The sequence below is a fragment of the Entelurus aequoreus genome, linkage group LG02 (genome assembly GCF_033978785.1).
Source record: "Entelurus aequoreus isolate RoL-2023_Sb linkage group LG02, RoL_Eaeq_v1.1, whole genome shotgun sequence".
Lineage (NCBI taxonomy): Eukaryota > Metazoa > Chordata > Actinopteri > Syngnathiformes > Syngnathidae > Entelurus > Entelurus aequoreus.
The window spans coordinates 73,995,591-74,067,679 of NC_084732.1; the positions used below are offsets into that span (position 1 = coordinate 73,995,591).

General features: G+C 40.4%; 3 protein-coding genes across 4 annotated transcripts in view; 2 read left to right on the forward strand and 1 right to left on the reverse strand.

Annotated features, from left to right (window-relative positions):
- Positions 1 to 2,653, reverse strand: part of cln6a (CLN6 transmembrane ER protein a) — a 21,608-nt gene extending 18,955 nt beyond the window's left edge. The window contains exons 1-3 of the mRNA XM_062032117.1: positions 2,465 to 2,653; positions 192 to 300; positions 10 to 108 (exon numbers count right to left, since the gene is read on the reverse strand). Coding sequence (XP_061888101.1) covers positions 10 to 108; positions 192 to 300; positions 2,465 to 2,526 — 270 coding nt within the window. The 5' untranslated portion in view covers positions 2,527 to 2,653. The remainder of the gene's footprint in view (positions 1 to 9; positions 109 to 191; positions 301 to 2,464) is intronic.
- Positions 2,654 to 13,106: 10,453 nt separating this feature from the next.
- LOC133639048 (neuronal acetylcholine receptor subunit alpha-7-like) lies at positions 13,107 to 59,332 on the forward strand. Its single transcript, XM_062032131.1, has 11 exons — positions 13,107 to 13,178; positions 25,750 to 25,889; positions 25,985 to 26,029; positions 29,133 to 29,242; positions 41,186 to 41,265; positions 44,386 to 44,553; positions 48,024 to 48,218; positions 55,347 to 55,433; positions 56,961 to 57,070; positions 58,428 to 58,557; positions 58,649 to 59,332. The coding sequence occupies exons 1-11, from the start codon at positions 13,124 to 13,126 to the stop codon at positions 58,924 to 58,926; spliced, it is 1,398 nt and encodes a 465-aa protein (XP_061888115.1). The 5' UTR covers positions 13,107 to 13,123; the 3' UTR covers positions 58,927 to 59,332.
- A 7,549-nt stretch (positions 59,333 to 66,881) lies between these two features.
- Positions 66,882 to 72,089, forward strand: part of trip4 (thyroid hormone receptor interactor 4) — a 195,208-nt gene continuing 190,000 nt past the window's right edge. Inside the window, exons 1-3 of one of the 2 annotated variants that reach the window (XM_062069164.1) lie at positions 66,882 to 67,082; positions 71,330 to 71,511; positions 71,580 to 71,716. In XM_062069164.1, coding sequence (XP_061925148.1) covers positions 67,003 to 67,082; positions 71,330 to 71,511; positions 71,580 to 71,716 — 399 coding nt within the window. In that variant the 5' untranslated portion in view covers positions 66,882 to 67,002. The remainder of the gene's footprint in view (positions 67,083 to 71,329; positions 71,512 to 71,579; positions 71,717 to 72,089) is intronic. The other variant, XM_062069157.1, reaches the window with a different exon arrangement.

A 72,089-nucleotide genomic window follows, 5' to 3' on the forward strand; every position in this document is an offset into this window, starting at 1 on the left:
CACACTTACCCTCAGTATGAGGAAGGGTGTTATCACATTGTAGGCCATGTGGAAATAGTCTCCGGCGCTTGGTTTATTCAGTGGGAACCACTCGAGTGGAAGCATGATCTACAGTGTGTGGGTGTAGCAGGTGCTGATTGCCTCATAGACATTACAGAAACTATGAATCAGGTCAACATGGACTTCCTTACCATGACAATAGGCCTTCCGAAGTCTAGAATCCAGTTCTGCAGGGTCAGGTAAAGCCACAAGTCGAAATGGAAGCCTGACTTTTTCTTCTGCGACATGTTTTCACTGGTGCTGATAAAACAGATGAATGCGATCATAATACAGTGCATTTTATTAAATACCAAACTACGTTTTTAACAATGGAACCCAGTGAGGCAGTTTCCTATCTATCACATCTGTGAATTCCAAATGTCTTAAGTATTTCTGACTAAAATACAAAACCCAAAACCAGTGAAGTTGGCACGTTGTGTAAATCGTAAATAAAAACAGAATTCAATTATTTGCAAACCCTTTTCAACTTATATTTAATAGAATAGACTGCAAAGATAAGATATTTAATGTTCGAACTGAGAAACTAAATTTTTTTTGCAAATAATCATTAACTTAGAATTTTATGGCAGCAACACATTACAAAAAACTTGGCACAGGGGCATTTTTACCACTGTGTTACATGGTGTTCCCTTTTAACAACACTCAGTAAACGTTTGGGAACTGAGGAGACCAATTTTTTAAGCTTTTCAGGTGGAATTATTTCCCTTTCTTGCTTGATGTACAGCTTAAGTTGTTCAACAGTCCGGGGTCTCCGTTGCGGTATTTTCCGCTTCATAATGCGCCACACATTTTCAATGGGAGACAGGTCTGGACTACAGGCAGGCCAGTCTAGTACCCGCACTCTTTTACTATGAATCCACGCTGTTGTAACATGTGGCTTGGCATTGTCTTGCTGAAATAAGCAAGACAATGATAACGTTGCTTGGATGGCAGCATATGTTGCTCCAAAATCTGTATGTACCTTTCAGTATTAATGGTGCCTTCACAGATGTGTAAGTTACCCATGCCTTGGGCACTAATACACCCCCATACCATCACAGATGCTGGCTTTTCAACTTTGCGCCTATAACAATCCGGATGGTTCTTTTCCTCTTTGTTCCGGAGGACACGACGTCCACAGTTTCCAAAAACTATTTGAAATGTGGACTCGTCAGACCACAGAACACTTTTCCACTTTGCATCAGTCCATCTTAGATGAGCTCGGGCCCAGCGAAGTGTTTCTGGGTGTTGTTGATAAATGGCTTTCGCTTTGCATAGTAAAGTTTTAACTTGCACTTACAGATGTAGCGACGGACTGTAGTTGCTGACAGTGGTTTTCTGAAGTGTTCCTGAGCCCATGTGGTGATATCCTTTACACACGGATGTCGCTTTTTGATGCAGTACCACCTGAGGGATCGAAGGTCCGTAACATCATCGCTTACGTGCAGTGATTTCTCCAGATTCTCTGAACCTTTTGATGATATTACGGAACGTAGATGGTGAAATCCCTAAATTCCTTGAAATAGCTCGTTGAGAAATATTGTTCTTAAACTGTTGGACAATTTGCTCACGCATTTGTTTACAAAGTGGTGACCCTCGCCCCATCCTTGTTTGTGAATGACTGAGCATTTCATGGAAAGTGCTTTTATACCCAATCATGGCACCCACCTGTTTCCAGTTAGCCTGTTCACCTGTGGGATGTTCCAAATAAGTGTTTGATGAGCATTCCTCAACGTTCTCAGTCTTTTTGCCACGTGTGCCAGCTTTTTTTAAACATGTTGTAGGCCTCAAATTCCAAATGAGCTAATATTTGCAAAAAATAACAAAGTTTTGCAGTTCGAACATTAAGTATCTTGTCTTTGCAGTGTATTAAATTGAATATAGGTTGAAAAGGATTTGCAAATCATTGTATTCTGTTTTTATTCACGATTTACACAACGTGCCAACTTCACCGGTTTTGGGTTTTGTAGAATAAAACAAAACCATACCTATTATTGTGAGTCGAACGCGCATATTAGTGCATTGTTTGACTTCTTTGCTTAAACAATTCCATAATTTAACTCCACATACTGATATGTTAAATGTTGTAACTTGTAAGTGTTGTACATGCAAACATGTTTATTTCCCAAAATATTATATTTCTCAGCGTTTGTTGAGGAATGATTGTTGTACATTATTGAGAAGCAAATTAGGGTTTCCATCCATCCATTTTCTACCGCTTGTCCCTTTTTGGGGTTTGCTTTGTGCATAATTTTAGCTGTGTGCAAATGCACCAAATAATTGAATGTCAATATTTTTGATTCAATAAATAACAGGCAACGTGTGCGTTTTAATCCCGCACAAGTTATAAAATGTTTACAAGCTAATAATACATTCTTGTTAGTCAAGTTAAGCGAAGTTTAGCCGAGACTTCAATTCAACCAACCTGTTTGTTTTTTTGGTTTCAAACTTCAACTCGTTGAGCCGACGTTGCCGTAGTGTCTGCATTTTTGGTGCCTTGTCTCGATAAAGGTGCAATGTTGTAGTGGAAAAAAGTCGCGGAATTACTCTTTATAAGACATGTTTTTGTCACGAGTCGTTCATTTCCTGTTTACAGTGTTGGTGGGCCCGCCTTGTGGGGGTTTCAACCAATCAACATGCAGTTTAGATGCGCGGCTTCTTTAAAAAAACAAAACTTTATTTAAATAACGATGGAGTACGGAACAGTCAGAAATATCGTCTTCAAGACCATAAGCAACAAAATTACTCTTTATAAGACATATTTTTGTCACTAGTCGTTCATTTCCTGTTTACCATGAATTGATTAATGTGGACCCCGACTCAAACAAGTTGAAAAACGTATTCGGGTGTTACCATTTAGTGGTCAATTGTACGGAATATGTACTGTACTGTACAATCTACTAATACAAGTGTCAATCAATCAATCAATCAATACAGTGTTATTGGGCCCGTCTTGTGGGGGCCAATTAACTTGCAGTTTAGATCCGCGGCTTCTTTAAAAATAAAAAATAAACTTTATTTAAATAACAATGTAGTCAGAAATAGCGTCTTCAAGACCAGTAAGTATTTTAAATCTGAAACATTAAATGTCATACAATAAGGAAATAAATAGAAACAAGTGAGAGAAAATGTTTAATACATTACTTTTTATATGATAAAAAAATGTTTTTACACTCTTCTCTAAAATTGCCTTTCTGTTTTTCATGATCATCTTAAAGGGGTTATTTAAAGCTCAAAGTTACATTTTTATTTTTTTTTTATACATTTTACAACACCGGCTAGTTGTCATAAGTGGTTAAACAGAAAATATATATATTTTTTAAATGTCTATACTTTTTACAATTACTAATTATCCATCCCATCCGTCCATTTTCTACCGCTTGTCCCTTTTGGAGTTGCGGGGGGTGCTGGAGCCTATCTCAGCTATATTCAACAAAAACTGCTTGTTCCACCGAGGAGTAATTGCCCAGGCCTGCCCTAAGTATTCAATAAAAACAAGACGAGGTCTTATTTAACAAGTAATTTGATATTTTTGGACCATTGGACAGATTTTGAACAGTAACACTGTGTTTGAATATAGGAAAACATAAAACACTGTACTTTAATCAAGTGATTATTTGGCATACCACTAAATGGAGCCTCCAAAAACATGCACCTGGGGATAGGTTGATTGGCAACACTAAATGGGCCCTAGTGTGTGTATGTGAGTGTGAATGTTGTCTGTTTATCTGTGTTGGCCCTGCGATGAGGTGGCGACTTGTCCAGGGTGGACACAGCCTTCCGCCCGAATGCAGCTGAGATAGGCTCCAGTACCCTCCGCAACCCCGAATCGGACAAGCGGTAGAAAATGGATAGATGGAGCCTGCGCAGGGGCGCCGCTAGGGATTTTGGGCCCCATGAAAATAATCTTTACAGGGCCCCCTGTATTATAATTTCATCATCATTAGGGGCCTCTCTAGGCCCCCCTCCATCATGGGCCCCTAGAATCCGTCTCCTTTACCCCCCCTTTTCGGTGCCCCTGAGCCTGCGTACCACAGTTTGAGAATCACTGATCAATACAGTACAGAGGGACTTGTCCTTATATTCTACTGATGAGTGCCTGATACCTTAATATATGTGTGTGTATATGTGTAATTATATACTAATTGTTGTTATATAAGGTCATCGTGTATTCTGTTGTTGATAAATAATCATATTACATCTGAGTGATAGGATCAGAGTTTTTTTCTTTTTTCTTTATCTTTTTTAAATTGTATACATCAGTGGTTCTCAAACTTGCATCTCAGATAAAAAAAACGTCGCTCTCCAAGTACCACCATCATGAGGAATATTAAAATACAGTAGCGTAGTAGGCCTGAACATACAATGAAACAAGGCAGAGGTTTGATTTAGTATTTTTAATATTTGTGGCCACTGTAACATCACACAGTTTGAACAGTAACACTGTGTTTGAATATTTATGTAAGTTATTCTTTGGCGAACCACACAATGAAGCCTCTCGAACTGTGGTACCACTAGTATGGATGGAGAGTAGTTTTGGTTGTTTTGATGGAAATAAAGCAAAGACTATGAGTGCCTCCCACTCTCGAGTGGAGAGAGCGATGTAGTGTTGCTCAAATCTAAATAGCGAGGCTTCACAGACATACCTCAGGTCTCACAGTGGATGCTGGTGGACTGCTTGGGTCGCAAGGGTCCTGCGGTGAAATCATGTGACTATCTTTGTGTTGGTTGGAAAGCACGAGTCTAACTAGACAAGCCCCCAAGAGCTGTGGCAATAATATAACTTTGACAATGATGAGGTATGATATCTTTCAGAAAATTGACATGATTAACAAATTATGTACATCTCAATAATCAGAGACAAACCATTTCTATCATAGAACCCTTTTTTACTGTACAAGCAGTGTTTCAAGTAACATGTTAACAACCCTGTCATTGGGTCATTGTTTATCTTTTTGTTGTGTGAGTCAATGGTTTGTTTGATATTCATCATGCAGCTGTAGCTAAGTTAAGAAAGGAAAACAGCAAAAAAAAAACCTCCAAATAAGTCACGGCGTGATGTGACAGGTCGTGACAGTACACCTACTTTGAGACAAGAGCTATAGTGATGCATGGTTGGTTGTGGTTTAAATTTGTATCCAACAATTGCAAGAACAACTTTTTATTGTCAATATCGGCTGCTGAGTTTCATATTTTAATGTTTTCTGCTGGTGGTGTGCCTCTGCATTTTTTCAATGAAAAAAATGTGCCTTGGCTCAGAAAAGGTTGAAAAACGCTGTTCTAGATAATATGTATTGGATATGCTTTGGAGTAAATTTTGCTCCACAGTCACATTTTCAACCTGTTTTTTGAGTCTGTCTGCAAATGTTTCTCAAAAGTTTCATCATTTGTCTTTAAATATATATTTGAAAACAAAAACTGCCAATTTTTTTTTTTTTTTTTTTTTTTTTACAAAGACAGTGGAATATAAATTCAGCCTGTCAAAACATTAGGTACACCTGCACACTACAGAGCTGCATAAAAAAATGTTGTTTTTATCAGCACTTATGTCACTGCAAGTTGGGCGTCGGTGTTATTGTGTGCATGCCGAGGATTTGAGAAAAATAATTATTTATCGTGCCTTTTATTTCTTTCCTCAAACGCAGGTGCGCCCTCCTACAGAGCCCCCCTCTCTAATTCTGTAAAATTGTACTTAATGTCCAAATAAGAGCCACCACCTCGCTGTCACAACGTAGCCAGACTGCAAAACCTTGCAGACAGGGGCTTTCAGAAGTGCGTGCAAGCTCACGCCAAAATTCAAAAACTTTATGATTTGATGCATTGTTCAACGCCAATATCCAACATTGAAACAACATTTATAAGTCGGAAAAGACGAACAAGCTGTCACGGCGCATGCGCCATCCCGCATGTCATCTGCTGCTAGTACAGCCGGCACCTCGGCTAAGAAGTGCGCCGGGACACGCCCCTGCTCGCTCTTCGCGCATCGCGGCCACGCACCTGCACGGCTGCAATCAATCGGCAATCAGTACACCTGGGTCTGATGAAGGTGGACGGTATAAAGACCAGCGTACTTGAAGATCCGGTGCCGGAACGTAGTTCACTCCTCTTATGTCCTCTGTGTTCCCCGCAGTGTTCCCTCTTTTTCCCGTGATCAAGCTGTGTGCCTCGACTTCCCACTGGATTCCGGACTGGATCCTCGACCCGCACTTAGACACAGACCTCGTAGCCTCTCTCCAGCCCCCGACCGCTCGCTTGCCCACGAACTACCTTCGTGCCTTGCCCCTTTGGTCTGACGGAGGATTTATCCAACACGCACTTACACGTTATTACTTTATTACTCTCGTACTCTTGTTTTGTTCTGTATATTGTACAGTATTTTGTATATTGTACAGGATTGCTTATTGTTTTTATTGGATAGTAGTCTGTTTATTTCAATTCTTATTTTCTATCTTTATTACTTCTTGTGTGATTTATTTTTATTCCATATTTGTTTCCACTACTGCACCTTAAATTGGAGTCCTTAATCTCGTTATATGCAAATATAATGACAATAAAGTCCATTCTATTCTATTCTACAACCACCCGTGGTAATATTTACATTGTTAATTCTACACATCGTCTTGCACCATTCCCCTAGAGTAGCATACACACCCCAATACCTCACCATCATCAGTGTCAATAGGCCATTGTGTCGTCACCTTCCTCCGCCAGACGTAACACAAGCTCCTTTAAACACAGCACTGTTGGTATGCTCTTTTTCAGATCAAAAAACTTTTAAGGGGGATGCACATTTTTGCAGAAAGTCCTTAAAAATGTCCTGTAACTCTGACAAAATAGACTAAAATCAAATGTGTACTGTGGAGGATGCTCGTTCTCCCTAAGTAAGACTAATGGTGAAGGGAAATGTAGGCTTTCTGGAAATGTGGCCCCCAAAACAGTTTAGTTGAATATCCTTGCTCTAGGGGCACCCAACTTGCAACCTTGTACAGTATTGAATGAATGAATGAATGAATGAATGAATGAATGAATGAATTTATTCCGGCAGACAGAAATATATAGCAACACTTCATCCCTCTTTGTAATTTGACAGACATGCAACGGCACCTACCGAAAAGGGATACGGGAAAAAAGCAAGAATGCTTATCCATGTCTTGCCCCTAATTTACAATCAATTTATATGTTGGATATATATGTTGGTTATATAGACCAAGTTTCAACAGCAGATTTGATGGATACATGACAATTTCAGAACAAGTATAACATATGATAATGGATGATAATGACAAGTCAGTAATCTTTCGTCTTCCTGAAGCCCTTATTCCACAGTGAGTTCTTTTGCACCTGTGTCCCACAATTGAGATCAATCAATCAATCAATCAATCAATGTTTATTTATGCACCGGTAGCCCTAAATCACAAGTGTCTCAAAGGGCTGCACAAGCCACGACATCCGCGGTACAGAGCCCACATAAGGGCAAGGAAAAACTCACAACCCAGTGGGACGTCGATGTGAATGACTATGAGAAACCTTGGAGAGTGCCCCCCCCCCCCCCCCCCCCCCCCCCCCTAGGGGAAACCGGATGCAATGGACGTCGAGTGGGTCTGACATAATATTGTGAAAGTCCAGTCCATAGTGGATCTAACATAATAGTGAGAGTCCACTATTATTCTGGTCTGGATACTGTGTCTCGGTTGTTTGGGCGGTGGTGTGTTTGTGCGGGTTTGGGTTGGGGTGGTGGGGTCTTTTGGTGGGGGGGTGTTGGTGTCTCTTGTTTGTGTTTGCGTGTTGGCGTTTGGGCTTACTGGCGGGCTGGCGCTGGCTGGTCTCTGTGATCCTGTTGGCGTGTGGTTGCCGGTCGCGTTTTTTTTTGATCGCTTTGATTTGATTGGGTGGTGCTGGCTGCTGTTTCTGCTGCCGTTTGTTTGTGGTGTGGGCGCCCGTGGCTGCTGGGTCTGGTGCAGGGGGGTGGCTTATGTTGTGACTGGTGGCAGCGCGCGCGCATGGTGGTTGTCGGGGCTGACAAACTGTGTATATGTATGTGTATGTGTGTGTGTGTATGTATGTATGTATGTATGTATGTATGTATGTATGTATGCATGTATATATATGTGTATGTGTATGCATGTGTATGTGTGTGTATGTGTATGTGTACATGTATGTTTATGTGTATGTATATATATATGTATGTATATTTCTGGGGGTACGTTCTGGGCCTGCCTGTCGGGTGGGGGTCGGCGCCTCAGGCTACTGCATCCGGACTGCGTGTCTGGAGCTCCTGGGTCCCACCGTCCATCCCTTCCGGGTGCCCGTCTTGGTTGGGGCCTGCTGGGTCTGGTTCCTGCGTCGACTGTGGTAGCTTGGTGCTGCAGGGTATTCCGAGGTGCTGCGAGTCGGCCAGTTGTTGGGGTAGCGACCTTGTGTGTCAGCATGTCTGTGATCTTTTTTTTAATTTTTTTATAAATAGATTTAATTATTTATTTATTCTTATTTTTTTTCAATATATTTTATTAATATTATTATTATTATTATTATGTATTTATTTATTTTATTTATTTATTCCCCTACCTCAGGGGGGGGCTCGGCGGGGCGGTTGCTGGTTGTTCCATCTCCATCGTTGGGGTCCCTGAGGGTGGGGTGGGTGGTTCCTGTGGCCCCGTGCTGGGTGGTCCTGTGGCGGCCGGCTTGGGTGGGGTGGCCGTGGGCTGGCCTCGCCGCGCTCTCCGGGGGGGGGGGCTCGTGGGGCGGGGGCGGTCTTCCCGTCCGGTTGCGGGGGGTCTCCGGGCCCCTCGGGCGGGGCGTCCCGCCTTTCTGTCCGTGTGGGGTGTGGTCTCTCGCTGGCTTGGGGTCTGGCTGCCCCCTGCTTTTCTCGTGCCTTGTCCTCTGCCGGGTGCGTCTGTCTGCGGCCTGCTGCTGGCCCTTGTGGGCGGCGCGGTGGGCCAGGCTCTGGGGTTCCTGTCGCTGTCCGGCTTGGCTGCGTGGGGGCGGTGGCCCCTGGTTCCCTGGGCACCACACCTACTGTTTGTGGGATGGGCTCTCGGGGAGGCTGGGGCCGTACTCTGGCTCCCGCACACACTGGGAGTCAAATGTATTGTACATGCAAATTCACATATACTCACACACATACATACAGACAGACATACATAGGTACCTACGCTCCCACATACATATACAAATAAATACAGTACATATTTACACACTCAAAGTTCGTACATCCACACGCACATTCATTATACAAACATACTGTATACACATACTGTACATATACATTCACTGTAAAAACATACATATACACATACTGTACATATGCACTCACTGTACAAACACACACATACACATACTACACATATTCATTCACTGTACAAACACACACATACATATACTGTACATATACATTCACTGTTCAAACACACATACTGTATACACATACTGTACATATACATTCACTGTACACACATATACACATACTGTACATATACATTCACTGTACAAGCACACATATACACATACTGTACATATACAGGTACATATGCACACATACACTCATGCACATAATCACGTTTCATCAAACATATATTAACGTTGTTGCCCTAGGGTAAATTGGGTATAACACATGGCACACTGGCAAAGCTTAACCTATTGTTACTATAACAATCTACAAGGTTAATGTAGGTTGCTTCTCTTTCTTCCCCTCCATTTTTCTGCATTCTTTCGTATCTCAAGTTATCATTACGTATATGTATTGTTGCATTTGAACAATTGTATTGTTGATAATAAAGGTAAAGTATTGGTATTGTTTATTATCAATAGCACTATTTCTATTGGTATTCATATTGCTCCATTTTTAGTGTAATAATGCTCATTGTCATTTCTGTATTTTTTATTTTTTATTTTCGCTAACTGCTTATTTGCTATTACTTTTACCATCATATTTGTACATGTCGTATTTGCTGATGTTGCTCTGTTGTTGTTGTTGTTGTTGTGTTTGCTGTTGTTGTTTTTGTCTCTCTGTCTAATCCCCCTCTTGTCCCCACAATTCCCCCCTCTGTCTTCCTTTTTCTCTCTTTCTATCCCCTCCTGCTCCGGCCCGGCTGCACCAAATGATAATATAAATACATTTAATAAAGTCAAAATACAAGTAAGACAACAAGAGAAGTATCCTACACTTTTCTTTTGTAAAGTAAATCTGAACAGCCGATATGGACATCTACATCTGCTATATGATTTGCCCGAGAAGCTGGGCAGGACATTATTAAAAAAATAAAAATAAAAAATAAAAAAATGAAAAAATAAAAAAAATAAAATAAAATAAAATAAAATAAAAAGGGGGTCTATTTAAAGGCTAAAGTATACAAATGAGTTTTAAGATGGGACTTAAAGGCCTACTGAAACCCACTACTACCGACCACGCAGTCTGATAGTTTATATATCAATGATGAAATCTTAACATTGCAACACATGCCAATATGGCCGGGATAACTTATAAAGTGCAATTTTAAATTTCCCGCTAAACTTCCGGTTGAAAACTCCTTTGGATGATGACATATGCGTGTGACGTAGCCAGTGAAACAGGAGTATCGGTAGCCCATTGAAGCCAATACAAAATAGCTCTGTTTTCATTTCATAATTCCACAGTATTCTGGACATCTGTGTTGGTGAATCTGTTGCAATTTGTTAATTGCATTATGGAGAAACAAGCTGAGCAAGCAAAGAAGAAAGTTGTCGGTGCGAAGCGGCGTATTTTGCGAGGGAAGTCAGCAACACAACACAGCCGGTGTTTCATTGTTTACATTCCCGAAAGATGCAGTCAAGATCGAAGAACTCGGACAACAGAGACTCTTACCAGGAGGACTTTGACTTCGATACACAGACGCCTGTAGAGAACTGGGACAACACAGACTCTTACCAGGATTACTTTGATTTGGATACACAGACGCAGACGTGCTACCGTGAGTACGCAGCTGCGCTTCCAAACATTTGATCGCTTGCCCGTACGTGCGTGTCACATACCTAACTTTGGGTGAATAGAAAAGCTTTATGAACTTTGGGTTAGGTGAACGGTCCTTTGGGCTGAGTGATTGTGTGTGTTGTGCAGGTGTTTGAATTGTATTGGCGGGTTATATGGACGGTAGCTAGGAGCTAGGAGCTAGCATAACAAACACCTAGGTGTTTGTTATGCAGGATTAATTTGTGGCATATTAAATATAAGCCTGGTTGTGTTGTGGCTAATAGAGTATATATATGTCTTGTGTTTATTTACTGTTTTAGTCATTCCCAGCTGAATATCAGGTACCGTGAGTACGCAGCTGCGCTTCCAAACATTTGATCGCTTGCCCGTACGTGCGTGTCACGTACGTAACTTTGGGTAAATATATAAGCTTTATGAACCTTGGGTTAGGTGAACGGTCCTTTGGGCTGAGTGATTGTGTGTGTTGTGCAGGTGTTTGAATTGTATTGGCGGGTTATATGGATGGTAGCTAGGCGCTAGGAGCTAGCATAACAAACACTTAGTGCACCTAGTGCACCTAGGTGTTTGTTATGCGGGATTAATTTGTGGCATATTAAATATAAGCCTGGTTGTGTTGTGGCTAATAGAGTATATATATGTCTTGTGTTTATTTACTGTTGTAGTCATTCCCAGCTGAATATCAGGTCCCACCCGCCTCTCACAGCATCTTCCCTATCTGAATCGCATCCACAAATCTTTCATACTGGCTCAAATTAATGGGGAAATTGTTGCTTTCTCGGTCCGAATCGCTCTCACTTCTGGCCGCCATCACTGTAAACAATAGGGAACTTTGCGGAAACGTTCAACTGACTACGTCACGCTACTTCTGGTAGGGGCAAGGCTTTTTTTTGTCAGATACCAAAAGTTGCGATCTTTATCGTCGTTGTTCTCTACTAAATCCTTTCAGCAAAAATATGGCAATATCGCGAAATGATCAAGTATGACACATAGAATAGATCTGCTATCCCCGTTTAAATAAAAAAAATTCATTTCAGTAGGCCTTTAAATGCTTCTACTGAGGTAGCATCTCTAACTGTTACCGGGAGGGCATTCCAGAGTACTGGAGCCCGAATAGAAAACGCTCTATAGCCTGCAGACTTTTTTTGGGCTGTGGGAATCACTAATAAGCCGGAGTTCTTTGAATGCAGATTTCTTGCCGGGACATATGGTACAATACAATCGGCAAGATAGGATGGAGCTAGACCGTGTAGTATTGTATACGTAAGTAGTAAAACCTTAACGTTACATCTTAAGCGATAGTCCAAACATCTAGTCATGTTTTTGATAGTTTCCCAACAACACAGTGTGTACCACTGTAATGCTCAGTTTTTATTTACTCCACCAGGTGTTCTCATTCAATTTTACTGCGTCATACTGACATCGCTAATGTTTTTCAAGGCTGCAATGGTCACTGTTTTTTTTTTTCTTACAAAAGATCGAAAAACCACTGGTTAAACATGGACTCATGAACTGTTGGTCTTGAGCCACCTGGAATAGTCAGCCAAGTTCTAGACAGGCTCTTTCTCTACATTTCTGGCAAGGCACGCGAGACTATCCTGTGGGAAGGCTAAAATCACATTAGTGGGACGGAACCAAAAAAGGCATGTTTAGCAGGGACACCGTGAGGGTTTTGAAGGGAACCCATGTTTGTGACGTATAATGCAAGGCCACCTTGATGGCACTTCATCCTTTTTATAGCTATGTCCTGCATGGCTAAATGAATGCATCTGCAGAAAAATGTAAAGCAAAACCGCACATCTGTTCTCCGTTAGGGATGTTGACCTTGCATCCAGGTTGCAGCTGCATTTCACTCCGGGTCCCCAGGGAGCTATACTACTCCACTATTGCGTATATCGTACAAATTGTTTGGAATGATAGTGCATTTTTGTCAAAATACGTCTGCAAAACTGGGAAAAACATTAAATAATACAAATGGGGATAATTATTTTGTGTCAGTTGATTAATCTTCTGGGGCCGTTGTTGGTGATGCAGCACTGGGAGGAGGAGTCACTAAACAAACCCACACCCACATATCCACCACTGGAGGTCCACAACATAGCATTTGTACCCTGGACCACCATGGACCCACACCATGTTCTGCTTGTTTTGCTAGTGAGTGCCACCTCAGTCCAAGGTAGGCTGCCAATATGATAGAAAAATCACATCCACAGAGTTTGGAGAGCACTTTTTTATTTTAAATTGCTGTTGTCATTTGTAATCGGCTTTAAACTTGTTGTTTTATCAGACCCTCAGCCTCTCTGACATGGTCAATTATTTTTTAACCTGTGTTTGTTTACATAACTGTCAGGGTTCAGAGAATACTAGCAAACCGTTTTATACCAAATTATTCAAATGACTCTCATAGGGAAAGGTTGTTTCATTTGTCTGAGTAGTGATGGTGGTTTGTGGGCCAAAGAAAAAGTGCTTATTTTTGGTTGACTAACATTTATTGTAGTATATATATATATATATGCCGATGACACCCAAATCTATGTAGCGCTATCACCAAATGACTATCGCCCCATAGATCTTCTGTGCCAGTGCATTGAGCAAGTCAAACACTGGATGTGCCAAAATTTCCTACAACTAAATGAAGATAAAACTGAGATAATTGTTTTTGGTGCTAAAAAAGAAAGGTTTAAAGTCATCCAACACCTTCAATCACTGTCCCTGAAAACCTCAAATAAAGCCAGAAATCTTGGGGTTATTTTAGATTCTGATTTACATTTCGACAGTCACATCAAATCAGTAACAAAATCGGCCTACTATCACCTCAAAAATGTAAAAAGACTTAGAGGGCTCATGTCAGCTCAAGACTTAGAAAAACTTGTACATGCCTTTATTACCAGTAGGCTAGACTATTGTAATGGTCTCCTTGCAGGTCTTCCCAAAAAAACTGTCAGGCAGCTACAGCTTGTTCAGAACGCTGCTGCTAGAGTTCTAACAAAGACCAAAAAATGTGAGCACATTACACCAATTCTTAAATCCTTACATTGGCTCCCTGTACATCAGAGAATAGATTTCAAAATCCTCCTGCTCACATATAAATCACTACATGGTCTAGGGCCCAAGTATATCACTGATATGCTCCCACTATATACGCCCTCTAGATCACTAAGATCTTCTGAGACCAATCTGTTAGCGGTTCCCAGAGTAAACTCAAATCAAGGGAGATCATCATTCAGTTACTATGCAACACATAGCTGGAATAAACTTCCTGAAGATGTCAGACTCTCCCCAACTCTCACTACTTTTAAAACTAGACTGAAGACTTTTATGTTCACCTTAGCTTTCAGCTAAATCTTTTAATCTTTTAACTTTTAACGTCTGCACTGTTTTTATTTTTATTGTCTGCATTTTAATTTTGCTTTTATTTTCTTTCATTTCACTTTGTTGTCTGTGAAGCACTTTGAGTCTGCCTTGTGTATGAAAAGCGCTATACAAATAAATAAAGTTGCCAAGTAGTATTTAGTTCACTGGTGAGCCTCAGATTTTCTTGTTTTGGCAAAAAAATACATTTTACTATTATGCAATGTACACTCTCTTAAAAACCATGATACTCTGCAGTGAATACTTGTTTTTGTTCTAATTTTGTCTTAAGTTTTGAAAAACATTGCAAAACACAAATGTCCACTGCAGATGACTCTTTTTTTTTTTGTTCAAGGGGGATACACAGTGCATCCAGAAAGTATTCAGTGCTTCACTTTTTCCACAATTGGTTATATGTTCTTCCAAAATGGAATACATTCATTTTTGTCCTTAAAATTCTACACACAATACCCCATCATGACAATGTGAAAGTGTTTTTTTTTAGGATTTTTTGCAAATGTATCAGAAAAAAAGGAAAAAAAAGAAATCACACGTACATAAGTAGTCAGACCCTTTCAATACTTTGTTGATGCACATATGGCAGCAAGTCTTTTTGAATACAATTTTGTCACACCTTTGGGCAGTTTCACCCATTCCTCTTTGCAGCACCATCAGCAAAACAAAATTTCCACTGTACTGTCCGCTTTTTTTGTTCAGATTAAATAAGATACAATCACAATGTTTATGGTGTATTTTATTTCAAATGTTAGTAATGGTGTAATATGGGAAGTATGTCACACGTTTACATTTTTTCACTTTGTTTACACAATTCAGCATGTTCGAAAAGGAGTAGGAAGCAACACAACGCATGTATGCAGCTAATACTTACTAGTTTGTTTACTTACTGTGTTTCTATCCTACATTTGCAACATTTCAGATTTACATATATGTTTTAAACCTCTGGGGTATATACAGTACAGTTTGGACACACTTTCTCATTCAATTAGTTTTCTTTATTTTCTTGACTATTTACATTGTAGATTGTCCCTGAATGAACACACGTGGAGTTATGTACTTAACAAAACAAGGTGAAATAACTGAAAACATGTTTAGTACTCTAGTTTCTTCAAAATAGCCACCCTTTGCTCTGATTACTGCTTTGCACACTCTTGGCATTCTCTGGATGAGCTTCAAGAGGTAGTCACCTTTTGGCCTGTACTGTATATAATTAAACAGCAGTTGTGTATAGTGCCAGGATGAAAAAGTAGTGTATAAAAACATTTTGGATTCATATTTTAGGTTTCTTTGCTCAAATGTCTCAATCAACTTCAGTCCTAAAGAAAAATAGCAGAGGTTTTTAAAAAAAAATATTATTATTACCCATCTGATCCAATCATATCAGTTTTTTTATTCTGAAACATTTGCATAAAATTAGTTACCCTAACCTAAACCCCGAAAAATAAAACAATGCATCAACATTAGTTTTAGTACTAATTGTATGTATATTCAGGTCTGAAATAGGGCTGGGCGATATATCGATATACGCGATATGTCGCGGGTTTGTCTCTGTGCGATATAGAAAATGACTATATCGTGATATTCGAGTATACGTTCTTACGCAGTTGCTTTTAGCTGCTGGCATTACACTGCAGGCTCTCCTCGCTCTTTCCTGTGTCTCCTTCTCACAGACAGCAGACGCACCTTCTTACACACGTCACATACTGTCACGTCATACGTCACATACGTATACGCCCTCGCGCAGCAAAGAGGTAGCAGCATGGCTAACGATAGCTGTGATGCTAGCGCAGCCGTGCGAGTGGTAATATGAGAGAGAGAAGGTGCGAATCTGGTAACAAATGAAGGAATAATTAGTTCCCCCCAAAAACAGCAGGGGTCCATCGTCTGGCTGTGGTTTGGCTTCAAGTGGGAATATGTCGAACAGACAACCGTAATTTGTCAAGTGTGGGGCAAAAGCGTTGCTATAAAAAGTAGCATTACTGCTAATATGTAGCATCATTTGAAAAGTCACCTGCTAGAGCAGTGGTTCTTAACCTCGTTGGAGGTACCGAACCCCACCAGTTTCATATGCGCATTCAGAGAACACTTCTTTAGTGATAAATAAATAAAAACATTTTTCAAATTCAAGACAAAGTTATATGTTTTTTTTACTGGTGCACAAAATGACCCGTGCATGAACATCACCTTGTTCAAAGAACAAAACCAACACAGTGCATGAAGTCACAACAAATTACACACTTGCAAATCAGATGGAAAAATAGAGGGAACATTGTTTGGGGGTATCTATAATACGCCGATAGGGAGAAGTTTTTATTTACAATATGAGTCCGGTGTGTCTTGACCTCCGCGGCGGAGGCTCCACCGAACCCCTGAGACCGACTCACCGAACCCAAAGGGTTCGATCGAACCCAGGTTAAGAACCACTGTGCTAGAGAATGAAGAGTGCTTACTCCGCATGTCAAAATCTCCGTTCGGTGCCACATGCCCAAACCATCAAAATGCCGAGGCAAACATTTCCAGATCAACACCGTATGAAAAAAATAGTGATATTTTTAATTGTGATTTCCTTCTCTGCATGAAAGTTTTAAAGTAACATATATTAATGCAGTATGAAGAAGAATGTTTTAATGTAGACACATAGAATCATCATACTGCTGTGATTATATGTATCAAGTGTTCATTCAAGGCTAAGGCAAAATATGGAGATATATATCGTGTATCACGATATGGCCTTAAAATATCGCGATATTAAAAAAAGGCCATATCGCCCAGCCCTAGTCTGAAATATACCACAGTACCCGAGTCCTTTACCATTCACTGTATAGAAAACGTATTATATGCAAATTGTTCATGTTTTGAAATATAATCTTTAAAAACATGACATGGTTGCTGTTTTTATTCATTAAGTGATTTGAGCAGAAAAAGTAGAAACAAATATTAATCCAACAATATGTTTTTACCTCTTCCAGGGGATCTAGTGGGCAGAAGCAACTTGTCTAGGCCATGTCTTTTTTGTATGTTACAGTTTTCCTATGTTTCAGGGCTATTTATGTTACAGCGCTCCTTCTTATGTTTACTTTCTGGTTTATTGAGCGCCGTTCTCCGCACCTGCCCTTGTTTAGTAATTAGTGTCTCCACCCTCTGTTTACGCTAATCACGGCCCTTTATATACTCGGTCTTGCCACTCCCTTGGCACGGGTACTTTGTTCGCTATTAGCAACAAATTATGTCCGGTGCAGCCTCTCTGGACGACAGTACATTCGTACAGTATGCCAGCTCCTTGTTACTCCCTTTTTTTGTATGCTACGCTGAGTTTTTCTTTAAGTGACCTTCAGCTCCCCGTGCCCTTTTCCAGGTCTCCCTTTTTGGATTTTTGGTCATAACATTTTCTTACCTATTGGTACCTGTTTGTGTGTATTTAGGATCTGTAGAAGTCCCAAAAATTAGAAATCAAACCATGTAGGTATGGCATAGATATTTATAAAACAATATTGCCTTCCTTCATACTTCCTTCAAGGGAGCTGTTTGGAATTTGCCCAATTTGTGACGTTTTCCCCAAGTGTGACGTCAGTGGTTATTGCCATATATGGTAGTGATTTACCCAAAGAGCTTTGCGCGAGTCTGCCATTGTAGTCCGACGCTGTAGTCAATAAGTTCCTTCTTTTTCGCTATCATACATTGTACCCTGTTGCCATTTCTAAGACAAAGTAGCGTATAGTTCTAACTTATCTGTCAGTCGACTCCATATGGAAGTATTAAAAACTACAACAATGGCTGACGGGGAAAATAAGTAGCCGAAGTGGAGGCACTTAAATAAAACCGCCCACAAAACGGCGTATCCTGAAGAGACAATCAGACAGCGGCTTGAAGATGGTCTGTAAAACATAATCTGTGGGAAAATTTGGAACACAGAACTAACATTATGTTATGTAGACCACAAGGAACTGTTTTAAATGTAGAAAAAAATCATAAAATAACCCCTTAAACTCCCGTAAGACTTTTTTGTCTTGGTGCTACTTAACTGAGCTAAACTATTACCCCAGTCTATCATTGATTTCCAAAATAATTGTAAATAAAAAATACCAAAATTGAACATTAGAAAAACATTTTAGGACAGAATCCTTCCATTTGGCGTAAAACAACCAAAACTATGGCCAAAAATAGAGCAAAAATGAGGACGAAAAAGTCCCCTAAATGCTCGGAGGGTTAAACGTTGTACACTAGTTGTAAATAATGTGGTAGTACATATCATGAAGTTGGTGTGTTTTTAAGTTAAGTGAAAATGTTATGCCACTAATGAATCCTGATAACAGTCGGGTACGAACACTTAACGAGCGTTTATTCCACAATGTATTTTGTTATTCTCCTCACCCAACTTTAGGAAGTTAATGTATGGCGACTTGCTGGGTGTCCAGCTGTGATCAGGGACTGCAGCTCAGTGCTATTGGTTGTTTTTTCTAGAAAATGGCAGTCAAAAAGTGGGTTTTCAGATGTAAACATTGTGTATCTGAAGTGGGACAAGGCAGCGATGGGAAGAGTTGTTGTTTTCAGTGGAGCTAAAGACTCTGAGTGATCGTAGGCGGAGTCAGCAGAAAGGCTTTGGAGTCCGAGCGTGTTAGCAAATAGGCAAAGATTGCAGATTTACCTTCGACACAATTTGAAATTTGTGGAAAATAAAATGTTTACATTTTTATAAAAGCACAATAGGGCAAGAATAATTACAGGGAACATTTACCAAAATAAAAGACTATGGAGTATGTTACATATAAAACTGACAGAAACGAATAGATAAATAAATACAAAACCCAACCAGTGAAGTTGGCACATTGTGTAATTCATAAATAAAAACAGAATACAATGATTTGCAAATGATTTTCAACTTATATTCAATTGTATAGACTGCAAAGACAAGATATTTAATGTTCGAACTGAGAAACTTAATTTTTTTTGCAAATAATCATTACCTTAGAATTTAATGGCAGCAACACGTTGCAAAAAAGTTGGCACAGGGGCATTTTTACCACTGTGTTACATGGCCTTTCCTTTTAACAACACTCAGTAAACGTTTGGGAACTGAGGAGACCAATTTTTGAAGCTTTTCAGGTGGAATTCTTTCCCATTCTTGCTTGATGTACAGCTTGTTCAACAATCCGGGGTCTCTGTGTAAGTTACCCATGTCTTGGGCACTGATACACCCCCATACCATCACAGATGCTGGCTTTTAAACTTTGCGCCTCGAACAATCCGGATGGTTCTTTTCCTCTTTGGTCCGGAGGACACAACATCCACAGTTTCCAAAAACATATTGAAATGTGGACTCGTCAGACCAGAACACTTTTCCACTTTGCATCAGTCCATCTTAGATGAGCTCGGGCCCAGCAAAGCCGGCAGCGTTTCTGGGTGTTGTTGATAAATGGCTTTCGCTTTGCATAGTAGACTTTTAACTTGTAGCGACTGACTGTAGTTACCGACAGTGGTTTTCTGAAGTGTTCCTGAGCCCACGTGGTGATATCCTTTACACACTGATGTTGCTTATTGATGCAGTACCGCCTGAGGGATCCAAAGTCACTGGCTTAGCCCCTTACGTGTAGTGATTTCTCCAGATTCTCTGAACCTTTTGATGATATTACGGACCATAGATGGTGAAATCCCCAAATTCCTTACAATAGCTCGATGAGAAATGTTGTTTTTAAACTGTTGGACAATTTGCTCACGCATTAGTTCACAACGTGTGTTTGCACGTACAACACTTAAGACCTTCAGTATATCAGTATGTGGAATTAAATTATGGAATGGATTAAGCAAAGCAATCAAACAATGTACTAATATGATACACTTCAAGAAACTCTTCAAACTTAAAGTGTTTACAAAGTACAAAGAAGAAGAACCATGACAAACATTCTCAATTTATTTCATCCATCCATTCATTCATTCTTAAAGTAATCTTACTTATCTCATCATATGAAATATGACTTACTTCACCAATTATTATTATTAAATTCTTACTATTATTTATTTATTTATTTTTATTGTGATTACTTATGGAGTTTATTGTGAAAAAATTGTGAACAGGAAGTGAACAAAAAGTTTTGCAACTGTTATGTAAAGAAAAGGGGTAGGATTAAATAAGCTCTGCTTCTTCCTACTCCTTTTCGAACATGTTGAAAAGAGAAACTGGAAATTGTGATGTATCATGTTGTATGCTTGTATGTTCGAAATAAACTCAAACTCAACTCAACTCAACTCAACGTGGTGACCCTCGCCCCACCAGCTTTTTTGAAACACGTTGCAGGCGTCAAATTCCAAATGAGCTAATATTTGCAAAAAATAACAAAGTTTTCCAGTTTGAATGTTAAGTATCTTGTCTTTGCAGTCTATTCAGTTGAATATAAGTTGAAGATGATTTGCAAATCATTGTATTCTGTTTTTATTTACGATTTACACAACGTGCCAACTTCGCTGGTTTTGGGTTTTGTCTTAGATTTTATATAATGCCTTATTAAATAAAAGTAATAACAATAAATTATGTAATCAGGATTAACTATATTAGACACTATTGTTTTCAAGCATGGACGTTGTGGGACTGTCTAGGTTGACATGACTTTGCAATATTGCGTGAAAGTTGGGAACGGAACCTCTGGATTTGCAGATGATGATCCCCCTTTTCAAGAAGGGTGACTGGACGGTGTGTTTCAACTACACAGGGATCCCACTTTTCAGCCTCTCCTGGAAAGTCTGTTCCAGAGTGGGTGCAATGCTGTTTCCGTCCTGGTCTGGGAACACTGGACCAGCTCTACACCCTTGCAAACATACTGGATGGTGCATGTGAGTTTGTCCAAATGTGCTTTGTGGACTTGGAAAAGGCAGTTGACCGTGTCTCTCACAAGGTCCTGTGGGAGTTCTCCGGGATTACGGGATTCGTGACACGAGCCTAATTTGCATTTTTAGCAGTAAGTCAAGCCTATTCATTGCAAACGTTATCTTCCGCTAAGGCTGCTCTTTGTCTCCGGTTCTGTTCATTATTTAAGGACAGAATTTAGCCAAGGCTTTAAGGGTGTCATGTTCGGGGTTCCTAGGATCTCATCTCTGCTATGTGCACCAGTTTTTGCTAAGGTGTTTCTGGGAAACTTCTGGGATGAGACTGAGCACCTCCAAATCTGAGGCGATGGTTCTTAGGCTGAAAAAGGTTGTTGCACCCTTTGGGTTGGGAAGCTGGAGGGATTATGTCTCGTAGCTGGCCTGGAAACACGTCTATGTTTCTGCGGTCAGTCTGGCAGAGGCGGTTGAAGACCGGAAAGAAACCAAGACGGCTGCCTTTGTGACCTGGATAAGCGGAAGAAAATGCATGGATGGATGAATTGAAGGATTCTTTGTTCTAATATTGTGTAAAAACTACTGTGTTTTTCTTTTTTCACATACCAGAACAGTACATTGTTGGACTTGCAAGCTCAGTCTGTCCCATATTTGACCTCTTTGTACTGATATGCCACCAGTCTTTTGTGTTGTGCCTACATACAAATGTTTTCTGTGCATTTTTCTAGAGGCCATTTTTCTTACCGCGCGTTAAAAATAAATGCTGTACATTTTCAGTGCGAGCAAGTTGTTGTATTTTTATTGTTAAATGAAGACACGTCTGACTGTGTACACCAGAACTAAACACTATAGTCTTTTTGTAAAGTGAGGTTTCGAGAGAAGTTGGAGGAAGACCCTGGGAAGAACTGAACCTTCTCTGGACAATGACACTTATTGATGTCCTCTTCCAGACGCGTATACTGGAATGCAATTATAGCCACACTGGTATTTATGAATGAATGAAGACACACTTTTACTAAGGCTCAGACTTTTTGTTAAAGAGCTGGGTGTGCCTTTTTGTTGGATGATTACAATAAAGGACCATTTATACAGCTCAAATGTGTAAAAACCTTCAGTTAAGTGAGGAATGATGCTCAAAAAATCTTAAAGGGGCCCAATTATATCCAAAAATAAACAATATTATATTTACTGCAAGGAACAGGATAGGACCCCTTTAATCAAGTATGAAAGTAGAGAGGAAGTTGATTTTGCAGAACTGGAGAAGGTCACCGCAATATTGATATTTTTTTTAACTAGAGCTGTCAAATGATTGTTTTTTTAATCAGATTAATCACATTTTGGAATTTGGATTAATCATGATTAATTGCAGGTGATTACTTAAAGTTAAATGTTAAAGTTAAAGTACCCATGATTGTCACACACACACACACTAGATGTGGCGAAATTATTCTCTGCATTTGACCCACCACCCTTTATCACCCCCTGGGAGGTGAGGGGAGCAGTGAGCAGCAGGGTGGCCACGCCCAGGAATAATTTTTGGTGATTTAACCCCCAATTCCAACCCTTGATGCTGAGTGCCAAGCAGGGAGGTAATGGGTCCCATTTTTATAGTCTTTGGTATGACTCGGCCGGGGTTTGAACTCACTTGCTTGCATCATCAACATTAGCTGATGGAAAGACCCCAATATTTTTACACAAATGCAATTGTATCGTCAGAAAGTCAATTAGGAAATTTTTTAAGACATTTACTTGAATGCATGTCGTTTATTTGCACAAAACTTGGTAACAGTTTTATCGAAAGTTCCTTCAGGCTGTATTTTGGAGTGAAATTTGCCAGCGAGCACACCAGTCGGAGTCCCCTCACTAATTTTTGTACTGAGGTATGCATTGACCATATAGCGATTAAGGTAAAAGAGCTTGTATGATCAAAATAAATTACACGATTAATCTAAGTGTGTACATAATTATTGCAATATTTTTTTGAGATTATTGTTACGGGTTAACCCGTTAATTTTGACAGCCCTATTTTTTAATATATTCTTTTTTTTTTAAAGTGCTGAACTTGCACATTTCCTGATAAAATACAGGGCACAATATACGCAGATCACATGTTGTACGTAGGGGCCCGCGAATTGATAATTGACAGGGTGCTTCAAATTAAATGTTACAGCAAACATAATCCTGAATAATAAATATAAGATTCTACCAGTGACGTGCAGTCACTAGAGGCAGGTGAGGCGGGGCCTCACCTGCCATCATGGAAAGAAAAAAATGTAAAAAGAAAAAAAAAAATTAAATTGTTATATGTATCCAGTGATTATACTATAAAGTTATTTTCCATTTAACTTCACCAGTTTTAGATTATTTTTATTCAAAATTGCTGAATTTTCACATTTGCCGTTCAAATACTGAGAAGAGACGGTGCGGTGATCAGCAGCCAGTTGAGGCACGTCACTCAGTTGTGCCTCAACATAGATTGCGCAATGACTCGGCTAACTGCTGGCCTGAGACCGTATTGCTATATGAACTAGATTATACATTTCCATAGTTTAGTTAGCTGAGGTGTATAATGTACAGCAGGGGTGTCAAACTTATTTTAAATCGGGGGCCACATGGAGAAAAATATACTCCTGAATGGGCCGGACTGGTAAAATCACGGCACAATAACTTCAAAATAAAGACAACTTCAAATTGTTTTTTTTGTTTAAAAATAGAACAAGCACATTCTGAAATTGTACAAATCATAATGTTGTTGGGGGTTTTTTACAATTACCTGTTGCGATTAATAGTATATTGTACAAATCATAATGTTGTTGGGTTTCTTTTACAATTACCTGTTGCGATTAATAGTATATATACTTTATTTGTCGTTATTTATATTTTCTGAATAAATTATGTGATAATGTTCATCAGTCAACTCATTTGATTTTAGTTTTCAATCTATCAAGATAAAAAAAAGTATATACAAATTACAGTATGTTATTTGTGTAGTTTGCTCATTTCCTTGACTGATGTACTAACATCACGTGGTTTATTTTGTACATAATGTAGCATCATCTACAAACATACAAAGACTTGCTAGTGTGACATCCAGTGGACACATTTAGAACAGCAGTTTCTTTCATTCAAAAATTTCAGGTTAATTTTTGTACTTGGCAAACTCATCCCGCGGGCCGGATAAAATCTGTTTGCGGGCCTGATCCGGCCCTCGGGCCGTACGTTTGGCACCCCTGATGTACAGTGTATTTTGTCAACAACTGTATGTGTGTAACGTATTTCTTGTGCTGAGCGATCATAAAACTGCTGCGAAGACACACTGGCTGAGGCTCGCCTCGCAGTAATGGGGGTGTGGGGGGTCCATGTTATATCAACTATATCAACTAAAGCCCACACTTAAACTTTCCACGTGCAAGATTGAATCTATTGTAACTTATTTTTATGGGCTTTCCTCTTTGTGATGTTAATTCCTGTTACACGCTGTTATACAGTATATGCCTTGCGCTCTTATTTTGAAGGCGCTAAGAGCGGAAGTGATGACACGTTGGAGTGGAGCGGAGGTTTTTGAAAGAAGGTAAATAAAGTGGTCCTCGTGTAAACTGGAGCCTCCGTGTTTATTATTTTGTTGTTTCATACAGTATATGCGACATTTATAAACCCTCGGTTACACTATTTAAAAAAAGTTATTTAATAAGAAGCCAAAAAGAGCAAAAACAATAATGTTTGTGTTGGAGGAGTTGTGAATGACCGGAGGGCCACAACATTAGGTACACCTGCAGACTGCAGCACGGATTTCATATTTCATTCATTCACAACTCCCCCAAGACGAACATTATTGTTTTTGCACTTTTTGGCTTCTTATTAAATAACTTTTTTAAATAGATTAAATCTTGCACGTGGAAAGTTTAAGTGTGGGCTTTAGTTGATATAACACTCCCGTCAGGGGGTGCATTCTACCATGGGAGTGCATTAATCCAGCACAACAGCGGGGCATGGACTTCATTTATAAGTAAATGTAAGACCATAATAACGTTTTTTTCTATTAGATATACTTTTTTGTGTGCTACAGTTTGTATGTGTAAAGTTAAAGTTAAGTTAAAGTACCAATGATTGTCACACACACACTAGGTATGGTGAAATTTGTCCTCTGCATTTGACCCATCCCTTGATCACCCCCTGGGAGGTGAGGGGAGCAGTGGGCAGCAGCGGCGCCGCGCACGGGAATACATTTTGGTGATTTAACCCCCAATTCCAACCCTTGATGCTGAGTGCCAAGCAGGGAAGAATGCTGGTATGAGCTTTTAAACATAATCCGTTAACTGCTGCCAATCAAATGGTGAATAAGATACTCTTTAGGGTTCATATGTTTGTAAATCGGACTGTGATGAAGTCAGTGCCTCACCAGCCATGAACCTCACCGCACGTCACTGGACTCTACTTAGGGCCCCGATCTAATCAGGGGCGGCCTCGGTTCAGGTGTTTTATTGTAGTGTAATTACGATAGTATGGTAGTTTCAGCAATGACAAATATGGTATAAATGAAAATAACACTTACTTTTTTTTAATAGTTTCTCTTCAAGGTGCACATGAGGCAAGACTATACAGGCAGCTGATGGTGGACTACAATCCACTGGTGAGACCAGTCGCCAATGAGTCTCAGACTCTCATGGTCAAACTCGGCCTGCACCTCGTGCAAATCATGAATGTGGTATGTAACGTTTCTGTATTGTTTCATTATTAGAACACAATGACATTTTATGAGAACTAAAAAATAACAATGCATTTTTTATTTTTTTTGGACAGGATGAGAAGAACCAGGTGTTCACAACCAATATTTGGTTTGAAATGGTAAGACTTAACGCTTATTCTAATTACATGTAAGTATACTGCAAAAAAAGTATGTTTAATTAGAGGTGGACGATACTGCAAATTTCATTATCCATCCGATACCAAGTAAATACAGTACAGGGCTTGGATGGCCGAAAGTGAGTGGTTCTGAAACTTTTTTTCGCCAAGTACCACTTTAGAAAAGACTTGGCTCTCCAAGTACCACCATAATGACCAACAATTAAAATACAGTAGCATAGTAGGCCTAAGTATTCATTCAAAACTAGTCGGAGGTTTCATTTAACAAGTATATTTAATACTGTTGGCCACTGTAACATTACACACAGTTTGAACAGTAACAACGTGTTTGAATATCGGGGGGAAAAAAACAACTCCATACCTAAATAATAAATAAAATCTTTGGCGTACCACTCCGCACACCACAGTTTGAGAATCCGTGTGTTGGATGTTGTGATTTTTGCCGTTATTTTGTTGATCACGATCATAATCGGAAAAAAACCCAGGACAAATATTTCAGAAAAACTAGATATTTGTAATAACACACCTATTTGTGAACAATTTAACAATATTCAAAACAACAACCAGTCTACGACTATAAAAGAAATACATTTTTCACATTTGAAATTCATCACGGTGTTTATGTGGATTATTTTCCTTCATGTTTAATCTAGATTAATGGTGTTTCATTTTGTATTAGAAAAGAGACTGAAGAAAGAAGATAATATACCGTATTTTTCGGACTATAAGTCGCAGTTTTTTTCATAGTTTGGCCGGGGGTGCGACTTATACTCAGGAGCGACTTATGTGTGAAATTATTAACACATTACCGTAAAATATCAAATAATATTATTTAGCTCATTCACGTAAGAGACTAGACGCATAAGATTTCATGGGATTTAGCGATTAGGAGTGACAGATTGTTTGGTAAACGTATAGCATGTTCTATATGTTATAGTTATTTGAATGACTCTTACCCTAATATGTTACGTAAACATACCAGGCACGTTCTCAGTTGGTTATTTATGCGTCATATAACGTACACTTATTCAGCCTGTTGTTCACTATTCTTTATTTATGTTAAATTGCCTTTCAAATGTCTATTCTTGGTGTTGGGTTTTATCAAATACATTTCCCCAAAAAATGCGACTTATATTCCAGTGCGACTTATATATGTTTTTTCCCTTCTTCATTATGCATTTTCGGCAGGTGCGACTTATACTCCGAAAAGTACGGTACCACAATTTCCGGTGTGTAAGCCTGTGAAAATATATACTGAAAATACATTTCTTTCTTCAGAGCGTGTATAGTAATTTATGTCGGTCAACAGTTCCATCATGTTTTTTTGTACAGTACTCAAATTTGCATAAAGGAGGACCAGTGTGCTGTTTAGCATCGTCCATTCTGCAGCCTATCACTACCTGGACAAACTGCTTATAATGCATTCCCAGAAACGTTTGAGGAATTTTGAGTCATTCTGCATTATGGGCCTGGTCTACTAAGATCCAAGTAACAAGTGCTAAACAGCATGTGCAAACTAGGAAACTGAGTGTTCCGAAATCGTTAAAGTCTGAGTGCCCACAGCCCTACCCATTCCATCTATTGCGACGGGCAGCCTTTGGGCTCCTTAAACGGCTGCCGAATTTGTCGCTAAATCAGAGAAATGCTCAGTCCAATCAGCAGATGCCCTGTTATCAAAGTTCCAAATAGATTGATGTCTTCCACGTCCTCAACGGAAAGCACTGTCAAAAATATGACTCGCCAATGCTCCCACCTGTCCCTCATGTATCCGGCAGCAAACGTCCCATCAGGACAGGCAGGAGAGATGGGAGAGGGAGGGAGTGCGAACGACCTTGCCGAGAGTTAAAACTTTGCATTGTTTGTTGGAATACAAAATGGCAACATGGGCCATTGTTGGGCCGCGAGCGCCCCCCAGATGGCCGACAAAAAATATTGCAGCAGTACTCAGTTGCTATACACTTTTCCACCACTTGTGGCAGTAATGACAATCTCAAACAAACAGAAGAAGTCTGGAGCTAAAGTCATAGAGAAGTTTCTTAAGCGCAAAAATGATGACGACAGTAGTGAAGCAGTATTTTAATTTGCACTTACATTTTTATTTACAGTTTATTTAAAAAACATATATATTTGTACTATTTATTATTAATTTACTTAGAGTGTATTTATTTTAGCACTTCGTAATTGTACATAAATGTATTTTTAATCTGTTTTTATGAATCCCTTCTTTTGCAATATATTTAATTTGTATTTATTTTTCTAATCAGACTGGCCTAAGACTTGATAATAATCTTTTTGATGAACAAATCTTTTGACAAGGTTTATCCTGGTAAACTAAGTAGGTTAGATATAAATATTGAATACGATTAAAATCAAGAGTCAAATTACTAATTCAAGGTAATATTTGAGTGGGCCCTGGACCCCTCTGTAACAGGAAGGTTGGGCCCCGAGGTCAAAAAGGTTAAGAGCCCCTGACCGAGAGGCAGTCCGGTAAGTCCGCTATGAACGCTTGACTGCTCGTTTCCGTGAACCGCTACCCGGTAGTACTTACGGAATCCAGTCACTGCCTACAGTACAAAAGTACCGAATTTGGTAACCATCCCCGCATGCAACATGTGCAAACTTGAACAGACTTATCACATCATAACGTACCTCATCATCCGTCCTACAACTTTAGGAAACTTGTCTCATCTTATTGAAACGTATTTTCATGTGTCCGCTTCCGCCGCACTGTTCAATGTAGGAATAATTCATACACTATTGTTGGGTACCGGGAATAAGAAGTTGTGAAAAGAAATTGACCGTGTGAGACAGTTTTATGCTCATTGTGACACAATGGTGTGTTCAGCGCCAGACCAGGTGTCCTTATAAATTATGTTCAGCATTATTGTTCTGAACATAATTTATAAGGTGAGCGATGACTTATCCAGCTTGAGCATGAGGTGTGCCTTACAATAAAATGTGCAGCGCTAAGCTTCCAGCAAGTTTGCAAATTAAGTAGGTGAACACATTGTTGACATAAAAAATAGCTCAATCTTAATCCTGTTTTTATTTGGTGTGTACAACATGTTGCAATTCTGCGTACCAGACCTGGAATGACCAGATGCTGCAGTGGGACACATCTGAGTTTAATGGGGTGTCCAAATTGAGATTTCCTGATCATCTCATTTGGAAGCCAGACGTTGTCCTTTATAACAGGTAAGTACAGTAAGTTCTGGGAATGTTATTATTACTTATTGTTATCTGCATGAAAGGGGAACTGCACTTTTTTTTAAATTAATTTTGCCCATCCACAATCCCAATGCGAGACAAAAACACACGTTTAGTTTTTTCCTTTTTCTAAGCATTTTGAAATAGTGAAAAACTGCGAATAAAAGGCGGCTAAAAATGCAGGTTATGGGAATATGATCTATTTAGCCTAAACTGTTGCAATGGTCTGTGCATGATGGTTGTGCTGGTCTTGACCTTGGAATGAAGAGCCGTCCGCGCAATAATTTAGAAATAGTGCAGCAGGGAAATGCACAGGAAGAATATGCAAAGCTATGTACGTGTAGGTACAAAGCAAAGCAGGACAGGGCTGACATAAAAAGGCCCCTGGTTGACAATCAGGGACTGGTCATGAAGCGAGTGGTGGCAAATGGAGGCGAACAGGAAATGGAAGGAAAAATAAGAGCGCTGGACAGGAAATAGTGAAAAATACAAGAAACAAGTAATAACTGTCATGTGAGATAAGGACTTAAAGTATTCTAAAACACATCCAAAAACCTCCAACAACGTGTTATATACATTCTGTAAGTATGTATGTAATGTAGTAACAGGCACAACTCATGATAACATGCAATATTTAATGTTTTGTCGATTTTAAGTATCACTGCAACTTCTTTCCTGGGCACATTGATTTCGTGGCTATGCGCTCTGTGATACATGCAGCACAACACGGAGAGCACTTTCTGTGTTTGCTGCCACTAATTGACTTTATGAGAGCCTTGCATCGTCTTCATGTAGCGCTGTGAGTCATAATTTTACTCAAAAAGTTTCACTATTTTACAACAAAAAAAAAATTGGCAATATTGTGATACACGTCTGAATTTTTTTTTTTACAAATGTCACCATTTTGCATTAAAAAGTAATAATTTACATAAAAAACTAATACTTTTACGAGAAAATATTGCAATATTACAGAAACAGAAAGAATATGAGAAATTGTTCCCAATTTTATAAGAAAAAAGTCAACACATTGTGAGAAAAAGACTGCTTTTAGTTACATTTTTAAATGTTTTTAATTTTTTGTTGGTAATTAGTTTTAATCTTCTTATGTACTTCAAGTTATTACAGTATGTCTCTATATACATATTTATTTTTTTGTATTAATTTTGGCCAAAGAGGGCGCATTTCAATTTCTTACACACACTTGTTATTACATATGTTGACCGGAGGGGGAGCACTTAAATATTTTACACACACTTGTTATTTCATATGTTGACCAGAGGGGGAGCACTTTTAAAAATGACACACAGTTAATTTGAAAAATACCTCCTTTTTGGGACCACCGTAGTTTTAATAGATTTCACCACCAGGGGTGCAAATGAGACATTCTCTATTAGATGCAATGGTTTTCCGTATTGGGACCATGACTTATGTCCTAACTTGTTCACCGGTCCTCATATGGAAGGTACTTTTCCTTGTTGATGTCTCAAGAAGGGTAGAAATATAAGAGAACACCCACACACACACACCAACTACAATTGTAGTCCAAGTACCATTAGAAAATAACTACAAAATCAGAAGTTACTCAAGTGACTCAGTACTTCAGTAGTTTTTTTCACGGAATACTTACTGACTCATACTCGAGTCATTATTTTGATGACTACATTTTACTTTTACTAGAGTCATATTATTCTAAAGTAACGCTACTCTTACTTGAGTACAATTTTTGGGTACTTTATCTACCTCTGGTTACTATAGCTTGTGTAGTACGCAGATCACGGCATGCAAATGGATGTTGTTGGCGTTTAAAAAAAATGTTTTTATAGAGGGCTTTATGGACAGAATTGAAGCCGCCTCGTACTAGCAGTTTTTTTACTTTTTAGAATGCACATAAAAAGATAAGACAGCGTGTGTTGTCTCGCATAGGGATTGTGAATGATGGCGTGTGGCTCCACTTTAATCATACATTATGAAGTCACAATGACACTTTTAGAGTGGTTTCAAAACACAAACCATCACAAACATAAATGAACAAAAGAAGCAAAGATGAATGGGTGGAGCCCAATTGTGTAATGGAAAGGAAGCTCATTCTCCATCTAGGAACAAGAAACATGAGAGTAATTCAAATTAGAAGCACTCTATTCTATCAGCTAATGAGGTAAAAAGCACTCTGTCCATTTGTCAGTGTACTTGAAGGTTTAATTTGAGATTGTGTTCAACGCTGATGGATTTTTTTGTTTTTCTCTTTCAAAGCCATTCTTTGTCGGATTAAATCATCCACAGCCTGTTGAATAGTAGATCCTCGCTATTTGTTTATGTAAATAAAATGCGAGATAATAGAGACGTTTGTTGTGTACGGGGGGAGTAGACGGCACAGACAACAGGGGCGTAGTATTTAACACTATGATTTATTACATGTATTCTATATATATACACTACCGTTCAAAAGTTTGGGGTCACATTGAAATGTCCTTATTTTTGAAGGAAAAGCACTGTACTTTTCAATGAAGATAACTTTCAACTAGTCTTAACTTTAAAGAAATACACTCTATACATTGCTAATGTGGTACATGACTATTCTAGCTGCAAATGTCTGGTTTTTGGTGCAATATCTACATAGGTGTATAGAGGCCCATTTCCAACAACTATCACTCCAGTGTTCTAATGGTACAATGTGTTTGCTCATTGGCTCAGAAGGCTCATTGATGATTAGAAAACCCTTGTGCAATCATGTTCACACATCTGAAAACAGTTTAGCTCGTTACAGAAGCTACAAAATGGACCTTCCTTTGAGCAGATTGAGTTTCTGGAGCATCACATTTGTGGGGTCAATTAAACGCTCAAAACGGCCAAAAAAAGAGAACTTTCATCTGAAACTCGGCAGTCTATTCTTGTTCCTAGAAATGAAGGCTATTCCACAAAATTGTTTGGGTGACCCCAAACTTTTGAACGGTAGTGTATAATAACAAACAATAAATATAATAAACAAGGGTATGGAGTGTGACTTAATTCAAAAGGGTGTGACTATGTGTTGGAATTAACTGTTGAGTGTTACCGTAAATGTTGAGCAGGCTCGAATGTCCGTGAGACAGACAGGTAGTCGGGGGATATAGCGAGGCGTCAACAGGTCCGTGTCCAAGCGGGAGGTCGAGGATCGAGGGAAGCAGTCCGGAATCCAGAGGAGAACAACAATGAAGACGAGACGCACAGCTCGTCACGAGGAACAAAGGCAGACTGCAGGAAGGACGACAAGGAAGTCACGAGACCAATTAAACACGACGGTGGAGAAAACACAGAGAGAGAGCAAGGTTTCATAGAGCTAGGTGATCGCTTACGGTAGTCAAACAGATGATTTACGTTCTGGCGCCAAATAGCAGGTTGAGCAGGCTTATGAAGGCAGGACCTCTCATTAGCGCCAGGTGCGTTGAGTGCTGATGGAAAGGAGCTGCTTGCTGCCGCCGGAGTGACGCGTGCAGGAGATGAGCGCCCGTGGGCGTGTCCCGAGGCGCGCTCCGCGGGACTCCTTAAGGAGCGCGCAGCGGCATGCGGGCAGCGGCATGCGCGCAGCGGCATGCGCTTGCGCCGTGACAACGTTCCTAGAAATGTCTATTTATTTTTTACAGTAGCATTGTGTTTTTCTAGTATTGTTTCTCAAACAGTTGGTAGCAGCAGGGAAGATTTTCATAATTTTTGTCCAAACGTATGTGTTCATAATAGAACGATAATAAAGCCTGCAGCAACTGTAGTGTTCGGTCTAATTAATCGGATTCCTGTTCAACCTAGTATAAGTGGTAAGTACAGAGGAATACACATCGACATACACTATATTGCCAAAAGTATTTGGCCAGTTATGTTGGAAGAGGAAGGGGTCCGCCCAAACTGTTCCCACAAGGTTGGGAGTATGGAATTGTCCAAAATGTTTTGGTATCCTGGAGCATTCAAAGTTAATTTCACTAGAACTAAGGGGCCAAGCCCAACTCCTAAAAAACAACCCCACTGCATAATTCCTCCTCCACCAAATTTCACACTCGGCACGATGCAGTCCAAAATGTACCGTTCTCCCGCCAACCTCCAAACCCAGACTCGTCCATCAGATTGCCAGATGGAAAAACATGATTCATCAATCCAAAGAACGCATCTCCACTGTTCTAGAGTCCAGTGGCAACGTGCTTTACACCACTGCATCCGACTCTTTGCATTGGACTTAGTGATGTATGGCTTAGATACAGCTGCTCGGCCATGGAAACCCAATCCATGAAGCTCTCTGCGTACTGTATGTGGGCTAATTGGAAGGTCACATGAAGTTTGGAGCTCTGTAGCAACTGACTGTGCAGAAAGTCGGCGACCTCTTTGCACTATGCGTGTTACGGCTCAGGCTCCTGCCAACGCCTCTCATCCGTCTGTGCGCTCCAGTGAGCGCACCTCGGGACAGGCCCACGGGCGCGCACATCCAGGAGCGCGGTGTGCGCGTCTCCGCCCCGCGGCAGCCGCCAGCTGCAAACGATCACCGGCATTCTGCACACCTGCACTTAATGAAGGACCTGCCTTCATAAGCTCGCAGAACCTGCCAGGCGGCGCCGGAGTATAGTGTAGCGTTGAACGGGTTTGACAAATGTCTTTGCTTGAAGATGTCAAGAAATGCTGACCCAATGAACGATCGGTTCAACTTTTAATGATCAAGCCAATTTTAAACACACGCACACAAGTGAAAGCACAGCATACTTAGTCAACAGCCACACATGTCACAGTCAGGGTGGCCGTATAAAAACAACATTAACACAGTCACAAACATGCACCACACTGTGAACACACACCAAACAAGTAGACAAACACATTTCGGGAGAACATCCACACCGCAACACAACATAAACACAACAGAACAGATACCAAGAATCCTTTGCAACACTAACTCTTCCGGGACGCTACACAGCCCCCACCTAGCTGGGTTCGTTGTCCCCAACAGCCCATGCGTTCATCACAAAGTCCCGCAAGTGCTGAGGCAACCGGCGTCGTCGACGCCCCTCTGATGGCGGCTGGCTGCTACCACTGTCTGCAGGTAGGTCGGAAGGGGGTATTACCTCAGCATCCTCGTTGCTCCCTGGGGGTATCTCCCTCTCTGGCAGGGTGCTTGACTCCAAGTGCCCCCGGCTCTGGTCCAATGGCTGGTATGGGGCCAAGCGGTCTCGGTGCAGCACCACCAGCCGGTTCCGAGGTGCCAGTCGTATCCGATAGACCACGTCGGACAACTTCTGGAGGACCTTGCAGGGTCCCAACCAGTGGCTAGTGAGCTTTGGGGAGAGTCCTTTCTTTCTCACCGTGTTGTAGACCCAGACATGCGCGCCTGGTTCAAAGTCCTGGCCTCGACTGCGGAGGTCATATGCCCGCTTCTGTTGGGCCCCAGCCTCCGTCAGGCTGGTGCGGGCAAAATCGTGGGCCTCCCGCAGCCGCTCCACAAGGTTGTAGTAGTAGTCCAGGCCCGGCGCTCCTCTCACTTCTGGTTCTGGGGCTGGGCCAAAAACCAAATCAACAGGCGTGCGTAGTTCGTGACCAAACATCAATGATGCAGGGGTGCAGCGTGTTGACTCCTGCACCGCTGTCCTGTAGGCCCAAAGAATGAGTGGGAGGTGTAAATCCCAGTCTCTCTGCCGCTTGTCGGTGAGAATGGCAAGTTGTGTGGCCAAGGTTCTATTAAAACGCTCCACCAACCCGTCGCTCTGAGGATGCAGCGGCGTGGTGCGAGTCTTTTTCACACCCAGGCGACGGCACACCTCTTGGAATACCTGGGACTCGAAGTTCCGTCCCTGGTCGCTGTGCAACTCCTCTGGAGCTCCGAATCGGCAGAACATCTCCGAAACCAATCTCTCTGCCGTTGTTGCAGCGCTCTGGTCGGGTACCGCATACGCTTCTGGCCACTTCGTGAAGTAATCCATGGCCACCAAGATGTAACGGTTTCCGCAATCAGTGACCGGAAATGGGCCTAGAATGTCCACACCCACTTGTTCCATGGGGGCCCCCACCTGAAACTGCTGTAGGGGAGCATGGGAGCGGCGTGTGGGGCCTTTCTTTGCTGTGCATGCATCACAGCGGACGACGTGCATCTCCACGTCACGGCGAAAGCCCGGCCAGTAAAAACGCTGCCTCAGTCGGAGCAAGGTCTTGGTCACTCCAAAATGGCCAGTCCCTGGGAAGCCATGCATCACTTCGAGGACCTGAGGCCGCAGCACACGGGGCACCACGAGTTGGAGGGCAGCATGTTGTCCTGTCGGAGCTTCCCAGCAACGATACAGCAGGTCGCGAGACAACAGGAGGCTGTCCCACTGGGAGTACAGTGCTTTGGTCTCAGTATCCAAGTGCACCACTGTGGTCCATTCCGGCCGCTGCTGTGCCCCCACCCAGCTGCGAGCTCTCTCAAGCACTGGGTCTTGTCTTTGATGGTCGATCAATTGTTGGGGGGTGAAGCTGTCCAGGTCAACTGTGATGTCATGTTGCCTGACTGCAGCTACTGATGGGTCTGGCATGCACCGCTCTTCCGCCCGCTGGCAGAAATGACACGCCTCCTCACAGGGCCGTCTGGACACTGCATCAGCGTTGCCGTGCAGGCGGCCTGGTCGATGAGAAATCGTGAAGTCATATTCCTGCAAGATCTCGACCCACCTGGCCAGCTGCCCCTCGGGTTCCTTGAAGTTCAGCAACCAGGTGAGGGAGGCGTGATCTGTCTGCAACACAAACCGTTGACCATAAAGGTAGGGTCGGAAATGACGAAGGCCCAGGACAATGGCAAACAATTCCCGACGGGTGACGCAGTAGTTCCGCTCTGGCTTGCTCAGCCCCCGATTGTAAAAGGCCACGACCTGCTCGCCGTGATTCCCTTCCTGTGACAGCACAACCCCCACACCGACATCACTGGCATCTGTATCGACCACGAAAGGTCGGCTGGGGTCTGGGTAGGCCAACACTGGGGCTCGGACCAAGGCCTCTCGCAGCTGTGCAAAAGCCTCATTGCAGCTCTCAGTCCATTCAAATAACTGTCCCTTGTGTGTGAGCTGGCGCAAGGGGCCAGCAATCGTTGCAAAGTCCTTGATAAATCTCTGGTAATAGGATGCCAGTCCCAGGAAACTCCGCAACTCTTTAACATCTCTTGGCGCTGGCCAGTCACGGACAGTGGCAACTTTGGCTGGATCAGTAGCAACACCTTTCCCACTGACGACATGCCCCAGGAAGGAAACTTCACGCCGAAGCAAATGGCACTTTTTGGGGTTCAATCGCAGCCCAGCCTGACGAATGGCCTGGAACACATGCTGGAGGTTCTTTAGAGCCCCTTTAAATCCTGCAGCATGCACCAGGAGGTCATCCAGGTACACCACACAGCGATCACGGGGGATGGATGCCAGCACTCTCTCCATCAACCGTTCAAACGTGGCAGGTGCGTTGCAAAGCCCGAACGGCATCACCTGGAACTGCCAGAGTCCTTGACCTATTGTGAACGCTGTCTTTGGTCGAGCTTCGGCGGCCAACTCCACCTGCCAATAGCCACTTCGGAGATCCAGGGAGCTGAACCAGGAGGAGCCAGTGATGTAGTCCAGCGCATCATCTATGCGCGGCAACGGGCAGGAGTCCTTGCGGGTTACATCGTTGAGCCGTCTGTAGTCGACGCAGAACCGCCACGAGCCGTCCTTCTTCTTGACCAGAACTGCGGGTGCTGCCCATGGACTGCTGGAGGGCTCGATGACGCCCGCCTGGCGCATCTCCTCGATTTTCTCCTGGGCAGCCACTCGTTTGGCAAGGGGAAGACGGCGTGGATGTAGCCGGATTGGTCGTGCGTCTCCTGTGTCAATGTCGTGGAGTACGAGACTGGTGTGCATGCAGTCTTCATCTTTCGCTGCAAAAATGTCTTGGAAGGCATTCAGTAAGCTTTTTAGTCGCTCCTGCTGGGTGGTATCCAGGCCTTGACTGCTTCGCTCTAACAGTTCTGCAATAGCCTGCTGGGTCTCTATAGTAGGCAGTCTATTAGTAGAAGGGTTAGGTTGAGACTTCTCCTGGTCCACCATGAAGGCCGTAGCCGGGGATGGCTCTGTGGGGGCTGTCACTCTGCAGGCGCCTGGCTCATCAGTACCCTGGAGGGCAACTGTTTTCTCACCAAGATGAAGCGTGGCCCTAGGCACATCGACCACAGCTCCCCACATCTCCAACAGGTCAAGCCCAACAATGCAGGGGTCTTGAATGTCAGCCAGCCAGAATGGGTGTCGTCTTTCTTGGTCCGCCACCTTAATGCACACTGTCCCTTGGCCCAGCATGGCAGCCTTGCTACCGGTGACGGTTGTTATTCGGGCGTTGGTGATTGTCCAGCCTGATGGCAAGCTGCGCTGCAAGTGGGGAAGGACACCCGGCCGGATGATGGAGATAGTGGACCCCGTGTCAACCAGGGCTCTGCAGACTGTTCCATCAAGCTCACATTCCAGGTATAGCCCCCGGGCCCTGCCCAGGCGGCCCAAGCGCTGTGCGTCACATTCGGGTACAGTGGAAACCATCCCGGGTGTCAGTTCCCCGACACTGACACCCCTCTCTAGTTTGACGACACCTCAGCGGCAACGTCAATGGGGGCAGGGGCTGGACAGTGTCTTGCAATGTGGCCAGGGACACCGCAGCGGTAACAGTTCACTTCGGTCTGCCTTCTCTGGGAGAAGCGTGGCCGGGGCCTTGCAGTCACTTGGTCGGTTCCCTCTCCTTCGGTCTCGTCCCATCCAGCCTGGCGGACTCGCGGAACATCACGGCGGCCATCTGGAAACAGGACGTGCTCCACACGTTCGGCTTCAGTCGATGCGGCAGAGAGAGAGTGTTTAGCAAACAGTCTGAGATGTTCCCGAAGTCGTTCAGGCTGTAGACCACGGACAAAGGCTTGCACGGTGAGCTCTTCCTGTAATACTTCTGGGAACGCTGGGTGGCCCCTTCGCACCAGATGGCGAAGGTCCGCAGCATAAGCTCCGAGACTTTCTCCCAAAAGGCGTCGCCGCTTGTACAGCTGCTCTCGTGCTTCGTCTGCATGGATTGGTCGCCCGTAACGTCGTTGAAGAGCCTCGCGCATGGCCCCCCAATCAGCCAATTCCTCCTCTTGTAAATCGACCAAACACTGTAAGGCTGGGCCTTCCAGGGACAGCGCCACATGCCCTGCGGTTGCCACATCAGACCAGCCATTCAAACGTGCTGCTAGCTGGACCTGGAGGAGGAAGGATTCAATAGAGCCTTCTCCACTATAGTGAGGAAGCTTTGGAGTGGCGATGCTTGGCCTGTAGTCATCTCGCAGGGAATTTGTGTCCACCATCACCGCAGGAGAGGCACTTCTTCGCCAGGCACTCCTTCCAACACGAGGCGCACTTCTTCCATCTGGTTGAGCTTCCAATCTTGTCCCATCATATTGAGCTTCCATTCTTCCTCCAAGTGGATGGGCCTCCCGTCCACTAGGGCGGCGCAGGTTCCTCTCATTTACTTGGTGGTGAGGTAGTTGAGCCTCCAATCCACCAGGGCGGCGCTTGTTCCTTTCCTCTTCCTGGTGACGAGGTAGTCGGTCTTCATCCGGAAGTGCATTCTCCCAGCACTTGATGAGATCCTCAAGCTTCTTTGAGAAAGCCATCCCACTTCTGACACCAATGTAGCGTTGAACGGGTTTGACAAATGTCTTTGGTTGAAGTTGAAATTCTTCTATCCCTACAGCACTGCTAAACAGTCCAAGATTTTGCTGAGGTGGGCTAGAAAAATTGTCCAGGGTTGATTGAAAAGAAAAAGACATAATGAGAGGGGCAAAAAGAAAGGAGGAAGAAAAAAAAAAAATGTCACTGGGGCGGAGCTAAAGTCACTGGGGGCGGGGCTAAAGTCACTGGGGGCGGGGCTAAGGAAGTGTGCCGTCAGGTCCCTAATCAATTGGCAGGAGCCTGAGCCGTAACAGTGCGCTTCAGTGACCCCACTCTGTCAGTTTACGTGGCCTACCACTTTGTGGCTGAGTTGCTGTTGTTCCCAAACTCTTCCATTTTCTTATAATAAAGTCGACAGTTGACTTTGGAATACTTAGGAGTGAGGACATTTTACGACTGGATTTGTTCCACAGGTGGCATCCTATGACAGTTCCACGCTGGAAATCACTGAGCTCCTGAGAAACAGTTTCCATGCCTAAGTGCTTGATTTTATACAACTGTGGCCGGACCAAGTGATTAGGACACCTGATTCTGATCATTTGGATGAGTGGCCAAATACTTTTGGCAATATAGTGTAGCTGATGTAGTTTGTTAGTTAGTTTGTGACAGGAATAAAAAGAAAAAGGGAGCCTATAAGAAATAAGAAATGTAACTCACACAGTGTGTTGGTCGGATAAATCAATCAATCAATGTTAAAGGCCTACTGAAATGACATTTTTTTATTCAAACGGGGATAGCATATCCCTTCTATGTGTCATACTTGATCCTTTTGCCATATTGCCATATTTTTGCTGAAAGGATTTAGTAGAGAACATCGACGATAAAGTTCGCAACTTTTGGTCGCTGATAAAAAAAGCCCTGCCTGTACCGGAAGTAGCGTGACGTCACAGGTTGAAGGGCTCCTCACATTACCCCATTGTTTACACCAGCAGCGAGAGGGATTCGGACCGAGAAAGCAACGATTACCCCATTAATTTGAGCGAGGATGAAAGATTTGTGGATGAGGAACACGAGAGTGAAGGACTAGAGTGTAGTGCAGGACGTATCTTTTTTCGCTCTGACCGTAACTTAGGTAAAAGGGCTCATTGGATTCCACACTTTCTCCTTTTTCTATTGTGGATCACGGATTTGTATTTTAAACCACCGCGGATACTATATCCTCTTGAAAATGAGAGTCGAGAACGCAAAATGGACATTCACAGTGACTTTTATCTCCACGACAATACATCGGTGAAGCACTTTAACTAAGGAGCTAACGTGATAGCATCGTGCTTAAATGCAGATAGAAACAAAAGAAATAAGCCCCTGACTGGAAGGATAGACAGAAGATCAACAATACTACTATCAGGAGACACCAAACCAAACACTGGACCTGTAACTACATGGTTAATGCTGTGCCGCCTGTCGAAGCCTAGCAATGCTGTTGCTAACGATGCCATTGAAGCTAACTTAGCTACGGGACCTCGTCAGAGCTATGATAAAAACATTAGCTCTCCACGTACGCCAGCCCTCATCTGCTCATCAACGCCCGTGCTCACCTGCGTTTCAGCGATCGACGGCGCGACGAAGGACTTCACCCGATCATCGATGCGGTCGGCGGCTAGCGTCGGATAGCGCGTCTGCTATCCAAGTCAAAGTCCTCCTGGTTGTGTTGCTGCAGCCGGTCGCTAATACACCGATCCCACCTACAGCTTTCTTCTTTGCAGTCTTCATTGTTCATTAAACAAATTGCAAAAGATTCACCAACACAGATGTCCAGAATACTGTGAAATTTTGCAAAAAAAACAGAGCTGTTTGTATTGGGATACAATGTGTCCGAATACTTCCGTTTCAACCATAGACGTCACGCGCAAACGTCATCATACATAGACGTTTTCACCTGGAAGTTTCGCGGGAAATTTTAAATTGCACTTTGTAAGTTAACCCGGCCGTATTGGTATTTGTTGCGATGTTAAGATTTCATCATTGATATATAAACTATCAGACTGCGTTGTCGGTAGTAGTGGGTTTCAGGAGGCCTTTAACATGTTCTTAATGGTAAAACATTTTAGAGAGGGGGAGCAAAATTTGTGATGTCACTAATGCAGGAATGACCCGAGCTCGATATAAATTGAATGGTAACTCCCCCATATCGTAGTCGGGTTCCTCAATGTGTCAAGTGTCCTAGCATTACCCACTATCAGTGTGTCTTTGGATGGGTCACAAACCATTGTTCATCATTCTGATCATGATTCCATGTTGCCCACAGTGCAGATGAAAGATTTGATGCCACCTACCATACCAAGGTTCTGGTGAGCTCCTCGGGAGAATGTATATACTTAGCTCCAGGTAAGCATTTTTAAATATTTTAGGTGTTCATCATGCTATCTTCATTGACAGATGCTTTTTTATGTCAGATTTATAATACTGTAATGCATAATGTAAACTGATGTTAATATATACAGATTTAGAATTTACATCAAGACATGTTCATTCATAAGCTAAATAAGTTAATAGAATAATATTTTATAAAATACCGTACTTTTCGAACACTCTCAAAAATCGACAGTGCGCCTAATGTACAGAATAATTCTGGTTGAGTTTACCGACCTCGAAGCAATTTTATCTGGTACACGGCGTAATGATAAGGGTGACCAGTAGATGGCAGTCATGCATAAGAAATAAGTGTGGATTGCAAGTTGAATAATGTTCAATAAATGACGCCAGCATGCACCAGTAAGCAAGCAACACCAAAACGCTAAAGTTTCATTGAGAAAATAGAACATTACACAAGGCGCTCAAAAGGCTGTCAAAATGTTTTAATACGACTTTGGTAAGCTACAAAGCCGCAGCCAAAATGCAACGCGGAACATTACGGCTACCATAGTGCAAAACCTAACACCAGTGAAGTTGGCATGTTGTGTAAATCGTAAATAAAAACAGAATACAATGATTTGCAAATCCTTTTCAACTTATATTCAATTGAATAGACTGTTATTTTTTACCAAATATTAGCTCATTTGGAATTTGATGCCTGCAACATGTTTCCAAAAAGCTGGCACAAGTAACAAAAAAGACTGAGAAAGTTGAGGAATGCTCATCAAACACTTACATGGAACATCCCACAGGTGAACAGGCTAATTGGGAACAGGTGGGTGCCATGATTGGGTATAAAAACAGCTTCAATGAAATGCTCAGTCATTCACAAACAAGGATGGGGCGAGGGTCACCACTTTGTCAACAAATGCGTGAGCAAATTGTTGAACAGTTTAAGAACAACATTTCTCAACGAGCTATTGCAAGGAATGTAGGGATTTCACCATCTACGGTCCGTCATATCATCAAAAGGTTCAGAGAATCTGGAGAAATCACTGCTCGTAAGCAGCAAAGCCGAAAACCAACATTGAATGCCCGTGACCTTCGATCCCTCAGGCAATACTGCATCAAAAACCGACAGCAATGTGTAAAGGATATCACCACATGGGCTCAGGAACACTTCAGAAAACCACTGTCAGTTACTATAGTTTGTCGCAAGTTAAAACTCTACTATGTAAAGCCAAAGCCATTTATCAACAACACCCAGAAATGCCACCGGATTCGCTGGGCCCGAGCTCAGCTAAGATGGATTGATACAAAGTGGAAAAGTGTTATGTGGTCTAACGAGTCCACATTTCAAATTGTGTTTGGAAACTGTGGACATCGTGTCCTCCGGACCAAAGAGGAAAAGAACCATCCTGATTGTTATAGGCGCAAAGTTGAAAAGCCAGCATCTGTGATGGTATGAGGGTGTATTAGTGCCCAAGGCATGGGTAACTTACACATCTGTGAAGGCGCCATTAATGCTGAAAGGTACATACAGGTTTTGGAGCAACATATGTTGCCACCCAAGCAACGTCTTTTTCATGGACGCCCCTGCTTATTTCAGCAAGACGATGCCAAGCCACATTCTGCACGTGTTACAACAGCGTGGCTTTGTAGTAAAAGAGTGCGGGTACTAGACTGGCCTGCATGTAGTCCAGACCTGTCTCCTATTGAACACATGTGGCGCATTACGAAGCTTAAAATATGACAGCGGAGACCCCGGACTGTTGAACAACTTAAGCTGTACATCAAGCAAGAATGGGAAAGAATTCCACCTGAAAAGCTTCAAAAATTGGTCTCCTCAGTTCCCGAACATTTCCTGAGTGTTGTTAAAAGGAAAGGCCATGTAACACAGTGGTAAAAAAGCCTCTGGGCCAACTTTTTTGCAATGTGTTGCTGCCATTAAATTCTAAGTTAATGATTATTTGCAAAAAAAAACATGTTTCTCGGTTCGAACGTTAAATATCTTGTCTTCGCAGTGTATTCAATTGAATACAAGTTCAAAAGGATTTGCAAATCATTGTATTCTGTTTTTATTTACGATTTACACAACGTGCCAACTTAACTGGTTTTGGGTTTTGTACGTAGACGGTCTTATACCATAGTACCGGTATGTATTTGTGTGAGTGTATATATATATATATATATATATATATATATATATATATATATATATATATATATATATATATATATATATATATATATATATATATATTTATATATATACAAATTAGTTTTAAGATGAGACTTTTACTGAGGTAGCATCTCTAACTGTTACCAGGAGGGCATTCCAGAGTACTGGAGCCCGAAGAGAAAACGCTCTATAGCCCGCAGACTTTTTTGGGGCTCTGGGAATCACTAATATACAGTATATAGTGTATGTATGTATGTATACATATGTATATATACAGTATATTTATATGTATTTATTTATTTATTTATTTATAGATGTATGTGTGTGTGTATAAATGTCAATGTATATATATAAATGTGTGTGTGTATATATGTGTAAATAGTATATATATATATATATATATATATATATATATATATATATATATATATATATATATATATATATATATATATATATATATATATATATACACACACTCACACACACATATATGTATATATCTATACAATGTATATGTATATTTATATATTTGTATATATGTATATATCATCACACATACTGTAATATATTTGTCATAAATTATTCTTTCAAATCATTGCTTGTCATCAAATAGCAAATCATACTTCCATTTGTCTGCCTTATATTTCAGTCAATTCCACGCGTCATCTTCCTGACTTACTTCCCACATGCTCATATTTTCTTCACTGTAGATTGGAGTTCGGGTTTTTCTTGCCTTCTGAGGGATTACCGACTGCTTTTACTTTATTATATATTTTTTTCTTCTGCCATTACCATTGACAGGGCAAGAGCTTTTGATGTTGTCAAAGTAAACATCCCTTGCAGCTTATTTTAGGGGCATACTATCTTTTCAGGTGTCACACTGCTTCCTCTATGCTGAAGTGGATGACGAGATGCTCTCTCATACGTCTCCTTTTCTCCTTCCTGTCTCCTATTTGTATCCCAATCAGCGATGTTTAAGAGCACCTGCTACATCGATGTCCGCTGGTTTCCATTTGACATCCAGAAATGTGAACTCAAATTTGGCTCCTGGACTTACGATGGCTGGTCTGTGAACTTGACCATGTCAGAGGCAGACATAAGTGGCTACGTCGCTAATGGAGAGTGGGACCTTGTTGGTAAGAGTGACTTCAAAATAAAATGGCAAAAAGAAAGGGTAAGTTCTTTTAAATTTGAAGAAACTTTGAAGGGATGTGCTCAAAGCTGAAGACATGAGAAGCTCTAAATATCTAAAGCCCAATCAAAAATATCTATTTCAGCATCACCTTTTTACCCTAAATGCCAGGTTGGTAGTTGAGTTGTTGGTTGTGAGTTTGACCCTCGGTCCTCGCTAAATGTCAAAAGTATCCTTGGACAACAGACAGAATCTCCATGCAGAGACCTCCAATGCTACGTCATCAGTCAGTAAATGAGATGACATTCACACTGCTATCAACCCGATAGCAAGTACTGCTCTTGAGGTCATCAGGGAGTGAGGTTTACATAACCCAGCCACAATCGCTGGCCTCTGCTAAACTAACCCCCCTAAACCTCACTCTCATCCGGGTCACGGCACCACTACAACCCGCCTGGTTCGGTCCCTGCTCTTCTGTTCCGTCGGGACTCAAACAGATGTCTTAGCTACGTCTTTTACAAGTAGCTTTTCCTGTAGCTTAGCTACTTTTTGACCCATGTAGCGAGGTAGTTGACATCAAAGCTACAAGCTACAAAGAGAGAAAATGGACTGCGAATCTAGGCCCAAAGAAATATGGAGAAAATCCAATGACCTGGATGATTGAGAACATCCATACATACGGAGAAAATCCATGGTGATTGGTTGGTGTTCGGAAGATGAGTCACAATTGGTTAAGGTTAGGGCGATTATGCACTAGCCAATCAGAGGCAAGATAAAACAGGCCATTGAAACTAGTAAGCAAAATCATAACAGACACGCGCTCATGTCACATGACGACGAGGGAGTCGGAGACAGAGGGACGCTACAAGCTGACGACTCAAAAAAAAAGAAACATGCTGTCGCGTTGGACAGATTATTAATGGTCTTTAGCTGAAGATGTCAAGAAATGCTCGCACTCTCTATGATCATTGCCAATTTTAATGATCATGTTCATTTCGAACACAGTCTATACACAAGGGAATACTTAGTCAACATATCACATTAATGGGGGCCTTATGAACATTGCCAACACTGTCGTAAACATGTGCCATATAGTGAGACCATACTAAACAACAATGACTAGCACAACATAAACAGAACGGAAAAAATTCCCAGAATTCCCTGCATCACCAAGTCTTCCGGGACGCTACAATACTATGGCAGATGGATTCTCTCCCGCAGATTAGATTTTTTCTTTAGTGATGAAGATGACGTGCAGGAAACCCACAATAATGCGCGTCCTTGGTCATATTTAGACAAATGTATGTGTTTAGAGAAAATGCCCAAAACCTTAGTTTTTAGTTATTTACTCTGTAAAACAAAATCAGAACTGCTCTCTTCATCGAAGACTAGGAACACAAATTTAGGTGAGTTGAGTTCATGAAAAGTTTTACTGCACATAACCATTGCAACTGTTCCCAAACAACACACAAGTCATTGTTTTTTTGTCAAAATATAGATAAACACTAGGGTTTTTTTTAGTTTTTTTTTTACTGTAGGTAGAGAAAATTAATAACATTATAGGGTTGGGCCAAAGAAAAGGCAAACTAAATATATACATACAGTGGGGTGTGGCGACCCCTAGAGGTAGTTGTAAGGTGGACCCAGCTAAATGACAGATAGTTATTAGTAAGGGTCCATTTGTACACTCTCAGTTACATTAATATTGATATTATACATGTGGGCCCGTAGATTTAAATTATGCTAAATGTAGCTTCGATAACTTGTAGCTTAGCTTCCTAAATTTTCCAAGTCGTTTGCCCATCACTGCTGGTGAGTCTGTCCCAATACTGTGTAAGTACTACTAAAATAATTGGGCCAAAGAAAGTTACAAATTGTAAGGTTGTGGAGTCAGGACAGTGTGACATGCTCTACCGTAAAGCGCAGTTGCCCATGCGTGTGTTTCCATCAGTTGATGTAAACAAAGTTTTTTCTGCGTTCTTATATTTAAAACGAGTGCTCTCACGTTGATAAAGTTGATAAACCCTATTTAATTCAGGAAAGAACTCTGTCGGTGAGGTTCATTGTCATCAAGAGCCTTTAAAATAAAGATAAACATTTGTTGTCATTTATATGGATTTTGCAGTGTTTTCTGGATGTAATACTGTAATTGTTGTACACTAAAAGTGTTGGTGCCTGGAACAGATTAATAGGATGTATTGTTCCTAATGGGAAAACATTTTTTTCGGTTTTTGACTGACCTTTTGACACGGACTACTGATGAAAAACCGAGGTACTACTGCATTAAGAAATACATGTTTAACAGAAAAAAGTCAAAATGCTAAGTTATTCAGAATCAGAATCTTTAATAATTAAGATTTTCAGCACAATCCCATTCAAGATCAGACAAACATTACAGGGAGACAGAACAGGATCGCTGACGGGTTTGCCAACTTTTGCCGGCCCTTACAAAAAAGGTGATAAACAGGTAAACACTGGGGAGGGGGGGTGAGGAAAAAAAATATTCAGTCCAAGCCTGGGCCCTTTGAGAGAGTCCAGACTGAGACCAATGAAGAAAAAAACCTCATAGCCGTAGCACACATAAACATGTGTGTAAGAGGGAAACATCAAAGAACATTAAAGACATTAAAAGAGCAGCGCTGATGCAACCAGACACTTCTACACACAGCCACAAAAGTAAAACAACAACAACAAAAAACATATACTGTGGTGGCCTCTGCGGTGTTCCACGCCATCGTCTGCTGGGGTGGGAGGAAGCAAGAGACAGGAGCAGACCCAACAAAGAAACCAAGAGAGCCGACTCCACCCTCGGCCGCCCACCAACTCTCGGCCAGTGTCCAGTCCGCATGGCTGAGCGAGGATGCATCCTAGGAGACCGAGGTGTCCGATACCTGCTCATTCAGCCAAGACACTGTGAAGCTTGTCTGTCCCGGCGCTCATCGCTAGCTCCGCAGCCCTTTCTCTTCATCCGCATCTCCTCCAGTCTCTCCAAACGGACTCTGGTGTGGCAGAGACCCAGCAGCTGGTCTCCATGGCCAAAAGGAGGCAGATTCAGAAGTCCACAAAAAAGCACTGCAGAAGTCACGAAAGTAGCAACCCTTGTCGCACAGTCCCAAAAAAAACCACATGAAAACAAAAGGGAAACATCAGGAACACAAAAGGATGACACAAGAGCACAGAGCTCCTGCCACCAGCAGCCACAACAGCGGCGCCATCTTGGGGGAAAAAAAGGTAGCTTAGTTGAAGATTTACATTAAAGCAAAGAACGCAAAGATATCCACAAATCGGTCAACGTTACAAACTAAACATTTATTTATATTTTTATGAAAAATGCAGAAAGATTGCAACAGAAACAATATTATTGTTATGAGAGAATCATCTCTAAAGTGCTTTATTGCACTCCATATGCACATAAATTATGTCTACCCTGATTGAGTACATTGTACAAGACTTGTGTTTTGTGTGCCGTCACAGAGGTTACAGTAAAGAGGGAAGACCACATCTATCCGTGCTGTCCGGAGCCATATCCCGACGTCAAATACACCATAGTGATGCGCAGACGGACCCTCTATTATGGACTCAACCTGCTGATCCCCTGTATCCTGATCTCCATGCTGGCCTTGCTTGTCTTCCTGCTGCCTGCGGACTCGGGAGAGAAGATCTCACTTGGTAGTAGTGCTTTACATTTTCATGTCAACAAAATTCTTTGTAGAAGATAATGATTATATCGAAATTCAAACCGTAGTTATTTCCATGTTGGGTTATATTGGGGACTACATTGCCCATAGGTGTGAAGAATGTTAGTGTGAATGGTATGTATGTTCCCTTCCTGTGAGATTAAGGCCCCTTCTACACTAAGCCGGCTAAAGTTATCCAGGGTAAATCCCACCTAACCTTATCCTTGTCCACACACACACAATGGTCGTTTAAGACCCCCTACCATCCTCCGTCCGCCGGCGCAACGCGACCTAGTACGCGTGTGCGGAAAATGTGCACGTCATAGTCACCTCCAGTGTTGCTGTGTGTGCAAGTTCTTAAATTAAATGTAACTTATCTGAACAATATCAAGTGTTGTGATATTTCAATTAACTGGAATCCAGTGTGTTGTGGGGCCCTATTGTAGTGAATGACACCTGAGACATCATAAATTAATCAAATTTTATTGGACATATAAACAATGTGGTAAAGAACATTTTACATCAATCAATCTAGGGATGTAGATATCTGGTCAGGACACTCCTCACTCTTTTGCCTTCACCTTCATTGTCTATTAGTTGTTGGTGACTTTATATACTCTGGACCTAGACGTTGAGTCCGCGACATACATGGCGGAGAATAACTGATACAGTCTGCTTTGCCAGTCCAAACGCATTCGATGTTTTCCATAGTCTTACCTCGACAGCCAGGTAATACAAAGCATACGCTACCTTTTTTTTTATCACATCCACGGGAGCCTCATTGTCTCTCCTTCGACAAATGGACGGACGAAGTTTTTCGCTACGTAGACTCACAGCTGACCTGGACATTCGAAAGTTCTCTTGCTGTCTGAGAAGTGTTGTATCCCAAATAGCTGCAATGGCTTTCTCTTTAGGTATTCATGTGTGTTATTTCCACAAGCGTCTGTACAGACGAAAGGAGAAACACGGGCATGTCTGGATGACTCGCCTCCTTATTTCCAGTGGTTAGCTCCGAGTTACGAAACCGCTTTATTATGAAGCTGGCTGTGGCGCAATCAATGAGTCCATACAAAGCTAAGAGCCGGAGATTCAAGAAATAGACGGCGCACTTACCGGTGTAAAAAAAGTATCCATGGAGAGGAACCTTAAACGATGAATTAGTGTGGCCGAAACGGGGCTTAGGCTAAATAATTATTAGTTTAATGAGCTACCCGGCTTAATGTACACATAGCCTAAATGTGATAATACTAATTACCATTAACATTTGTTATTGGCCTCTTGCTGGGAACATCTACAGCATTCAACCCTCAGAGTATATTGGGGACTTTTTTGTCTTTGAGGTAAATTTTTGCCCAAATTTTCTGCCATATTTTTGTTTGCATTACTCCGAATGGAAGGCTTTTTTTAAGAGTTTTTTTTTACATGTTTAATTGTAATATTTTCTGTCATGACCTGTTTTGTTTTGTGTTCAGTGTAGTTCTTTTATGTTTGAGTCTATTTCTGCTTCAGCGCTCTTTTCTTTGTTTATTCAGGCTGCTAAGTGCGTTGATCACCAGTTCACCACCTGCTGCGGCCACTAATCACACACCTTTGTAACAGATGTCACCCTGCCTTAGCTTGCATGGCCATTGTTCGGCTCCATGCGACAGTTTTCTCTTTTTGTGTTTTTGCCTCAAGCTAAGTTTTGCCTTGGGCTTCCCGTGCGCCTCCGAGCGACACTGTGTTTTTGTGTTTTTGCCCTGTCATTGGAATCAAAAGGTTCTTACGGGCACGTTGCTTCTGCCGTTTCCAGTCTTTCCTGGAAACACGACGATCGCGACAATGCGACCAGAGCGCTGAAACAGAAATAGACGTAAACATAGGAGAAAACATACCGAACCCAAAACACGCCAGGTCACGACAATTTACATTTCAAATACTTTCCTACATGAACGATACTATAGCCAAAGAGTAACTAAAAGACGGAAAAGTCCTTAGGGAACAAAGAGTACTTAAAAAAATTATAGATTCATATTTTTTCTACTCTTTTTGCTCAAATCTCCAGATTAATTTCAGTCCTGAATAAAAAATAGCATACAGTATTTTCCGGACCATAGGGCACACTGGATTATATGGCGCACTGTCGAAGAATGGTCTATTTTTTATCTTTTTTCATATATTAGGCAATTAGATTATAGGGCGCATTAAAGGAGTCTTATTATTTTATTTTTTTTTCTAAATGGAAAACACTTCCTTGTGGTCTACATAACATGTAATGGTGGTTCTTTGGTCAAAATGTTGCATAGATTATGTTTTACAGATCATCTTCAAGTCGTTTTCTGACAGTCGCTTTCGGATGCACCGTTTTGTGGGCGGTCTTATTTACGTGGCTCACCTTCGGCAGCGTCTTCTTCCCATCATCTTTGTTGTAGCGGTGTAGCATGCAAGGACGGGTAGAAATAGCTGGTAGAAGTGTCAAAAGATGGAGCTAACTGTTTTATTGACATTCAGACTTTACTTAAATCAATAACGGAGCAGCATCTCCTCATCCGGAAACCACCACACCGGAAATGTGTCCCATGAAAAAAACGTCCGACCGGAACTCTAATAACTAAAGTTCCATGGGTGAATAATGTAAACTCACTACACCGGTATGTTTTAGCGCTTTCATGGCGAGTTTACTGACAGATATAAGTAAGAACTTTACACTACTTTATATTAGAAATGGCAACAGCAGAGGGTGAATGTCCCATAACAAGAAGATAGAGAAAAAGAAGAAGCTTATCAACTACGGCGTTGGCGCGGACGCGGGCAATTTTTCAGGACTTATGCAGATCCCAAATACAAATCAGCAGGTACCAGAAGGTAAGAAAATGTTCTTTTGCATAGTATTGCAAAACAAAACGCCAGATAATATGTCTTACCTTATACACACACCATATTAATACTTGTATGTTTAATGCGCCGACAATCCTTCAAGCGGTGCGGCTTCATAACTTACCAAAGTCGTACTAAAAAATGTTGATAGATTTTTGAGCGCCGTGTGTAATGTTCTATATTTTTAATGAAACATTTAAAATGTTGATGTTGTTTACTTGAGACCCATCATAGTGGAGTCTACACGTATCTCTTATGTTTGACTGCCATCTACTGGTCACACTTATCATTACACCATGTAACAAATAAAATAGCTTCGAGGTGGGTGAGCTCAACCAAACTCATTCCTTACATTAGGCGCACCGGGTTGTAAGGCGCACTGTCGAGTTTTGAAGAAAAAAAAGGATTTGAAGTGCGCCTTATAGTCCGGAAAATACGGTACATGCAATTAGGGCCTGAGCAGCGGTGCAAGCCCTGCATGGGCGTTGTAGAGCACCACAAGGGCCCTTTTGAAATTGCTGTTTTTTCTTCCATGGAATAACCCCTTTTGTATACTGTTGATGTGCTTCAATACACATTAGTGTGTAAATGTGTTCCTGTATAGCAGGAGTCACCAACGCGGTGCCCGCGGGCACCAGGTAGCCCGTAAGGACCAGATGAGTAGCCCGCTGGCCTGTTCTAAAAATAGTTCAAATAGCAGCACTTACCAGTGAGCTGCCTCTATTTTTTAAATTGTATTTATTTACTAGCAAGCTGGTCTCGCTTTGCTCGACATTTTTAATTCTAAGAGAGACAAAACTCAAATAGAATTTGAAAATCCAAGAAAATATTTTAAAGACTTGGTCTTCACTAACTGACAAAGAAACAGATAACAGATTTGGTGTCCAGTTCAAAGTGTGACATGATTTATTTAAAAATTTGAGAGTTGACTTTTGTATTTTACATGAGTTATTATTTGTACAAACCTGGTGCAAAGTAATTCATGATTTGTTAAAAAATGTTAGGGGCTAGCTAGTTAAAATGGGATTTTGTGATTTCACAAGACTGTCTTAGAAGTGATCATTTGAAAATGTTCAATTTGAAAAATGTGCACTTAGAGAAAATATAAAAATAAAGTGTTGCATGTTGATATTTATCTGTTTCTATATATATTTATTGTGAGAAATCATTAAGATGATCAGTGTTTCCACAAAGATAAATATCATTAATTATTAATAATAACATAGAGTTAAAGGTAAATTGAGCAAATTGGCTATTTCTGGCAATTTATTTAAGTGTGTATCAAACTGGTAGCCCTTCGCATTAATCAGTACCCAAGAAGTAGCTCTTGGTTTCAAAAAGGTTGGTGACCCCTGCTGTATAGTATTTCTCCAGCAATGGTCGTGTGGTGACATCAATGATGGTATTTTGAGAGGTAATCTTTGAAGTCGGACATCACTGAAGGCTTAGGTGGGAAACGCACGGCCCGCGACTGGGTGACGATGAATTGCAAAAAATGTTTTGCAAATGATATGATGTGGGCGTAGCTGAGATAGGCTCCAGCACCCCCCGCGACCCCAAAAGGGATAAGCGGTAGGAAAAGGAAGGATGGATGATGTGGGCGTGGCACAGCGCCAAACTTGGATCAGATGGTTCGCCACAAAACACGAAACGTTAACTGTTTCACAAGTTCAGATCTTGATCCTAATTGTTACAAATGATGATAAGAGTGGCTTTATTTTATTTAGTTTTGTTTTATTGTATTTTATTTTGTTTTATTAAGGCCCGTGCGGCAGAGTAAGCCTCGCAGGGGCGATGCAAAACACCGCAAGGGCCCTATTGAAATTGCTGTGGTTTTTTTTATACAGTTGGTTGCCTTTTTGAGGCCCTTAACATGCACGAATGCCGGCCGACTCGCGTAAACCCCGCAGTGCAACATGGGCGAGGGCCCGTTCAATGCTTGAATGTTTTTTTTGTTTTTGTTTTTAAATTGCATAACACGAGTTATCATGCACACAGTACATGTTAAAAAGTTGAGGTAAAGATCCTGTGATGAAAAGTGGACCAAAATTGCAGTAAATATGACAAAGTGTACCCTTTTTCTCCAAAATGAAACCCTGAAATTAGAAAATCATGATTATAGTGTGTAATGGCTGTATAGATAAAAAAAACATTTAATCGTAATGGTAGTCAATGTATTTTTTGTCCCCATTATACTACCCAGCTATAAAGCGTGTAAGGATGCATGTAGCTATGACAATCTGTCACTTCACTTCTGGTGGTGGTTCCTTGTTTGGTGTTTGTTTTTGTTCCCCTTCCTGCTTTTCTCCCTGAGCGCTCGTTTTCCTCACCTGTCCCTGATTGGCAGCCTGGCACACCTGGTTGCAGTTGCCAATCAGGCTGCTATATATGCCTGCCTCGCCTGTTCCTCAGGGCTCGAGGATTCATGACTATGTTAAAAACCTTACATGCACGACTGCTTCCTTCTCTGGTTTGAGTATTAAAAGACTCTTACCTGATCATCACTCTCCTGGTTCCTGCATCTTGGGGTCACTACTACTGCAGCCATGCGGGCTCGCGACAGTAACAATGCACCAAAATATGTTTTATTAGTAATATTATGTATATTTAAGCCTGATCTTTACCCGAGTACCCCAGCCCGTTAATATCTACTGTATGGATAATAAATCATTTTATGCAAATCTTTAAAGGCCTACTGAAATGAAATTTTCTTATTTAAACGGGGATAGCAGATCCATTCTATGTGTCATACTTGATCATTTCGCGATATTGCCATATTTTTGCTGAAAGGATTTAGTAGAGAACATCAACGATAAAGTTCGCAACTTTTGGTCGCTGATAAAAAAGCCTTGCCTGTACCGGAAGTAGCGTGACGTCACAGGTTGTGGAGCTCCTCACATCTGCACATTGTTTACAATCATGGCCACAAGCAGCGAGAGCGATTCGGACCAAGAAAGCGACGATTTCCCCATTAATTTGAGCGAGGATGAAAGATTTGTGGATGAGGAAAGCGAGAGTGAAGGACTAGAGGGCAGTGGAAGCGATTCAGGTATTCAGCTGGGAATGACTAAAACAGTAAATAAACACAAGACATATATATACTCTATTAGCCACAACACAACCAGGCCTATATTTAATGTGCCACAAATTAATCCCGCATAACAAACACCTCCCCCCCTCCCGTCCATATAACCCGCCAATACAAATCAAAGACCCGCACAACACACTCAATCCCACAGCCCAAAGTACCGTTCACCTCCCCAAAGTTCATACAGCACATATATTTCCTCAAAGTTACGTACGTGACATGCACATAGCGGCACGCACATACGGGCAAGCGATCAAATGTTTGGAAGCCGCAGCTGCGTACTAACGGTAGCGCGTATCCAACACAAAGTCCTCCTGGTAAGAGTCTCTGTTGTCCCATCTCCACAAGCATGTGTATCCAACTCAAAGTCCTCCTGGTAAGAGTCTCTGTTCTCCCAGTTCTCCACAGGCAAATGGTAAAGCTTGACTGTCATCGTTCGGGAATGTAAACAATGAAACATCGGCTACGAAGTAGCCGCTACGTGTTTGTGTTGCTGCAGCCAGCCGCTAATACACCGCTTCCCACCTACAGCTTTCTTCTTTGCTATCTCCATTGTTCATTAAACAAATTGCAAAAGATTTACCGACACCGATGTCCAGAATACTGTGGAATTTTGCGATGAAAACAGACAACTTAATAGCTGGCCACAATGCTGTCCCAAAATGTCCGCTGCAATCCGTGACGTCACGCGCAAACGTCATCATACCGAGACGTTTTCAGCAGGATATTTTGCGGGAAATTTAAAATTGCACTTTACTAATCTAACCTGGCCGTATTGGCATGTGTTGCAATGTTAAGATTTCATCATTGATATATAAACTATCAGACTGCGTGGTCGGTAGTAGTGGGTTTCAGTAGGCCTTTAATTACATAGATACATCAAATGGTTACTCAAAGGGTTAAAATAAAATTTTCAAAAATACATGTTTGCCATTCTTATTTAGGATAAAGTTGATTGAGAGATATGAGCAAAAAAAAGTAGAAATAAATATGAATCTAAATATGTTTTATACACTCTTAACTCCCTGAGGACTATTTTGTCTTTTCGGTACCCTATGTCTGCTAAAGTAAGTAATCCCCAGAGGGTTAAACCTTTATTTTTATGCATGTTTTTATATGAAAAACACTGTGCTTTTGTTTTGTTTTGAAGTGTTAATGAAGATTTCATCCCTCCAGGAATCACAGTACTGCTCGCCCTGACCGTCTTCATGCTGATCGTTGCGGAGATTATGCCGGCCACATCGGACTCAGTACCTCTGATAGGTAAGCAGGGGTGGTGTTGTCTCTACGCTCTCACATGATAAGTGACTGTTTGCCTCTCATGCACGGCTGCCTGGAGGGCGCCAACTTTCCACCGTGTTGTAAGCATTATGTCCCGCCCTCTTCCTGCTTCGAGCATGCCACCCATGTCCCGCGTACGGAGAAATAGCAGCAACCAAAACGCAAGTTGTCATGGTTGAATCTGGAGTGAGTAGCTTCAAAGTAACTGTGTTGCCATAGTTACTTTGAAAAAGTAATCGGATTACTGATTACGCCCATCCAAAGTAACTTAGCTACTTTACTGATGACTTTATCTTAAAAGTAGCTAGTTTGGATTACAATTTACTTAATTAGTTACTTTTTGTCGCCAGCATTTTAATATTCTTATATGTAGCTGATAAAAAATGTCCATCTTACCCTCCATTGTTTTTATGGTTTGTTTTATTTTTTTGTGTTGCTTGCTGCTTAGTGGGTATAACAGCAGGGGCGCAGAGGGGATTTTTCAATTGAATGTGTAAAACGGAATTAAAAACGTGTTAAATAACTATGAGAGGCATATTATTGGCTTAATAAATGTTTTAAAAAATGTGGATTTTTTTTGGCCTTATATGGGTGCATCCATTATTTGCAGTTTTTTGCAATTTGCAGGGGCCTTGAAATGTAACTCCTGCGAATAGCGTGGCTCTACAGTACTTCATATTGGGTTCATTGTAGATTTTATCCGCCTTCAGCTTGTAACAGTACTGTTAAAAAATAGTTAACCATAATCTGGCTGGGATTCCACCATTATGGAGGTTAACTTGTGTCAATATTACAAAACATGTTTTGGACACTGAATTTATGTAAATTAATATTTTGCATTTGAATTTTGTGAACAGAATGTTTTATATATGCTGACAATTTTATTAAACAAAAATGTGTGAGCAAAATTAGCATGTTACAAATTCAGTTATTTAAGAAAATGTTTTAAAATTCTATGTAAAAAAAATATAGAGTGCAGAAAAATTCAGTGCAGAAAAATTCATAGTGGAAATATTTGTACTTCAAAACTCAAGACTCACTTACGGGAAATTAAGACAGAAGCAAACAATTCTGCAAACTTGACACCTCAATGACAGAATCCATTGCTTCAGTCTTAATTTTATATAACTGAGTCTTGAGTTTTGAAGCAACTAATATTTTTTTACACTGAGTTTTTGTACAATTATTAAAAAATGTTCCCCTGAATTTGTATACGATGAATTTTAAAATACTGTATTTCAACAAACTGCATTTTTAAACACACACATTGTGCTTACACATTTTTATTCAATTGTCAGCATAATTTGATGGGAATTTTTTTTTTAAATTTAGTCCACACATTTCAAACACAAAAATTAAGTGACATAAATTCAGTGTCCGAAAAAAGCTTTCTTAATAAATTCACAAAATAACCTGAAAACACCATGAGGTGAGTAGGCTTAACAATGACATATTTTAGAGACGATGAATGGAGGGACTAACTCATTTGTCTGTCTTTAATTTTTCCAGCGCGGTACTTTGTCACCACCATGGTCATTGTTGCCTTTTCCATAATTGCCACAATTGTGGTCTTACAATTTCACCATCACGACCCTGATGGAGCCAGGATGCCAAAGTGGGTGAGTGTCCATGTCTTTATAAGCATAATATTGACCCACAAACACTTGAGAACCAGCGTTCTCTGCATGCATTTTAGTATTTTTCTTTTGGCAGATATACAAATTTTAAAAAAAAAAGCAAAAATAAACTGTGTTATGCAAAAGACAGTTTAAGAACAACATTTCTCAACGAGCTATAGCAAGGAATTTAGGGATTTCACCATCTACGGTCCGTAATATCATCAAAAGGTTCAGAAAATCTGGAGAATTCACTGCACGTAGGCAATGATATTACGGACTTTTGATCCCTCAGGCGGTACTGCATCAAAAAGCGACATCAGTGTGTAAAGGATGTCACCACATTGGCTCAGGAACACTTCAAAAAACCCCTGTCAGTAACTGCAGTTTGTCACTATATCTGTAAATGCAAGTTAAAACTCTCCTATGCAAAGCCAAAGCTATTTATCAACAACACCCAGAAACGCCGCCAGCTTCGCTGGGCCCGAGCTCATCTAAAATGATGGACTGATGAAAAGTGGAAAAGTGTTCTGTGGTCCAACTGTGGACGCCGTGTCATACGGAACAAAGAGGAAAAGAACCATCCGGATTGTTATAGGCGCAAAGTTCAAAAGCCAGCATCTGTGATGGTATGGGGGTGTATTAGTGCCCAAGGCATGGGTAACTTACACATCTGTGAAGGCGCCATTAATGCTGAAAGGTACATACAGGTTTTGTTGCAACATATTTTGCCATCCAAGCAACGTTGTTATGGAAGCCCCTGCTTATTACAGCAAGACAATGCCAAGCCACGTGTTACAACAGCATGGCTTCATTGTAAAAGAGTGCGGGTACTAGACTGGCCTGCTTGTAGTCCAGACCTGTCTCCCATTGAAAATGTGTGGCGCAATATGAAGGAGACTGTTGAACAACTTAAGCTGTACATCAAGCAAGAATGGGAAAGAATTCCACCTGAAAAGCTTAAAAATGGGTCTCCTCAGTTCCCAAACGTTTACTGAGTGTTGTTAAAAGGAAAGGCCATGTAACACAGTGGTAAAAATGCCCCTGTGCCAACTTTTTTGCAATGTGTTGCTGCCATTAAATTCTAAGTTAATTATTATTTGCAAAAAAAAAAAAAGTTTCTCAGTTCGAACATTAAGTATCTTGTCTTTGCAGTCTATTCAATTGAATATACAAAAGAAAAGATTTGCAAATTATTGTATTCTGTTTTTATTTACGAATTACACAACGTGCCAACTTCACTGGTTTTGGGTTTTGTACCTTCAGCCAAAACTTTACTTTTTATTGCGTAATTTGCCAATAACTCAAAATGAACGCTTTGGTTGCTGTTTTGTTAAACTCCTTAATTGTCTCCCTCAAGGTACGTGTCTTCCTCCTGAATTGGTGTGCCTGGTTTCTGCTCATGAAGCGTCCAGATGAGGACAAAAAGATCCCGCAGAACAGTCCGACCGGCATTGACACAAAGGCCGGTGTTCCATCCTCCACCAACGGTAACACACTATATTGGAATGCACGGCATGGAGAGCATTCATTGGTCAGCTGGCACAAACTCACCTGATCCTGCACCTCTTGGACACACAGATGAGGATCAGACGTTCCTCCCCAAAGGTCAAAGCTACGCAGCTGACAGCGGGGAACCAGAGCTCGTCAAGATCCTAAACGAAGTGCGCTATATTGCCAGGCGCGTCCGTGTGCAGGATGACGGAAAGACGGCGGTAAACGACTGGAAATTTGCCGCGGCTGTAATTGACCGTCTCTGCTTTGTGATTTTCTCGCTGGTCCTTATCCTCAGCACCTTAAGCATTCTTATGTCGGCACCAAACTTTCATGAGGCCGTATCCAAAGATGCTTTTGCTTGAGAACTTAATCAGAAAATAGACTACAAGATGCCCATCATTTACATTAAAAACAGTTTGCGATACTGTATTTTGTAGTCTATTATATATGAGACTTGCGTATCAACAAATATTGTACTTCTCATCTTGCAGTGGCATTGCATGCATTTGAATATTTGCCCTAAACTTTGCCTTTTATATTACGAAACAATACTCTATTTACCACAATTGTAAACCACCTCAGTTGCATTATTTTCTAACGAATATGTAAACAAATTAAATGACAAAGCATTGCTAAGCGACAATATTTTATGTTAAATCACTGTTTTATGTAAACACCTTTGTACTAAAATTGCATCCATACACTGTACACTTGTGTATCTCTCTTTGTGCTTGATAGTACTTATAATAAAACTGTTGCCACATGCAACTTTATTGATATTCTTCCGGTTATTTGTTTTTGCACGATATAGCGTACAATAATTCTACACATGCAAAATTACAACAAGAATATTAAAGGCCTACTGAAACCCACTACTACCGACCACGCAGTCTGATAGTTTATATATCAATGATGAAATCTTAACATTGCAACACATGCCAATACGGCCGGGTTAACTTATAAAGTGCAATTTTAAATTTCCCGCTAAACTTCCGGTTGAAAACGTCTTTGGATGATGACGTATGTGCGTGACGTAACCAGTGAAACAGAAGTATCGGTTCCCCATTGAATACAATACAAAATAGCTCTGTTTTAATCTCATAATTCCACAGTATTCTGGACATCTGTGTTGGTAAATCTTTTGCAATTTGTTTAATGAACAATGAAGACTGCAAAGAAGAAAGTTGTAGGTATTAGCGGCGGACTACAGCAACACAACCAGGAAGACTTTGACTCGGATAGCAGACGCGCTAGCCGACGCTAGCCACCGACCGCACGGATGATCGTGGTGAAGTCCTTCGTCCTTTCGTCGATCGCTGGAACGCAGGTGAGCACGGGTGTTGATGAGCAGTTGAGGGCTGGCTGGCGTAGGTGGAGCGCTAATGTTTTTATCATAGCTCTGTGAGGTCCCGTTATACTAAGTTAGCTTCAATGGCGTCATTAGCAACAGCATTTTTAAGCTTCGCCAAGCTGGAAAGCATTAACCGTGTATTTACATGTCCCTGGTTTAATAGTATTGTTGATCTTCTGTCTATCCTTCCAGTCAGGGATTTATTTATTTTGTTTCTATATGCAGTTAAGCACGATGCAATCACGCTCCGTATCTAAAGTGTTTCGTCGATGTATTGTCGTGGAGATAAAAGTCACTGTGAATGTCCATTTCGCGTTCTCGACTCTCATTTTCAAGAGGATATAGTATCCGAGGTGGTTTAAAATACAAATCCGTGATCCACAATAGAAAAAGGAGAGAGTGTGGAATCCAATGAGCCAGCTCGTACCTAAGTTACGGTCAGAGCGAAAAAAGATATGTCTTGCACTGCATTCTAGTCCTTCACTCTAACGTTCCTCATCCACAAATCTTTCGTCTTCGCTCAAATTAATGGGGTAATCGTCGCTTTCTCGGTCCGAATTGCTCTAGCTGCATTGAAAACAATAGGAAAATATGAGGAGGCTATTAACTGACTACGTCACATTACTTCCGGTAGGGGCAAGGCTTTTTTTTTATCAGATACCAAAAGTTGCGATCTTTATCGTCGTTGTTCTCTACTAAATCCTTTCAGCAAAAATATGGCAATATTGCGAAATGATCAAGTATGACACATAGAATGGATCTGCTATCGCCGTTTAAATAAAAAAAATTCATTTCAGTAGGCCTTTAAATCTGTGAACACCTTTGAACGGGGTTTATGCGAGTCGAGGTCACAGCCTTCCCGATGCCCTGACCCACCAACAAAAATTCCGGGACCCCCGGAAATATAACATTTTGTGCCATACCTGACATGCTTGTAAAATATGGGGACTTTCCGTGTAAGCTGAGGGCCTCAAAAAGGCGTCCAAACGTGTGAAAGAATAAACAACAATTTCAGTAGGGCCCTTGCAATGCTCTCAATCGGGGCTTGCTAATAAAAATAAAATAGAAATACATTTAAATCTAATTAAACTGAATTAAATGTAATTACATTTAATTACATTTAATTTTATAAATTAAAAGTAATTTAATTTAATTTAATTAAGCCACTTCAGACTGTCATAATTTGTATCAATCAGGATCAAGATCTGAACTTGTGAAATCGAGTAATTAACATTTCGTGTTTTGGGGCGAAACGTCAAAGTTTGGCGCTATGCCACGCCCACATTCTGTTATTTGCAAAATATTTTTTTGCAATGTATCATCCCCCATCAGTTTAGTATCCGTCTCTGATCACCTAAAGTGCAGAAATGACAGTTGTATTGGTGATGGCGTGGGGCAATTTTCGCCGCTAGGCTCCACCCACTACGAGTCAGTAAGAACAGGTACTGACCCCTTTAAGGTGTCATCATCATCATCATTTCTACCAAATAAGATCAAGATCTGAATTAGTGGGGCCAAGTTAACGTTTCGTGTTTTGTGGCAAATCATCGGAGCAATGTTTGGCGCCATGCCACGCCCACATCCGATGGCGTAGGCAAAATTTTAATTGCAATTTATCATCGCCTCTATGTGCATTATCTGTAATTCAAATCGCGACTCATTTGGCCAAAGTCCCTTAGGAAGAGTTAGTTAAAGTACGATCCCTTTTTTTTTGTTGTCGAAAAACAGCCAAAAACCATCGGAACAAAGTTTGGCGCCATAACACACTCACATCTAATGGCGTAGAAAAAAAAAAGTTTAAATGTATCATCGCCTATATGTGTAGTATCTGTAATTTTAATCGCGACTCATTTAGTCAAAGTCCTTAGGAGGAATTTGTTAAAGTCTGACCTCTTTTTTCGCTGAAATATGGAAGTTGAAAACCAAGATGGCTGACTTCCTGTTTGATTTCAGCTGTGGTTTCCTGAGAATTGTATGTGCGTCCTGTCATGAGAGATGTCCCGTGCGATTCTCCTGTCGATAAATGAAACTGGTAGGAGGGGCTAATTGTTTCTCATTTTAAAAGTGGTGCGAGAGAGCCATTTTTGAAATTAAATTTTCGGGACCTCAAAAATGAAAATTTCGCCATAACTAAGGAGCGTGCAAAATATGGGGACTTTTCGTGCATTTTCTGCGCTGCTCTGCATCGCTCCTGCGGGGCTTGCTCCATTGCTCATGTCCTAATTAACAGAATACTGTACATGTACATTTCTAGATGCCACACCCTGCAGTGCACCATATGATAAGTCATCACCTGGAAGCTGCACACTCATAATGCCACTGCACAACCTGAAGCTCCATCTTGGAGCCCTTCTCTCGCAGATGCCATCTCATTAGAGTGTCCGCCCTGAGATCGGTAGGTCGTGAGTTCAAACCCCGGCCATGTCATACCAAAGACTATAAAAATGGGACCCATTACCTCCCTGCTTGGCACTCAGCATCAAGGGTTGGAATTGGGGGTTAAATCAACAAATATGATTGCCGAGCGCGGCCACCGCTGCTGCTCACTGCTCCCCTCGCCTCCCAGGTGATGGAACAATGGATGAATCAAATGCAGAGGGTAATTTCACCACACCTAGTTTGTGACTATCAGTGGTACTTTAACTTTATTGGTGTCTTCGTGCAGAAGGTATACTAATCAAACAATGGCACATTAAAAGGTAAATTAATTTTCATACCTGAATCTGAAAAAAATTTAATAATCAATACTGGGCCATTCCACCGAATCCGTATGAAAATGTATGAAAAGTGTTTTACTTCCTTTTTTTTGTATTCTAAAAAAGTAAAATTTAAAAGAAAACATGTAACTACATTGAATACGAAAAAAAATGAATGTGTTGCATAACCCCATTAAATATAATCAAAATCCTTCAGAATTAAAAAAAATATATATTTTTAATAAATTATTTTTACAAAAGTTTTTTTATACATACATATATTTGTTACATTTTCTCCCAAATATGCTTAAAGTTGTTTTTTTTTAATAAAGTACATTTGTTACTCTTTATCCTAACTAAACTTATTTTCTTAAAAATAAATAAATAAATTAAATAATAGAAAAAATATTTTGTATATGTACGGTATATATATGGGAAAATAATAATTTAACAACACTAATATATCACTAACATAGCATATACATGTATATACACTACCGTTCAAAAGTTTGGGGTCACATTGAAATGTCCTTATTTTTGAAGGAAAAGCACTGTACTTTTCAATGAAGATAACTTTAAACTAGTCTTAACTTTAAAGAAATACACTCTATACATTGCTAATGTGGTAAATGACTATTCTAGCTGAAAATGTCTGCTTTTTGGTGCAATATCTACATAGGTGTATCGAGGCCCATTTCCAGAAACTATCACTCCAGTGTTCTAATGGTACAATGTGTTTGCTCATTGGCTCAGAAGGCTAATTGATGATTAGAAAACCCTTGTGCAATCATGTTCACACATCTGAAAACAGTTTAGCTCGTTACAGAAGCTACAAAACTGACCTTCCTTTGAGCAGATTGAGTTTCTGGAGCATCACATTTGTGGGGTCAATTAAACGCTCAAAATGGCCAGAAAAAGAGAACTTTCATCTGAAACTCGACAGTCTATTCTTGTTCTTAGAAATGAAGGCTCAAACACAAAATTGTTTGGGTGACCCCAAACTTTTGAACGGCAGTATATATATATATATATATATATAGGGTACATTACATGGGGGTGTGGCCATTGTTACTCAGTAGTGCCTTGCTTCTGTGCCTGCACTACTGTGTAACAATGGCCACACCCCCATGTAATGTACCCTATATAATATATATATGTAGCAACCACAGAGAAGCGCAGGAAAACCTGCGAAACAGGCTTATAGGGATGAAATAGCCTCTGTGTTTTATATATATATATATATATATATATATATATATATATATATATATATATATATATATATATATATATATATATATATATAGCACCGCAGTGTCATTGAATTATGTAGGGGTGGGCAGTACTGCACATTTTGGTATGATACATTACATTTTTTTATCATGATTTTAATCAGAAAACAAAACAGGACACAGGCAAAACATATATATATATATATATATATATATATATATATATATATATATATATATATATATATATATATATATATATATATATATATATATATATATATATATATATACATATGTATATATGTTTATTTATATATATATATATATATATATATATATATATATATATATATATATATATATATATATATATATATATATATATATATATAATCAGAATAATGACACTTTTGAACTGTGATTAATCATGATTAATCTCAGTAATTACACACATATATATATATATATATATATATATATATATATATATATATATATATATATATATATATATATATATATATATATATATATATATATATATATATATACATATATATATATATAGGGTACATTACATGGGGGTGTGGCCATTGTTATATATATATACATATATATATATATATATATGTATTATAATTAGTGCTGTCAAAAATAACTTGATAATAAAGAGTAAATGCTAATTTGCTTTAACAATGCTTTTTTTTTAATGCGTGGTTAACGTGTGCGCGTCATGTGTGACCGGCGCAGCAACAGACAACAAAAAAGTGCACACTGTCATAAAGACTTAGGAAGCACCAATCATTTTTTATTGTCATTTATAGTAGGTTTGTTTTTGAAGTGAACCACAGTCTGAAGTGGTAAGCATGTATGATGTTGTATGTTTGTGTGTGTGAAAGACAGTGTGTGTATGTTTGTCTGTAAAAGAATGTTTGTGTCCCTTTTGTGTTGAGCTGTTTGAAAATAAAACATTTGCATAAAGCAAACAAATTGTTCAGAGTCATGTTGATAGTACTAAAACCTGGAGAATGATCTGTCGATGGTACACTTATTAAAGATACAAGAACATTAAATCTATCTGGAATGGATCGTGATTCATTATGAGTTAACTATGGACAAAATGCGATTAATCGTGATTAAATATTTGAATCATTTGAAAGCCCTTGTTAAAATAGACATTTCAGTCGTGGCCGTGGGTTTTTACTCAGTCCTGTTACCCTTACACAATACCTTCTCTGAAAGATATGGACTATTCCACAGGACACATGGTCCACAGGAAGTCGCATCATGGAGATCCTCTGCGGGTCAAAAGTACGTTCTGCACCTATTTATTTTACTGTATATCAAATAATATTGTGTTTATGACTTGTGCTTAAAATCCAAGCACAGTCCTGTTACCTCAATCCTTTTTGTTATGATTTTGTTAAATCATAGTCAATGAGCTTTCGCATTATAGTCAATGAGCTTTCGCATTAATGCCGTGCGGCCATGTATTTCAAGTCTTTGCTCATTCTATGCCAAAAATGTGTCACTTTCAGTCCTGTTACTCATTTTAGTCATCTTCAGTTTATAGGAACCTTGCACAAAAATGTGCCATACCCAAATTTGAGTTGTTCAATTGTGTATTAACCGATTTAGAGTAAAAAAAAAAGAAATGCAAGTAGATTTTTTTCCATTTGTTTATTGGATTTTTGACATATACAGTCCAGAAATACAATGAAACACATGTCAATTGTTCTTTTTTTTCTCTCCCGCAAACAAGTAACCCACAAAAATTGTATATAAGAAAAACAAACATATAAAACAGGGGTGTCAAACGTACGGCCCGCGGGCCTGAACAGGTTTTATCCGGCCCGTGGGATGAGTTTGCTAAGTATAAAAATGAGCCGAAATTGCTGTTCTAAATGTGTCCACTAGATGTCGCAATAGCAATTATTTTTTATCTTTGTAGATTATGCTACATATGTAAAAAAAATAAACCACTTGATGTAAATACATCAGTCGAGGAAAATGAGCAGACTACATAAATAACATCCTGTAATATGATTTTGATATATATTTTTTTATCTTGATAGATTGAAAATTAACACCAATGAGTTGACTGATGAACATTATCAGATAATTTATTCAGAAAGTATAAATCACTACAAATAAAGATAGAATACCATTAACCGCAACATGTAAGTGTAAAAAAACAACAACAACATTATGCTTTGTGCATTTTCAGATTGTGCTTGTTCTATTTTTAAACAAAGAAAACAATCTGAAGTTGTCTTTATTTTTAAGTTATCGTGCCGTGATTTTACCAGTCCAGCCCACTCGGGAGTACATATTTCTCCATGTGGCCCCCGATGGATCTAAAATGAGTTTGACACCCCTGGTCAAGGGTGAGAAGGTTGCTGGAGTCTATCCCAGCTGACTGTTAGACGACAATACATCAAAGGATAAAAGGGAATGCTTGTTGACGACTCTTTTGCTGATCTTGTTACTTTGTCTAATATATTTATTTGATATATAATAATAATGATGATGATAATAATAATTATTTTATATATATATATATATATATATATATATATATATATATATATATATATATATATATATATATATATATATATATATATATATATATATATATATATATATATATATATATATATATATATATATATATATATATATATATATATATATGTGTGTGTGTGTGTGTTTTGCCTGTGTCCTGTTTTTTTCTGATTATAATCATGATCAACAAATTGAATGTATCATACCAAAATGTGCAGTACTGCCCACCCCTACAAAAAAATAAAATGACACTGCGATGCTATACTGCCATCTATTGGATGAAACAAACAAAATATATCTTGTGATTTAATGTTCGCAACCCGATCAGTTCAATATTTTACGAATTATACAGCTAAGTAACTCAAACTCATACATTGTATCTCCTGATTATTTCACCCTTCTCGACTATTTGGCATTTTAAAAAGTACATGGAAAACATTTTTTTTGCAGGAGCAGTTTCGTCCGGAAGGCATTTTGTGCAGCACCACACTCTTCCGTGTGTACGTCTGTTATGCCACCGGCTTAAAACAAGCCAATGCTACGAGTTCACAACTGACTAGCTTGAGTTTTATTCTCTGCGTGGTTAAAATGTCAGACAATTTATTGCGGTGGTGTCTGGAGGAGTTACAGCGCACGTTTGCTTTGGAGGCGTCCGAAGACATCGTCAAGTAAGCAGACGTTTAGCTGACATGCTGCCTGTCAAAAAGGGAAAAGTTACCAACGTGTAGTATAGCTATAGCTTGACAGATTTGCTCTAAGAATGTCTCATATTTCCAATATCATTGTTCATATTGCTTTTTTTCCAACGTATAAAGGAATACACTCAGCTTTCCGTTAAATATCCTAGTTCGATTAGAATCGGTATTTAAACTGTCATTGTCTTGTGTCAATTCTATTACTGTCTGTTTCACTTCAAAGTGCAGAAGTCCCTGTATACAGTAGTACCTTAACTTACGAGCTTAATTGATTATTTGACGGAGCTCTTAACTCAAAACACTTGTAACTCAAATCAACACCTCCCACTTAGAATTAGTTTAAATCAATTTCATTGACCACCACCCTCAAAAACAGCACGATTTTGACATGTATCATGATTATTACGGGGGGAAACACTTCAATAAGGAAAACTTTAAGAAAAGCAATATAATAGACTGCAGTATTATAGGAGTGCCCACCATACTTGCCAACCTAGCGTCTCGGAAGAGTTAGTGCTGCAAGGGGTTCTGGGCATTTGTTCTGTTGTATTTATGTTGTGTTACGGTGCGGATGTTCTCACAAAATATGTTTGTCATTCTTGTTTGGTGTGGGTTCACAGTGTGGCGCATATTTGTAACAGTGTTAAAGTTGTTTAACGGTCACCCTCAGTGTGACCTGTATGGCTGTTGACCAAGTAAGCGTTTCATTCACCAATGTGTGTATAAAAGCTGCATATATTATGTGACTGGGCCGGCACGCTGTTTGTATGGAGGAAAAGCGTACGTGACGACAGGTTGTTGAGGACGCTAAATGCAGTGCCTTAAAGGCACGCCCCTACTATTGTTGTCTGGGTGGAAATCGAGAGATTTTCAGGAGGGGCACTGAAATTCAGGAGTCTCCCGGGAAAATCGGGAGGGTTGGCAAGTATGATGCCCCCGCTTTTTCAGCAGGCGAGCTACTTTTTAAAGTCGAGGTGATCTACCTTTTATACATGTACATATTCACACACACACACACACACACACACACACACACACACACACACACACACACACACACACACACACACTCACACACACACATATATATATATATATATATATATATATATATATATATATATATATATATATATATATATATATATATATATATATATATATATATATACACACACACATATATATATACACATATATACAGTATATCAGTGTTTCCCATAAACTGCCAAGATACCTGTGGCGCTGTGGGCGTGGTCACCATGAGATCATCGAGTAATTTGCATAATTTACTACAATGATTTGATTTTCTCTAAAAAGGCTCAAAAAATGTATACTTGTTAATTAATAATAACAGTTTTGTTTTAAACGTCCATCCATCCATCCATCCATTTTACAATATAATTACAACACATTATGTACATATTTATATACAGATTTGAACAATAAGTTATTCACTGAAATATATTTATTAATTGTGGTTCTTACAAAAAATATATCTTATAAAAGCTAAAATGTCTCAAAGCTCTGCCCCTTTAATTAGTGCATACTAAATAATTTAACTTTAGCCTACTACTACAACCATATTATTTACCAGCAACATAAAGTGAAACAGAGGCAGAGGTGTCCTGCCACAGTCAGTAACAAATAAACAGAAAACAGTAGTGGTGGTAGATAGACACAGAGCTTCATCAAACATCTGATCCACTGAACAAAGAGCTCCAAAAATCTTGAACTTTAGACTGCCATCAGTTTTACTCCCTACACTTAACCATGTGTTTCCTACTGCCTGCAGACTTTGCACCCTTTGTTATATACACATGTTGTGTTTCTAATATAAATACATTTAATAAAGTCAAATACAAATAAGGCAACAAGAGAAGTATCCTACACTTCTCTTTTGTAAAGTAAATCTGAATAGCCGATATGGGCATCTACATCAACTATATGATTTGCCTGAGAAGCTGGAGAGGACAAAAACAAAAAACTTTTTAATTTTTTTAAAAAAAATGTAAAATTGTTTTTATTTATTTTTTTTAAATTTTATTTGTGGCGGACGTAATTCTTTCGTGGCGGGCCGCCACAAATAAATGAATGTGTGGGAAACCCTATATATATATATATATATATATATATATATATATATATATATATATATATATATATATATATATATATATATATATATATATATATATATATATATATATATATATATATATATATATATATATATATATATATATTTATATATCAGTGGCCTAGTGGTTAGAGTGTCTGCCCTGAGATCGCCAGGTTGTGAGTTCAAACCCCGGCCGAGTCATACGAAAGACTTTAAAAATCGGACCCATTACCTCCCTGCTTGGCACTCAGCATCAAGGGTTGGAATTGGGGGTAAATCCCCAAAAATGATTACCGGGCGCAGCCACCGCTGCTGCTCACTGCCCCCCTCACCTCCCAGGGGGTGATCAAGGGTGATGGGTCAAATGCAGAGAATAATTTCGCCACACCTAGTGTGTGTGTGACTATCATTGGGACTTAAAAGAAGAAGAAGAAAAAAATATATATATATATATATTTCATGACATTATCTGTATGTATTATTGCTTGCATTTCTGATGGTGGTTTGTTTGCCGTTATAGACCACAGCAAACGTAACCCAGCTTGCATAGATTGTTATGCATTCGAATAAGAACCCCGGTAATTTCATTTAACTTGGACACACACATTTATACCTTTGGCCATTCTAAGCCAGTAATTTAGATGAGTTATCTCACCCCCTGAGAAGCCTGCATTTTACTAATGTTTTCCAATGTTGTAAAAATGGGTAGAATACATATTACATTTCAACATTTCTGTCAACGAAGATTTGTGTCAGCCTGCGACACATAGTCATTTTGATAGTAGGCTAATATAGGTAATGTAGCACTTATAACATGTGTTGACTTCATTGTATCATTTATAGAAGGCTTTTAATTTTTTGCGGCTCCAGACAGATTTTTTTTTTTTGTTTGTTTGTTTTTTGTTCCAATAAGGCTCTTTCAACATTTTGGGTTGCCGACCCCTGCACTAGCTGTTGGATTGTAACGTGCATCTTATTTGTCGTTTTCATTACCAAATTTGAGGGGTGTTGAAATTCTAATCAGCAGCATGTCAATAGCAAAGCCAATGTATACAATAGGTAAGGTTGGATTGAGCCTTGTATTTTTGCCTCATTCCTTAAGGAGCGGAACTATCCAGGACTATCTGCAGTGTGCTCAAACAACCACCCGGTAGCATCTGTGAGCATATAATATCATCTCGTTCACTTTCTGACTTATCAGGCCTTATCAGGTCGGTAGTGCATTATTCACACATTCTTCACTCACGCTTTAAGTGAGAGATGAGGCAAAAACTAACCCAGACCCACTGTAATAGTATCAAGCTCATGCATTTTTGGAAAAGTAGAGTCTTAGTTGCTGTTTATTTTTTTTGTCGATTTCTTTGTTGGTATTGAAAATTAGATTAGATTACCCAGAGACCTGCTCAGTGGCCTTGTGGTTAGAGTGTCAGCCCTGAAACCCGAAGGTTGTGAGTTCAAACCCCATACCAAAGACTATAAAAATGGGACCAATTGCCTTCCTGCTTGGCACTCAGTGTCAAGGGTTGGAATTGGGGGTTAAATCACCAAATGATTCCTGACCGCGGCCACCGCTGCTGCTCACTGCTCCCCTCACCTCCCTGAGGGTGAACATGGGGATGGGTCAAATGCAGAGGATAATTTCACCACACCTAGTGTGAGTGTGACTATCGTTGGGACTTTAACTTAACTTTAACTTTAGAGGTAGTATGGCTGAGTCCTTTTTCAGTGCTGCTGGTATGATCACCAAGTGCTGAAGTACAAAGATGACGTCAAAAAGGAAGTTATGCGCAACCCAGGCACTAAAACAGAGCACCGCTGGATCTTACATAGGACCGGCGGAATTTGCTCTGTGCCAAAAAAGTACCAGATTCGGTACCCATCCATACAAATTACACACACTAACGGATAACAACAATATATTCACTAAGGCTATTTTCCCTAAAATATACATTTACACAATGAATCGAACAATTTAATGTAACTGATAGCTGCAGCCCTATAACCGTAGTCACACTTTAAATGGAACCGTTCTTGACAAAAAGACCTTGTCAGCTTGTCAGTCCTCTCATGTTTTGCTTTCACAATGTCTGCCCTTTAGATACATTATATCCATCGAAAAAGCAGATGAGATCGAGGAGTATGTGGGAGACCTTCTCCAGGGCACAGATGGAAGGAAAGGACAATTCATTCAAGAGTTCCTCTCCAGATGGAAGAAGACTCAAAGACAGGCCGGCGATACCTCTGGTCTTTTCCTTTTCAAAGAGTCGACTTCAGCAACAGGTGGGAAGGCTTTTGTACTGTAGGATGGCAAAAACGCCTCTAAAGGTTTGCAAAATATATTTTTCTAGAATTAGACTCACAAGACACAAGCAAGGATTTCCAGAAGAAGTCTAAACGGAAGGGTCGGAACAAACATGAGTTGTTGGCTGTCAGTCAAACAGACCCTGAGCCAGAGGCAGTCAAAACCCCCATTGATCTGATGAGGGTGAGTACACACTTTCATTTTAGTTTGTTGAGCCGAATGCAGCTGAGATAGGCTCCAGCGGCCCCCGCGACCCCGAAAGGGACAAGCGGTAGAAAATGGATGGATGTATGGATGGATGGATAGATGGATGGCGCTAACATTTGTTTTATGGAGACAATTCTCATCAAGTGATTAGGGTTGTGCAATTTGTATGATAGTGCTGCACAATTTTGAGAAAAAACCTAATTGCAATTTTTCTTTTCAAAACTGCGATTGCTATTTTTATATACTATACATAAAAATGCAGAAATGTGAAAATAACGAGTGAAGGAAGACATGTTACTTTCAGACGGTCAATCCACATATTCTTGTCTCAAAGTGCTACACATTAGAA

What these genes read in the sequence shown, in the direction of transcription:
- LOC133639048 (XM_062032131.1), top strand. Translation starts at nt 13,124, where the DNA reads ATGGACCCACACCATGTTCTGCTTGTTTTGCTAGTGAGTGCCACCTCA. An exon ending in ATGTATATACTTAGCTCCAG is followed by an intron (nt 41,266 to 44,385) that starts GTAAGCATTTTT and finishes TATCCCAATCAG; the next exon opens with CGATGTTTAAGAGCACCTGC. An exon ending in GGGAGAGAAGATCTCACTTG is followed by an intron (nt 48,219 to 55,346) that starts GTAGTAGTGCTT and finishes TCATCCCTCCAG; the next exon opens with GAATCACAGTACTGCTCGCC.